Source organism: Melanotaenia boesemani, chromosome 5, assembly GCF_017639745.1.
Source record: "Melanotaenia boesemani isolate fMelBoe1 chromosome 5, fMelBoe1.pri, whole genome shotgun sequence".
Taxonomy (NCBI): domain Eukaryota; kingdom Metazoa; phylum Chordata; class Actinopteri; order Atheriniformes; family Melanotaeniidae; genus Melanotaenia; species Melanotaenia boesemani.
The window spans coordinates 34,885,304-34,946,251 of NC_055686.1; the positions used below are offsets into that span (position 1 = coordinate 34,885,304).

The following is a 60,948-nucleotide window of genomic DNA, read 5'->3' on the forward strand; positions in this document are numbered from 1 at the left end:
TTATTTGTACAGCACAATTCAACAACATGGTGATTCAAAGGGATTTACAAAGACATTAAAAACAAGAATATTTGAAGCATAATTTAAAATAAAACACAAGACAAAAAGGGAAGAACATAAAGCATGATCAAGTTTTTGATTTGTTTAATCCAGCTTAAGAGAGACGGTGCAGATTTGGACTTTTAAATACAAACCATTGAAATGCAGCTGAGAGACAGAGTCCTGTCTGAAGGGGATCTTCAGTGTTGTATGCATTGTCTTTGACTTTAAGTCCATACTGCTGGGACATTTCATGCTACCACACAGCTGGCTTTAATAGATGAAAGTAAGACCTAACAACCTAATCATTTAACCTTACAAAAGTGAATTGTAAGGACGGTTAGCAGTAAGAAATATAGAGGTTAATGAGGACCATCATGTCTGATTTTTAATAAATCAGACATGGTCCTCATTAGCCTTTAGGAGTAAGGAATTATTAAAGTCTTCTGAATGATAACCGGATCTATAACATTAGGAATGAACTTCAGTGTGACACATGTCGGCAGGCATGCAGCCATAACGTGGGTTTTTCTACTATCTAATCGTAAAAATCTATAAAAATAACAGACCTGAAAAACATCCAGCAAGACTTTTTCCATAATATTTCCATATCTATATTATGTCAACATTCAGTCATGTTTTTCCTGCTCAAGCAAATGTAGTCAAATACAAGACCACAAACTCTCGTTTGTGGTCTCAACATTTACTTTATGCATCCATCCCAACATTCACCTGTTGTTCTCAGTACAACCTGGACCAGTCAGACAAACATCACTTTATGTAAAATGAGTCATTTATTGTTCCATTGGAAACTGATATTTCTCTCATAAGAACATTTTCATGATCCCTTTCACTCTCTGTTCACCTGTACATACACATTTCTCTACTGGAACCTCAGCTCAATTTTAAAATAACTGTCTGTTAGGAGCTTAATTTGTGCTACAGTAGAATCATCAGTGATCCTTACAATACCCATCCAGACACACAACAATAATTTTCCTTACAACAGCATAAAACTGTATGGATATTAAAACAAATAAATTAAAACACTTGTCTGTCTTCTCCACCTAACTTCCAATGATGCTGCATTCACTGTACCTCCGTAGTAGGAAGCTAAAACTCTTTTAATATTGCTTTTTGCTTTGTTTGTAATAAGGAAAAACCTTTTTATACAAAATACAGAAAACAACTTTAAATCAGCATGTTTACAAGACAATAGAAAAAACAACAATTGTTTTAGTCTGACCAAAATCAGACTTTCGGAATACATGTAATCATATAATAATGAAACTAATATTAGTAACAACATTATCAGGGCCCTAAAAACCAGACCAGCACATCCAGACTGTTACGTATGGACTCCAGGAATACACAGTAAGGTTAACAGGTTTATTCTGGAACAGACATACTGAAGATAGACATACTGTTACCAAATGCAGAGGTGAGGAATCTAGCAGGGGAGTGTGTCCAGGGTACGTGGTTAAGGTCCGACAAGGAGTGACTGAACTGGTGGAGTATATAAGGACTGGAGGGTCAATGGTGAACAGGTGTGGCAGGTTGACTTGATTATGATGAGCGGATCTGGAACTGGTGTGGAGGATCAGGGAAGTGAGGAGTGAATGGAGGAGCGGCAGAACAGGGGAGTGCTGGAGGAGTGGCAGGACAGACTGTAACACAGACAATACACCTGGAGATCAAATCTCTCCAGTTAGTAAATGCTGAACTAGACTCAAACAGGCTCCACACATGCCTTAAAGTTTCATCTTTTTTAAAAGACTTTAAATAATAATTGAATGTCAGTACATTTAAATCCCAGCAAATCTGAGAGGCACCCTACTGCAGATAAGATGGGGGACAACTGCTGGTCTTATACATTTTACAAGTTTTCATCATGTTGAATTGGTATATGTGTTATTGCTTGTGTAAGGCTGTCATATTTTAACTGTTGTTATTGCTTTGAGTTCTAAGCTTGGCATGCTATTATAATCACCCCAGATTAAAAACAAACCAGGTGTCCTCTATTAGTCCTACTTACCTTACTCCAGGACTCCATAGTCTGAGGCTTTCTGGGAGTTTGTTTCAGACATGTGAAGCATAGAAGCTGAATGCAGCTTCTCCATGTCTGGTTCTGAATCTGGGAACTGATAAGAAACTGTGTCCAGATGACCTGAGGGTTCTGGTAGGTTCATACTGGGTCAAGAGGTCACTGATGTATTTTGGTCCTAAACCATTCAGAGCTTTATAGACCAGCAGCAGAACTTTAAAGTCTGTTCTCTGACAAACAGGCAGCCATTGTAAAGACCTTAGAGCTGGACTGATGTGGTCCACTTTCTTGGTCTTAGTGAAGACTTGAGCAGCATTGTTCTGAATAAGCTGCAGGTGTCTAACTGATTTTTTAGGTAGAACTTATACTTTTCTGCATTCAAGCAAACCCAAGAAAGACTGATTGAACATACTGTTTCCTCAGTGTTGTGTAGAGGGTGTGCAGTTGTCCTTTGTGTCCAGCAGCTTATGCAGTATTTTCCTCTGGACAGTCACATCTCCCTTTGCTCCAGAACTAATTGGTTTGATCACTTTCTTTAGGTCTCAGGTTCTGGTTCTGCTACCCCAGCAGATGATGGAAAGCAGATTGCACTTTCTACAACAGACTTACAAAAGACATAAAACAATCAGACATCAAATGATTTTAGCTTCCTTAAGAAGTATGCTCAGTTCTTTCCTCTAGACTGCTCTTCTCTAGGCTACTCAGTTTGGGCCCACAAGTGACACAGCCTTGCAGGTTTTCTTGGTCTCCCTACGGCAACACACCCAGCTCAAATTAAATTAGTCCAACAGCCTAAAAGTTCTGCCCAATGACTCATTAATTTGAGTCAGCTGTTTTGGAGTAGGAAATCCACGGAGGTATCTTCCTGGAATTCATGGAGCTTCTCACAACAGAGCAGCTGAATTTTATCAAAAGCACTTGAGAAATTGAAAAACATGATCCCCAAACTGCCGCCTGATTGGTTCAGGTGAGAGTGGGCTCTGAAGCAGGTAGATGATGGCGTCTTCAACACCAAGAACGGTACGATAGGCAAACTGTAATCGGTCCTGAAAGTTGTTGACTTGCTTGGAGGTGAGTTGATAAAAGTCCTAAGGACTGATATGTTGTCATGTTGTGTTTAGCAGCAATAAAATGCCAACAATAGGAAATTTTTTATTTATTTATTTCTTTAATAGTTAACCTTAAATTTAACACATCTCAGTAAAACACAATTGGAGTGGTGTGTGTTGTAGGAGCAGCACTGGAAAGATAAAAAACCAGGAGAGGGTAAACAAACTGAGAATAAATCAATATCTTGAAAAACACTTGGCAATACAATTCCAGGATACCATGTCTCATATATATGCATATATACATACTATTCACTACTAAGTTAGGAATATTCAACTTTACGGTGAAACTGACACAAAATGTCTATAGTTCACAATACAATGATATATCATGAATGTAAGGCATTTAAGTACAATCATGAAATGGTAATTCCTTCAAAACAATTTATAGAAAGAACAGTTGACAACAGTGGTGTGTATATGCAATATAAACAGTGTCATGGGTTCGGTATCGCCTGGGTCTGATGGTGTCTGAATAGGACTGTTTACATACAAGCTGTCATTGACCCAGAATATTTTGTGGTCCATTCATGGTTCAGGCACTTCTTTTGGTTTATTTGTGGTTAATAATCTTCTTCTTTTTTTTTTAACTTGTCCTGTCCAGCATTATAGCAAGCAAAATGATAATCTGGTTGCTGTATCGTGCTGAACAAATTTTCTCTGCCAAGGGGAGGCCTATGGGTAAGGCTCCTCTTGATATTGTGATTAATTTCTTTATTTATTTACTTTAAATCACGGAATCTATGTAATCTTGCTGGACCTGACCGGAGGGGACAGAAAAAGATGGAAAATAGCAAAAAGAGCAAAAGGGAAAGAAGAAAGGAGGCAAAAAGATCACAGACAGAAGGCAACGACCCTTCAATCCACACCATCACCAGACAACAAACTGTTACACCTGTACATGAACACACCAGAAAATTTCCTACAACTTTTACAAAAGCAGAAACACACACAGAAAAAAAAACTAGCCATTAAGAGTTTTTAAATAATAACCAAATCAAAAAGACATAACAGCGACCACATACTAACTCACAGGAAAAATAAAGAAAAATAATTATCGCTTAGTATAAAAACCCACTGGACAACTCAGTGACTGTGTCAGCATGCAGAGCATGAGAAACAAGGAGTGGTCAGTGATGAAGAGTGGTGAGTGAGATCATGCAAATGTGACCACCTCTCCACGGAGGCCAGAGGCAGACCAGGGTCAGAGGCCTGGGCCCCCAGCAGCAGACCCGGAGCACCAACCCAAGCCACCCCACCGCGAAGATGATTCCAGCCCCACCCAAAGGGCGGCAGAGGAGAGCCCCAGCAAGAGCCCCCCGCGGTCCTGGGGCACAGGCCCCAGTGGGCCAAGGTCAGCAGCCGCTGGCCCCGCCAAGGACCGGCTACCCAGGGCAGCCCAAGTGAAGGGCCCAGGGCCCCAGTAGCCCAGAGGCGGCCGCCCCACCCCCCAAAGGTAGAGGGCCCGCAACATGCCTAGGAGGACCAGGCCCCCCCAGACAGCCACCCGGCGTAGGCCAGCACACACCCCGATGTTCCAGCCGCACACCCCGGGAACCAGGGTGCTATCGGCCCCCTCCCCCCACTCCCCACCTACTCCAATCTGCACCCCACACTCACACCCTCCCCCTTCCCCCACCCACAATCACTCACCACCACACAGTCATGCCACACACAACCCACCCACCATGCCCCATGGGGGACACCCCAGGCAGACAATACCCTCTCCCTCCCCACTCCTGACTGTTTAGGTAGAGTGTGTTGTGTGCAATTAAAACTGAGGGGCAGTGACCGCAATGAGCCGGGAGCCGGGCCACCTAAGTGGTCCCGCCTGACATGCACCGCATGCCATGCCCCCCAGGTGTTGTTTGTGCGTTGTGTTTCTTGTGTTTTGGTGTCTTGGTGTAATTAAAACTGAGAGGCGAGTTGCCACGGGGTGCATCCAAGGAGACCTACTGAATGGTCTCCTCCGTTCCACCCCGCATGGCTCCATGCCGCCCAACTCCCTACATGTGTGTGTGTGTGTGTGTGTGTGTGAGACAGAGAGAGCGGGAAGTAAGAGGGGTCCGGGGATGTACGTACAGAGGGAAGCAAACTTCCCTCTGGATGATGAGCCTCTAGTGGCATTGGGCACCCCCGCTCCCCAGGAGGCCCCCCCAGGGCAAGACAGGCCAGGAGAGCCCCCCACAACCGGGCCATTCAGGGACCGCAGCCAGTGAGCCGCCACCCACCCCAGAAAGTTCCCACCCTCCCACACCCCTAACGGGGAATGAGAGGATGGGGACAGCGGCAGACCCACGGCCCACCACCCCCAGGCCCGCCCAAGCCCCCCCCCCACAAGTGCACTTAACCCCGCCCCAACCACACACAGAAACACATGCACACACCTATTTCCTTGCACACTCCCACTCATCATAACTCACATATGCCCTCTCAGCCCCACCCAAAAAATATAAACACTCGCACAGCATCCAACCCTCCCACTCTCACTCCCCAGACACACCCCACTCATCCTAACACATGCATACGCACGCACACAAACATACCCCCCCATTCACAGAAACATCCAAAGTATAGACACACACACAACATACAAGCATCCCTGTCTCACACCCTAGCACCTGCCCCTATAATCCCCCGAATCCCACTCAGCCCTCCTTCAAACCCCTACACCCCCCCCCTGCCCCCGGGCCATACCCTGGGTCCCAGGGTGTCAACCAGACACCAGGACATGCACCAACCCACACCATGGCAGCACATCCGGGCAGGCCCAGACCCCAGGCACATACGGAGCCCACAACCCCGGAGGGAGGAGGACCACCCCCAGGCACCAGAGCCCAGAACCCCCGCCCAGCCTGCCCCAGAATAGCCCGGCCACCCGGCTCAGGACCGACGCCCACCAACCCAGGCACCACCAGTGGCCTCACCCCCCGCCACGAGTCGACTCCAACCGCTGGCCCCCACAGCCCCCAACGGGGCCAGACTCAGAGCCACCCCCACCGCAGAGCAGCCCGGTCCCGCATCACGGGCAACCACCCGCAACCGCCAGTCACTCTTGGCCCTTTCTCAAACCCCCATAGCAACGAGGTCACAGTCCTCCACCTACACTAAGTGATGGAACTAAGCACAGGGGACCAGAAGGAATGAGATTCAGCCGAATAGTTCTTTAAGGAGGCAGACATTGTCTCATTACTGATGTGGTCAACTAAGAGATTCCTAAACTGCTGAATACACAGATTATTTTTGTTTTTCCAGTTCACAAGGATAGTTTTCTTTGCGATGCATAATGCTGTGCGTATCATGTGTGCAGAGTTAATTGCCATATTAATGTCACCCAAGTCAGCTAGTAGACATAGTGCGGAGATTGTAGGAATATTACATTTAAACCATGTTGACATGTCCACACATACCTGAAGCCAGAACCTGTGGACAGGTGTGCAGGACCACAAGGCATGGAGGTAGTTATCTGGTGTGTTTTCATTGCAGTGTGTGCAGATGTTTGATTGTGACAGACCCATCCTGAACATCCTTTGTCCTGTATAATGAGTTCTATGCAGAATTTTGAATTGTATTAGTTGCATATTTGAATTTTTAGTCATTTTAAAGGTGTTTAAACATATTTGTGACCATTTATCTTTATAAAAGTTACTGGATAAGTCACCCTCCCATTTTGAAATTGGAAGACAGATTGAGTCTTCTAGTTTTGATAATAGTCTATATGTTTTTGATAATAGCTTTGGGGCATTGAGATTCATGAATTCTGCCATCCTAATAGGTAGCTGTAAGTTTAATTGATTAATGGTATATTTTTTACATATAATAGATTTAAGCTGGTGATATTCTAAAAATGTTTTGCTACTCATTCCATATTGTGAAGTGAGAATATTAAATGACAAGAAATTTCCATTTTCTATTATATGTTCTAACTGTTTTATTCCTTTACTTTTCCATTGAGTAAAATTGATAAGTTTTTTGTTTTGCAGGATGTCAGGGTTGTTCCAGAGGGGTGTAAACTTCCATGGAAAAAATGAGGATTTGGTTATTTTTAGAAAATCCCACCAAGCCACTAAAGAGGAACTGATATTGATGCTTTTAAAACACTTATGTGTTTTGATGGTTGAGCTGATGAATGGCAGGTCAGAGACAAACAGATCCTCACACAATATTTGCACTACATCTAACCATGATTCATCCAGACTGCTAGGTTTAAGCCATTTGTGACACGGTCGGAGACCGTAGTACCAGGAACCGGACCCAAATGCAGTAACACTCGGAGAGATGAGGTAAGATGCAAACAATATTTATTACAGTGATTGTGAGTGGCAAGGTCCAGGTCCGGTGGGTCTTTCTGTGAAGAGACTGAGGATTAGTGTGGGTCTGACAAAGAGCCTGATGATATCTGTTGTGGCTGCGGCTTACTGAATTCCAGAGAAAGGCTAGAGCTGGAGGGGGTAACCGGGAGGTGGTGAGAGTGTTCGGTTGCAGGCAGGGCGAGCAGGCAGGCAGTCGGCTTGGCAAGCAGTTGGTTAATATCCTGGGTGCTGTGGTTATCCAGGGGATCGAGATCTAGAGCTGAGGAATACAGATATTAAAGAGAGTCTTCACTGAGAACAAGACACAAGACTTGGGAAATGGCCTGGTTACCACGCAGTAAAGTGTGACAATCTGGCGAAGACTGGAGCTCCTGCTTGCCCCTAAATAGCAGGGAGTAGAGTTAGATAATGAGCCTGCTGATGTGAGACAGGTGGCAGCAATTGTGGCTCCAGACTCCGCCCTCAGTCCCCATGGTAACCTGCTCACCCTGACCTGCAAACTCAGACACACACCAAAACATGACAATTTGGAGATATACTGCAGCTTGTTAGCTAAGAAAAAGTGATTAAAGTTGGGTAGCTCCAATCCGCCTCTATCTTTAGTCTGTTGTAAAGTTTTTAGACTGATACGTGATGGCGTATTTTTCCATAAAAATTTTGATATATGTGAGTCCAGTGACTTAAACCAGCTGGAGGATGGTCTAGTGGGTATAATTGAAAACAGGTAGTTTACTTTAGATAGAACCATCATTTTAACTGTGGCAACCCTCCCCATGAGTGATATGGGTAAGCACCTCCACCGTGAGAGATCATCCTCTATTGCTTTAAGTAGCTGGACATAATTTAGCTTTGTCAGTTCTGATAACCCGGGGGAAATGTTTATGCCTAGATATTTAATGTTTCCAGACTGTATTGTAGTATTGGGTGTGTTTTGTAGGTCACAGTTGATGGGCATAATAATAGTCTTAGACCAGTTAATAGAGTAGTCAGATATTGATGAGAATGTGTTAATAAGTGTGATTGTCTGGGGAAGAGATGTTCTGGAGGAAAAGTAATACGTCATCAGCATAAAGACTTATCTTGTGTTCTATATTTTTGGCATGGATTCCTTTAATCTCTTTATTTTGTCTTATGGCAGCAGCTAGGGGTTCAATAAAAATAGCAAAGAGTGATGGAGAAAGCGGGCAGCCCTGTCTGGTGCCTCTCTGCAAACAGAAGCTTGGAGAGGTTTGATCATTGGTCTTCACACATGCATTTGCGTTGTTATATAATATTTTTATCCAATCTATGAAAGACCAAAACCCAAATTTGTTTAATGTTGCAAATAAAAATTTCCAGTTTACTGGGTCAAATGCTTTTTCTGCGTCTAAAGAAATGACTGTGGATTCCAGATTATGTAGAGTAGAATAATCTATGATGTTAATTAATCTACACATGTTAGTAGAGGAATGTCTACCTTTAATAAAGTCTGTTTGGTCAGGATGTATTATTAGAGGGGTTATTTTTTCTATTCTTCTGGCCAAAGCTTTGCTAATTATTTTGAGATCTACATTTATTAATGAAATTGGACGGTAACTGGATGGAAGTGTCGGGTCTTTACCTGGTTTTAATAGTAGAGTAATATTGGCTAGGTTCATATTTGAAGGTATTTTCTGTTTTTCCCTTATTTCTAATATCATATTGTAGAAAGTGGGTGTGATGGGTATTTTTCTATCATAAAATAAGACACAAAGAACTCAGAGTGAAGTCAGCTTCATCGCGATGGGGAGAGACTCTGGTTCAGCACTCAGAGAGTGTCTGGTGTCAACTCCGAAGTCTCAACCCCAGTGCACCCTTTTTATTGAGCAGCTATCACACTTCAGAAGAGCAAGCAAAGTTCTCGCAAACTTCAAACAGGGAAACACATTAGCATACAACACTTTATGACCCTTATCACACAGAGCTGTGACCACCACATCCTGTCCTCTGCAGGGTGGGTGAGACCGAGAACCTTCAAACAGGGAAACACATTAGCATACAACACTTTATGACCCTTATCACACAGAGCTGTGACCACCACATCCTGTCCTCTGCAGGGTGGGTGAGACCGCAAATCATTACCCATCCTTAAGGGAGAAAGTTTAAACTGTTAACTTTAAATTGTCAACTTCGCTTACTCTAACATTTCCCTCCTGTTTGACATTTAAAGTTATCAAATCCAAGCATAAACCAAACATAAATCAAAACATAAATCAAAAATATGTGAAGAAATGCAAATATAAAACAAAGTCCACTTTTCAAAGCATCAGACTGTATCACTTGTCTTCACATTTTCAATACAGGCATCATAACAGTGAACATTACAGACCTGTGTCTGTAGCATCAACTGGGAGTGGAGCATACTCCCGTGACAACATAAGTTGTTGCGCATAAGCATGTGAAATTGCTCGAGAAATCATGGATTTAAGACATGGAATCACACAAGAAATCAGAATGCAAAACAGAATCAATAGTGATAGGAATGGAGCACACACCCTTAATATCACAGTCCACCATGGTCCACTAGTAAGCCATGACCAGAAACCCCACTCAGGGGGTGGCACACGATCTGCAGCCATACTGTCCCTGAGATTCTGCAGGCCAGCCATTGCCTGCGCCACATCTCCATTAAGCAAAACATATGGCATCACAGTAGGTCATGGCTCGTGCATAAAGGTCAGGTTGGCTGGATGACTTTGGTATGACTGAGCAAACATAGCAGTCGGTCTGGTTCTTCAAGGCGGCCAACATTTTGGCATACGCATACCAGAGGTTGACGTCCTGTAGCTCCAAGGGGTTATGGTCTTTCCACAGGTGTGCATGATGGTGCACATACCTCTTGATCATTGTTTCCGGTAGCGGTGCAGGGTAGAACCATCTGTAGATTGTTGGCCACAGCAAGAATATTGCAAAGGACAAGGTGGTGAGACATGCTACAGTCACAGCGCACGCGTAGGTCCAGCAGCAGTGACGCCTTGGTCTACGTCTCTGCTCCAGATCCTCCATTTGTGCTGGTTTCTGAGTTAAAGGTGCTGCTTAAGGTGAAATGGGATCCGTTGGTTTCTTCACTGGCGTTGATACGAATTATCACTAAAAGATAATCCCTATTTGTAGCCAGAGGCTGTGGGTTTTAATCACAGCCCTCCTTCCCCCACTCACAGCAGCCTTACTTTGCACTCAGAAGTTTGCAGTGACTGAGATGTATCCAGCTGGGTCTTTCTGCTATCTTGACTGCCGTAGGCGTTGTCAGCAGCACTTGGTAGGGCCCCTCCCACCGTGGGCTGGACCAGGTTTTGCGCTTGATGACTTTAATGAAGACCCAGTCTCCTGGTTTCACCAGCTCAGGAAGGTCCTGTAAGGGAATACAATCGGAGGGCAGTAAACTTGCACTGATTACATCTCTTTGCTGCAGAACTTTCCTCATGTAATCTGCTAAAGTGTTTTCATCATTAGCATGCTGTAAGTCTTTAGAAAACACTGGTAGTCTGTAAGGTCTGCCATGAATGATCTCAAAAGGAGTTAATCCTTTGTCAGAAGGGGTTATTCTCATGTATAGCTTTACTAAATCCAAACATTCTGGCCAAGGCCTTTTAGTTTCTTCCATACACTTTTTCAGTCTGGATTTAACTGTCCCGTTTGTCCGTTCTATTAATCCGGCACTTTGAGGATGGTATGCACAGTGATTTTTCAAAGTCATTTTGAGGTGTTCTGCCATGTCTGAGATTAGTTTGTTCACAAAGTGTGGTCCATTGTCACTATAGATTATTTCTGGAATACCATGGTTAGGTATAATGTGTTTACAAATTGCTTTTGCCACAGTCAGTGCATCAGCATGTTTAGCTGGGACTATTTCAACCCATTTAGAATAAGCATCAATCATTACCAGACAGTATTTATGTGGTCCGCTCTGGTTTAGTTCAATAAAGTCCATGTGGAGTGTCTGAAAAGGATATTTTGGTTCAGGGAACCTGCTCCTCTGTGGTCTCATGTTGCCTTGTGGGTTATGTTTAATACAGATCATGCAGGATTTACAAAAGCTTTTTAAGTAAGATTTTAATCCAAAGGCTGTGAACTGCTTCTCTATAATGTCACTCATCCCCCCTGTTGACACATGACATACACCATGTGTCACCAATGCTGCTGCTTTAAATAAAGATTTTGGGAGAACAGGTTTACCATTAAGTTCATAAAGTCCTGTTATCTGACTTGTAGCTGCTCCTTTAGTAAGCCAGAGTTGTTTCTCTGTCTTAGACGCTGCTTCCTGCATGTCGCCCAACACCGTGTGGTCAATAAAGACCCCTTGCTGCTGCTCAGCAGAGTAGAGATCATTGACCCCAAATTGCCCTGCTGCTGCTTGCTTCGCGGTTGCATCTGCAAACCTGTTTCCTGTTGATACGTCATCTTGTCCAACAGGGCTGTTTAAAGCTGTTGCTGATACGGACCTTTTTCGTCAGTATCATATCAAAAAACAAAAACCCACGGCGAGTCCTCCTTTTATTTCTACGGCCCCAGTATGTGGAACAGTCTGCCTGAGGACGTGAGGGGAGCACCTAGTGTGGATATTTTTAAAAAAAGACTCAAGACCCACCTTTTTAGTTTAGCATTTTAATCATTACTTTTATTATTACTATTGTATTTATTCATTTCTTTATTCTTAACACACAGGCTGAATTCAGCTTCTATTTATATTATTAATTCTCTTATTTCACTGGTTCTCTTATTTTATGGGTCTTAGCAATATTACTATTACTTTTATACCCAGGTTGGTTTTTAGATTGTTTTAGATTTGGTTTTACAGTGTTTTATCTCAGTGTTTCCCCACACCACTAGACCCCAGAATTTACGACAGCGTTTCCTTGGTCCGGCTTGCTGCTATTGGGTTGGGGTTCTGGGGGATTTTACAATCTGTAAAGCACCTTGAGTTGCTATTTTTATGTATGAAAGGTGCTATATAAATAAAGTTTGATTTGATTTGATTTGATAGAGAATGCCTCTGTGTATTTTAAATTCTTTCTCAAACCGTATGCGGAAATCATCCACTTCTTCATTTGGCTTCTGTTTTACAGCTGCAAGGTGGCTGTAATTAGCCATTTTCTTAAAGGCAACACGCACACGGTCAAAAAGTGCATCTAGCTGAGTTTTATAGGCTCCAGTTATGTCACCATCTGCTGGGTAGGGGCTAACTGCTCCTACCGCATCTCTGCCTGTATAATCTCCTCTCACTCTGCCCCAGTCTTTCCCCAAAGAGGACATCATAGCTTCTCCTGCCTCGTGAGCATTCAGTCTGTAGGAATGTATAATGTCAGTTATGTCCTGGACCCAGTCATCAGGATTCTCACGAGGAGGAGTCACACCTGCTACTGCTTTGGCAGCTTCTTCAAGAGTCCATGGTCTGAACACATACATGTGTCTGTCAGCTGTCTCAGGATTAGGATTAGCAACCTGAATCATGGGGAAAGTCTCTGTGTATCTGGCTGGTGGGCGCACACTATCTGACGGTCTTAAGTCATATGCAGGTGGCAGCACCGGATATAACGGGGCTGCCGGGCCTGGTTTAAGTGAATCTGTTACTGGTGGAGCAGTAAGAGATGCAAGCGGGGACGAGGTCGGGGTCAGAGTAGGTGGTAGTCTGCCTCTTCTGGGAGTACCCTGGGTGGCCGAAGCAGCTCCACCCGAGGGGCCTGGTGCGGGCTGAACAGGTTGGTCCCGTCTCCTTGGGTAGACGGGACCGGTCTCGTTATCACCAGGTCTTACAAAAGCTGCCATAGCAGCCTCTTTGCCCTTCTTTCTTTCTTTAGACTTTCTAATATTATCCCTGCGAATCTTAGACTCCTCTAACCACCTGTGCGCACACTCCAGCTCCTTCTTTTTCTTATCTGCCTTCTTACCAGTCTTACCACTTACACTTGCTTCCAGCTTATCTACTACTGTCTGCCACTCATCTACCTTCAACTTCCCTGTCACCCCATATTTGGGGACCCATTTTTCCAGAAACTTGACGTTATCCGGATTCCTCTGATTCATGTACTTCACATCTCCTTCTAAGGCGACTGAAGATTTACTGTTTCCCATATTGGGTCTGCGTTGTGTTATGAAATTATGACCTTAATCTCGAGAGGTAAATTGACCGACTTCACCAGACCACTGGCTTGTGTTATCACCGTCAGGTTTCCACCAGTGCGATGCTTCAGTCAAATCTACTTCGAGCACTCACTCTCACAGTCACTCACTCACACACACTTCTGCCTAGGCTCTGTCCCTGTGACTTCTTTCAGACGCTTTACCTTTAACACTGCTCCCAAGGGTTCTCTGGCGTGCGTTTTTACACTGCTCCCAGAAAATTTCTGGCGTGTTCTATAGTGCTGCTCCCAGACTTAGTCTGGCGCACTAAGTGACTGCTCCCAAGAAAAAAAACTTGGCGTCTATAGCACTGCTCCCAGGAACCACTTGGCGTGTTTTACCAACACTGCCCCAGATTTAATCTGGCATGTTATAACAAAGACTGCTCCCAGGTTTAACCTGGCGTCTATTATTTCTTTCCCTAGCGTCACTCTCTTGCTTATACTCACTCCGAGTTCGGTGTCCTCCTCAGTCACGGATCCCGTCAATCCACCGCTGGCAGGATGAGCATGAAGTAAATCACCGGCCTGTTGGACAATTCAGTCGTCAGGTCTTTCCTCTCAGCCGTCCTGATGATGGCTGCCCGCGCCGGTTTCGGTGTTCAGGCCTCCTCCTGTCAACGAATGGGTATGTTGGGATCCGGGTCACGGCACCAAAAATGATGGGTATTTTTCTATCATAAAATAAGACACAAAGAACTCAGAGTGAAGTCAGCTTCATCGCGATGGGGAGAGACTCTGGTTCAGCACTCAGAGAGTGTCTGGTGTCAACTCCGAAGTCTCAACCCCAGTGCACCCTTTTTATTGAGCAGCTATCACACTTCAGAAGAGCAAGCAAAGTTCTCGCAAACTTCAAACAGGGAAACACATTAGCATACAACACTTTATGACCCTTATCACACAGAGCTGTGACCACCACATCCTGTCCTCTGCAGGGTGGGTGAGACCGAGAACCTTCAAACAGGGAAACACATTAGCATACAACACTTTATGACCCTTATCACACAGAGCTGTGACCACCACATCCTGTCCTCTGCAGGGTGGGTGAGACCGCAAATCATTACCCATCCTTAAGGGAGAAAGTTTAAACTGTTAACTTTAAATTGTCAACTTCGCTTACTCTAACAGGGTGCCAGCATTGTCCAGAATTCTTTGTAGAATTCTGCTGGATAACCATCAGGACCTGGAGCTTTATTGTTGGGCATATGCTGGAGAGCTTCGTGGAGTTCGCCGACTGAAAGGGGGGAATCCAAGACCATTTTATTTTCATGTTTTAATTTTGAAAGATTGATGTTACTAAGAAATTTATCAATATTGTTATCTGTTGTAGTTAGTTGTGATGTATATAATGTTTTATAGAATTCTTTGAAAGTGTTATTTATCTTGTCAGGGTCGTGGCTGATGTTTCCTTCTGGATCTCTGACAGGGAGATGGTTGATTTCTCCTTGTTTGTTTTTAACTGATTAGCCAGGAACCTTCCAGATTTGTTGCCATGCTCAAAATTCTCCAAGCGAAGTCTTTGCACCAAGAATTGCGTCTTTTTATCTATTATTTCATTAAGTTCAAGTTTAGCTTTCCTTATAGCATTTAGTGTGTGTTCTTCTGGGGAGACATGGTAAGCGTCCTCTAAGGATTTAATTCTGAGTTCTAACTCTGACATTCTCAAAGTTTCCTTCTTTTTCTTATGAGAAGAAAAGGAAATTATTTCCCCTCTCATTACTGCTTTTCCTCCTTCCCAAAGAACACTTGCTGAAGTTTCTGGCAAGTCGTTATTTTCTAGATATAAGGACCATTCTCTTTTAAAGTAGCTGATAAACTCAGGATCTTTGAGTAATGACGTATTAAATCTCCAGTTTCTAGTTGCTGATTTATTGCTCTTACTTCTCAGAGTGAATGATACTGGTGCGTGATCACTAATGCTAATAGGATGGATTCTGATTTCTGACATGTCATTCATCAGCGAGCTGCTAGTTAAGAAATAATCTAATCTAGAATAGGAATGGTGAACTGAAGAGAAGAAGGTGTATTCTCTTAGTGTGGGATGGTGAGAGTGCCAAGCATCACAGAGACCAAAATCCTTCATGTACTGTTTTACAGTTTCTGAGGATTTCCAGACTCGATGAGCTCCTGTGGTACTTTGTTTGTCCAGTATAATGTTAAAATCACCTCCTATAATTAATGTGTTATCTGAGTGACCATAGAGTGAGGCGAAGAGGGAGTGAAAGAAGGAGGGATCATCTACATTTGGACCATATATATTTGCGATACATAACTTAACATTTTTAACAGATAATGTAACTATTATAAATCTGCCTTCTGGATCTATGATTGTATTATCTATGTCAAAATATATCCTTCTATTAATGCGAGTTGCTACTCCTCTCTGCCTAGAATTATAACAAGCTGAATACACGTGTGGAAACTGGGTTGTTGAGAGAAGATCTATTGTTGAGTTTGATAAATGAGTCTCTTGGAGTAATATTATATCTGCTTTCATTTCTTGCAAACGATTAAAAATTTTTAACCTCTTTTCCCTTGTGCCAGCTTCACACACATTCCAAGTGACAAATGTGAGTTCGTTCTTGAACCAACCACAGAAATGAGGGCTATATGCATATTATATCCCAAACTGGACAGGCTGGGGCTGAACACCTCGCTGTGCAACTGGCTGTTGGACTTCCTGACCGGGCGACCACAGGCAGTACGGGTCGGCAGCAACACATCCAGGACCATCATTCTGAACACAGGGGCCCCTCAAGGATGTGTGCTGAGCCCCCTCCTCTTCACCCTGCTGACCCACGACTGCACCCCACTGCACAGCTCAAACCTCTTCATCAAGTTTGCGGACGACACAACTGTTGTGGGTCTCATCAGTAACGGGGATGAGACAAACTACCGGAGTGAGGTGAACCGCTTGGCCTTGTGGTGCACACACAACAATCTCTCTCTGAACGTTGAGAAGACCAAAGAGATTGTTGTGGACTTCAGGAGAGTACACCCCCAACATGCTCCTCTGACCATCAACGGTGCTGCTGTGGAGAGGGTGAGCAGCACTAAATTCTTGGGTGTACACATCTCAGAGGACCTCTCCTGGACCAACAACACAACAGCACTGACCAAGAAAGCCCATCAACGCCTCTACTTCCTCCGCAAGCTGAGAAGAGCTAGAGCCCCGGCCCCCATCATGCAGACCTTCTACAGAGGTACTTTGGAGAGCATCCTGTCCAGCTCTATCACTGTGTGGTACGGCTCCTGCACCTCGTCCTGCCGCAAGACCCTCCAGCGCATTGTGAGAACAGCTGAGAAGATCATCGGTGCCCCTCTCCCCTCCCTCTACGACATCTACTGCACCCGCCTCACCCGCAAAGCTCTCGGCATCGCTGGTGACCCCACCCACCCGTCACACAGCCTCTTCAGTCTGCTGCCTTCAGGGAGGAGACTGCGGAGTCTCAGCGCCAGGACCAGCAGACTGAAGGACAGCTTCTTCCACCAGGCTGTCAGGATGTTGAACTCTCTCCCTGCCCTGCCCACAAAACCTCCAGACTCTGAACTGTTCATGGACACTTAACTCCCAGTATATAAGCTAAACCCCAGTATATAAGCTAAACCTGCACAACTGCCATGCCATTTGCACTACAGTATTCATTTTGCACTATCTGGTTTTCTTTACCCAATATGTTGCTGCTACTTGTGCCTTTTTCATTATTTATATTTTCTTGCTTTTATTCCTTTTATATAGCATAATGTAGTTTCTTATATATTGTATAGCAAAGCAGAGACATTTTCTTTTACTTAAAAGATGTATGTTAAATGTTTATTGTCTGCACCTTGGGTCTGTGTGAAAAGCAATTTCGATCCTCTGTATGTCTTCTACATACTGCAGAATTGACAAATAAAGTGACTTTGACTTTGACTTGACTTGACTATTACTGAAGCGTGTGTGGTTGCATCACACTGCTTCTCCACGTGCATGTGTATCTGCCAGCTGGTTGTGAGAGGGGTGTATGTGCGCTTGTGCTGTTCTGTGTGTGTTCCTGTGAATCATGAAAAGTGCTGATGTGTATATAATATAATGACAAGTGTTACCGTTAACCGTTAATGGGTCGGAGAAAAGAAGTGTAAAGAGTGAAAAGAGCGACAGTGCCAAAGGAAAAAAGTAATTTAAAAAAACACATCTGTGCTGAGAACAGTGTAGTGGAGACGGGCAGTGGATTTACTGTTAACTAAATTATCTTTTATGGCAGTTTTATGGATATAACATGATCTAGTGAGAAAACAGGAAAATTAAAGCACATACCAAGTCAGTAGAGCCACGGAGTGATGTCCGGGTCGCGGTACAGCTGTCCATTAATAAATAATTTATCCACCGCGATGACAGCGCGAGCGCCTTCAGCGATAAATTTCCACCTGATGGGAAACAGGACTCTCCGTCGGTCCAGAATCTCTCTCGGATATTGGTCGTTTACTCCTAAGTTCATTCCCTTCAGTTCGCGGCCCTGGTTCTTCACCTGCTCCTTCTGTTTGAAGCTGACGAACTTCGCTACAATAGGTCTTGGTCTGCTGGACCCAGGTTTCCTCCCGCCGAGCCGATGGACTCTGTGAAAGGAGATGTTTTTCACCGTTTCCTCCGGGAGCTTCAGGTGGGTTTTGATGAAGTTTTTCACCGTGGTCTCTGGGTCCTCCTCCGTCTGCTCTGGAATCCCTGCAAAGACCAGGTTCTCTCTCATGCTCCGTGCTTGCAGATCGATCACCGTTTCCTTCATCTTCTTATTTTCTTCCGAGAGACGGGTCAAGCCCTCGGTGAGGGATTTTACCGACTCTCTGAGACCAGTATTTTCTACAGCCAGAGTTTCCACCTGCTTCTGGCTGAATTCTAGTGATTCACGTAGCGCCTGGAACTCCTTGTGGAGAATTTCTACCAGGCTCAAACGCGCATCAAAACTACTGAGTTTCTTATCTATAGAGATCAGAACATCTGTTGAGTCGTTCCCCGGTGGTGAAATAGCTCCAGGTGAATCCTCATTTCGCTGTCTCTTGGACTTGGATGAGGTGGAGGGGGTGGACGTGTTGTTTGGTTTCCCCATGACGATTCTGTCGTAACAACGATCTATAAAATCTGTCAGGTTGGCCAAATCCTCCCCGCTGTGCTCCAGAGTGTACCTTATAAAGACACTGTTTTCCTACTTTAAAGAATATTTTGATTAGACTGCCACAAAATACAATTGAATGAAAGTATAAATGTGTGGGCGCGCCTAGTTTGAATCTGCCGTCTCCCCGGAACAACGTCACCTACAGCATTAGCGTCACTTACCTGCCACCAACAGTGTTGATCTGTTTTCATTGCATGTTTGTCCACTAATCGATCTCTCGTGGCTCTGGAGTGACGGATCAAAATCAGACTAGAAATTTAAGTTCTTTACCTCTGAAGTAGGTGGGCTGTTGTGCAACAATGACACACGAGCTTTGTGAAAATGCAAGTGAAGTCATGAGAAAATACAGTAAAAAAAAGTCAAATATTTATATTTTGCTTTCAAGTAACCAGAATTTCTTGTAAACTTTTAAAATGGTTTGCAGCAACAGTTTTCCAGCTTGTCTCCAAGGTTTTCTTTAGAGATCATTGTATTTTTATCCATCATTTTCAGGAAAGTGTGCTTTGTTTAAGCCACATAACACCAAAATGTGAATCATTCAATCATAAAAAAAGAAATGCCAAATGTAACACGGTCTGACATACAGAAAATAGTGTTTTTGTACCAATAAGGTAATTCCCAAAGAGCTAAAAACTTATAAGTAAGTTATAAATAAGTTATATATACTTATAGATAAGTGGAGGGCAAAAGAACAAATATCTACAGCAGATGATCTGGATCTGAAAGTGATGTTCTTAAAGGCAAAATAAGTAGTATTGACACCTAGTGTTTGAAATAAGAACTGCAGTCGAAAGAGAAAAACACGGAGAGCGGCCACCAGTTTACTCCACTAATACATCCATACAGTCACACAAATTCATTTAACGAGTGCCGACAAATAAATTAGACTCTTTGTAAATCAAGATGAACTTTTCGGTTAATTTAAGCAAAATTCCGGTTCTTACCTGTCGAGGAGAAACTTTGCCAGTTCAGACTTCTCCATCTTCCAAAAGATTCTCCAATACTGATCCTTGTTTTATTCCGTTTTTGGTCGTTTGCTTTTTTAGCAGGATGCAGAGACTTTTTAGATTTTTCTGAAACTATTTCTGGTCCGCTTCTTTTCCTAGCTTCCATACACGCTGCTGTTCTAATACCAAACGCTGCCTTGTTGTTGTTTGGCAACCGTGGAGAGTCGCATATGATTGGTTAAGGAACCAGGAAGTTGGAAAGTCTTTTGTTTGTATCTGTATCTGCAGTAAAGTACACCTCATCTTATGTGGTGTGAGCCATGACTTCAGCCTGGAGCTTTGCCAAAGGATCTTGCAGGTTTCTGTCCAGTAAAACATGAAGGAGAACCTGACAAAAACATAGCATATAAACCATGATGAAGTTAAATGCTTTCCACGTAGTAAATCAAAAATACCTTCTGTTGTTATACTACATCCTCAGAAAGAAATAGTAAATTTTTAAAAATATCACATTTTTTTTGTTTAAAAAAAGTAAAAGTGAGTAAAAGATACTTTCAACAGTTTAATGAACCCAAACCAACTGCAGAACAGCTGACAGACCACCCAGATGAACAAGAGAACAATAGAGGAGGTGAAGCGGCAGCATATGTGGCTCCACAGCAGAGACATCCATCACTTCCCTCTGCTGGTATTAGTCATGCTTGCCTTGTACTTCAACGAGGTGATTGTGGTACAGTAACATATGTCAGAGTCACATCATCTTCTTTGGAAAAAAAAAATACACTCTACCTGGCACCCAGGGGTGGGAATCATGTTCTCGCCTGTGTTGCTCTATAAAACATCTCCATCTAGTGGAAGCATGAAGGAACTGCAGCAGAGTTTCTGTTCAGTAGAAATGAAGAGATGATTTGGAATCTGACCTGACACTGGTGATATGTGTTCAGAGCACATGTTCATATATAATTAATACATGATTAGATAAAAATGGGAATTTTTTTGTGTTCTCATTTTTATTTCTTCTATATTCTTTTATTTCTAAGATTAACTATCATATTTACCTGCTTTTTATTTCCTTAGCAACTGAGACAAAAGCTGCATGTCCACGAGGAAAATAATATTCAAATATTATCTATTTACATTTGTTACTTCTTTTCGTGTGTGTGTGTGTGTGTCTGTGTACATGTGTATGTGCTTGCAGTGTGTTTGGCCACATCAGCTACAGGTCAGACTGGGAACTTGTCAAAGTGGACTTCAGGCAATCTTTCCCCCGTCAGTGCACAGAGTCTGACTATGAGTCCTGGCAGCTCACAGACCTGCAGGTACTTCACACACACACACACACGCACACATGCATGCACGCACGCACACACACACACCCACACACACACACACACACATCAAATCAAATCAAATCAAATCAAATCAAACTTTATTTATAAAGCCCTTTTCATAACAAAGGAAATACAAAGTGCTTTACAAGATTAAGAAATTTAAGCACAATTCAATTCATGCATATTTACACATTAAAACTGAGCTACCTAAAAAAATTAAAAACACTCATTATGATCTTTCACACAGTGTGATGTGTTCCCGCCCTCACACACACCTACACATACACACATATACACACAAACATTAAAATGGCAGATGTGTCAATGGCAGAAGTCACATGGCGATCAGGTGACCGTGTCTGTGTCACTAAGAATAATCAAAACGTTTTTGAAACAAAGCAACACTTATCCAAAGCAAACGTCCTCCCAAAGCAACGATGCTCTAAAACAAAGATCCTCCAAAGCATAGCAGCGGTGGTCCTCTGCTGGAAGTGATCCGGTGTTACACGGCTAAAGCCCAGTCAGGCGATCTGGGACCACACGGCATGTCGTGGAGCAGTCAATAACCAGCACTCATCTTCTGCAGCAGGTTGTCGGGTGGTGTGTGTCACACTACCGTGGGTTGCACTCAATCCGGTACCGCACGGCCTGACACGGACTGATCAGCAGCAGATTACAACAACATGCCGCAGCGATCAGCAGTTTATCAGTAATCCACGGGCTTAATGAGGAGTGTACAGCCTGCAGCAGTACCCACACAAGTCTCCTCCACCATCCAGGAGGGGGTGTCATGAATGCCAGGAAGTGATGTAATCCCAGCCACCAGCAAACAAGAGAGCCAGCGTCCCTGCTTACCTTTTATATGGTGCTCCACTCCAGTAATTGGTTGGCAGACGCAGTGCTGGAAGCAAAGACGTGTCCTGCTTCTTTAGCAAAGTTACATTTGAGCAAACATCAATTCAACACCTCATGTTAAGCACAGTGGTGGAGGGCTGATGATTTAGGCTTGTTTTGCAGCCTGGATATCGTGTAGTCATGGAGTCAACTGTGAACTCTCCTGTATACCAAAGTATTCTAGAGTAAACTTTCCATCTGTCTGATGATAAAAACTTGGCTTAAAGTGGGTCAAACAACAGAACAATGATCCCAGACACAGCAGCAAATCAAAGACCTGATAACAACCATATTGTTTTTATTATGTCCTGACAAGTAAATCTTAGAACTGAAAGAGGGTGTGCTTTTATTAAACATGTTATAAGACAGATTTCATTATCAAGTATAAGTGTTCATGGTCAAGTGTTTTAAAAGTGTGCTTGTGTGAACCTCAGGGAGAGAAGTGCATTATGAGCCAGGAGCGGACTTTCAGGAAGAGGAAAGACACAGCATTCTGTATAAAAGGGAAAAGTTACACTTCAGCTCTCACCAGCAAGCCCTGCACGTGCACAGAGAAAGATTTCAACTGGTAAGCTGCAGATTTATAGAAAACACCACAATACACTATCAACCTGAAATCAAATCCTGTAAAGCTTTAAATCATTAAAAACATACAGCTGCTCTAAAAACTACACGTTTGTTATGTGTGTCTAGTGACTATGGCTTTGAGAGGTCCCATGTGGAGAGCGATCGCTGCTTTGCAGATTTCTGGTATGATCCAGATTCGCCACCTGAGGATTGCCATCTTGGACAGAACTATAAGTCCAGTACTGGGTATGTTCATGTCCACAATGATGTTAACACACTCACATGCACACAGTTGTGTTTCCATTTTACTTTTTCTATCTATCTCATCCAAGTCTTACTTAAGAAGGAATTATTTGTTTGATCAAGACTTCCTTTTTGCCTCCGTAAAGAAGTCAGGTCCCGAAGATAAGACTCTGTAAAGAAAGTCAGTGGGAACACAGTTCATGATTAGCCTAGCATAAACCCTGACAAAACATGACTTATAACAAGATTTGTATCTGTTGACTCTAATTTCACTGCCACATTATTCTGAAGCTTCTGAACTGTTTCTTTAATGCCTCTACATCCATCTTCATGGTCACACCTGCACCATCCTCTGGTTTTAGATACAGGAAGGTGATATCTAACACATGTGAAGGGGGGCTGAACAAGCAGCAGAGCTCCAAGCAGCACAGTTGCCCTCTGCTGCCCCCTAAAGGGCTACAGGTTGGCATAAAAGGCCAAATGCTGGCTGTGGCTCCTGGTGATGACATCACATTCATCGTCCATCAGGAGCAGGTAGGAGGATAGTTGCTTCAAGCTTCATTTTTCTACCTCCTTTCACTTCAGTTCAGTTTCAAGTTGTGATTCCTCCCAATAGGGCGACACTAGTACCACCAAGTACCAGGTTGACCTGGGTGATGGGGTTCGAGCCATTTACCAGAACCTGACGGTGACGGATGAGCCCATCCAGCACCGCTATGAAAAGCCAGGCGTGTACAAGGTGACGGTGAAGGCAGAGAACATGGCAGGACACGACAAGGCCACCATGTACATCCAGGTGACAGGTCAGTGTTTCAGTCAGCCAGCTTGGGTTTTCAGGTTCTTTCAGGTATTTTAATGGGTATTTTTACCAGAACATAGTGAAATGTTCCCTGAACTCTTTACAATGCCCCAAACCCTGGAAGCATCTGGTAGACAAGCAGTTGATAAAAACATTTTTGCTAATATATATAGTTCTTCAGAATGACTTGATTATAGTTTATTGGATATAAACATACTTTTGAGATGCCTCAAAATGATATAGCCTACATGATATGTGATTTTAATAATGTATGGATAATTGATTTGGGAGCATATCTGATGTAATGTTACAGGCCAAGATTCTGGCGTGGTTGGGCGCAAACATCATTGTATTTAAGTTTTTAACCTAATAGAAATGCAGTTTAATTGATTAAAACTTTAATAGAATTCCCAGAGGACCTTGTCACACATCCTGCGATCTATTAAGGGCTGATGTGATATAAAGCTTAACATAACTAGACAGAAACAATTCCCTGTATCGTTCCAGTGGGGTCAAATGAATCTGTAGCTGAAGAAACTGTTAAGTTTGACCAGTGATCTGTGACTCTTCCCCTGCCTCTTCACTCTACCTGCCTGCTTCTTCACTCACCTCTTCACTGGCCTCTCACCATAACTTTCACCAGCCTCTCCACCAGCATCTCCCTGCCTCTTCACTCTCCACCTCACCGGCCTTACACAGGCCTTTACCACTGACCTCTTCACCAGCATCTCTACCAGCCTCTTACCCTGACTCTAATTCTGCCTCTCCATTCTCCACCTGCCTATCATATGCCTCTTTACCGGCCTGCCACCCGCCTCTGCACTTGCCTTTTTACCAGCCTCTCCATTCGCCAGCTATCTCTTCACCAGCCCATCTATTCTACACATGCCTCTCTACCAGCCTTTTCCCCTGCCTCTCCATTCAACACCTATCTTTTCACCTGCTTTTCCAGCTGCCTCAGCATCTCCACCTCTCTCGGAACTACCTGGAAGCTTTGATTCTGTCACCTGACAAAATGACACATTGATACATGCTAAGGAGACACACTTTTTGCTTAGTCACTGTTATTATCACCATTATTAATTACTCAGTAGCAGGTGAGAAAATTATTTTTTGTCACAAATGGTCTGGCACTTGTAGTGATTTAGCATAATTAAACTTTAAATATTTTTAATAAAATTATTACTTTTAATAATTTCATAAAAATATGAATTATTAGTCAAAATGTTGATTATACCTCAGGAGCACCACCACACAAATAACTTTATACTAATCTAATGGCTGTGTGGACACCATTAAAGTACTAAATTAAATAATTAAATTAATTAGTTAATTCAAGCTAGTCAAATCAATCAGTTATCAATGAATCAGTCTCAGGACGCTAATAACGTGAATTCTTAATTCAAAGGGACCCATAACATGACTCAAACGAAGAGTTTACAATAACCAGAACAGTTTAGGATAAATATGAATAATTTATTACTAGTCTAATCATGCATAAATGGAAAGGAAATATTTACAAAGGACTTCAAAATGCAGAATATGGTGTTCAAACCAGAAATTTATTTGAAGATCATGTGATGTGTCAGAATAAATGAAATGTATGCAAGAAATTAAACAGAAGTTAATTAACCTGTGGTGTTAATTCAACTAATGTTTAAGAAACTGAAAAAGGATCTCTGAATCCTAAAAGAAAAGAAGGGAAAACTGGATCTCTTCTGTTTAAAGCTGGAAGTTTAACTAAGATGTAGAACTACTTCACTAAGGCCAAATCTGGACGGCACACCAACCATTCCTTGAACAGACAAGCAGAGACTTGATTCGAACAGAACTCATCTGGTTCTGTTTTGATCAAGCTGATCTAAACCGTTGTGGTGACTCTCCCGGGCACATTAGGAAGTTGGCACAGGTGGTTTGGATCCTGAACGACTCCCAAGAAGACCAGAAGATTTGTCACGTGGTGGTCAGAAGGTTTGGATCAGGCAGCTCTGCTGATGCGGACTTTTCCGCGGCTCGTCTGGTGGTAGGATGATGGACAGTGAATGGCTTGCGGTGGTATGGCACAAGATAAAAAGTCCAGGTTTGGATCAGTCCAAAAAGGAACTCTGTAGAACTGGTTCTGAAGCGTTTTTCCACCTGCGTTCACCAGGTTATCCAAGTTATCCAGTTATCCAAATTAAAGATCAAAATTTAGAATCAATATTAAAAATAAAAAAAAATAAATAAAAAATAACTAAATGTTGAAGTATCAGCTGAAAAAGGCATGAACTAAACGGAGTTAATCAGTCAAAAAAAATAAATAAATAAAAGAAACTAAATCAATCTTGTATCTTGAATGCAGGACCAAAACTTTAGTATCTGATGATGTTCTTACATCATGGCAAACTTAATTCTCCGGCATCATCTCTCTCTCTCTCTCTCTCTCTCTCTCTCTCTCGCTGGAGAGACTTCTGTAAGCAGTTCTGTGGCCACTATGAGTCCATTCCTGGTCTGTACAACAACAGGTCGTGCAGGGAACAAGTCTGAAGACTTTGTTGTCCCCTGAAAATCAAGTTCCTCATCAGAAAGCCTCTCTTCTCTCAGCTCTTTTTCATTTCTCCTGATTTCTTTGTTCTAAGTTTAAGAAGTGTTAGTGTGGAAACACCCAAGGGTATTGGTCTAAAATCCTTTTCAACCAATCAACAGCCTTGGGGGCTGGTTTTGGATCAGATCAGATAACAGAGGGCTGGTCTGATCATTTCATAAAGAGTATCAAATTAACATTTGTGAATACATCTTTATGTCCAAGGTATTAAAGCCTTAAATGAAACATTATTAAAATCGTCAGTGAATCATTGAAGAGACAGAATAAAAATTAGTAAGAAGGTTATACCTTAAACAAACACATTAATAAAGTTTCAGATCACAAATTAATCAAGCTTGCTGATTAAACCTTGTACAAAATAATAGTGAATATATGCATGATGTATGTATATATATATATATATATATTTATATATATATATATATATGTGTGTGTGTGTGTGTGTATGGACACATACATGATAAGGAATCTGGAATCTGAGTTTTTTTTTTCTTTTTAAATTTAAGATAATATAATATTTTGTTAAAATGATTATATACATATACATATCTATAATCTCATTCTTGTGCAGCCCCCCTTCAGGAAGTGCATCTGGAAGTGATCCCCATTGCTGGAAGAAACCATGAAGTCAACATGACGGCTGTCGTTCTTCCCACTGAAGCCAACATGACTGTCTTTTATTGGTGGATAGGAGACAGCTTGCAGGTAAAGGACATGACAAATTTCATTTTACATCACTGAACAACATTAACGTATATGAATTCATTGCAAGAAATAGTTTGATCATACCTGCACTGGTTTAGACATTACAGTTAGAAATCTGAATTTATTCGGTCTCATGTTTAAGTTCATTTCAATGTATGACCATTTTTGTTTAGTCTTTTCAATCAATCAATAGATCTTTACAATAACAAAACGGTACACAAAGTGCTTTACATCAGAGTCAAAAATAGTAAGTTAAAACAATGCATAAAAAAATAGAATAATTAAAACAACACATAGAAACACAACTGAAAGCACTACAGGGCTGCAGAGTATTAAGCACCTTCATAAGTTCAAAAAATGGACAAAATAAAAACAACAAAATACATCTAAAAACAAGACTAGTTGGAATTAAAAGCCAATCTAGAGATCAGTCATGATGCGAATGTCATGGGGCAGTTGTTCCACAAGCTAGGAGCAGTAACCACAAATGAATGACCACCCCACTGTCTGTACCTCAACCTTGGGACTTCTAGCAGAAGCTGACCCGAAGAATGCAGGGCCCTGCTGTGATTACGCATAATTAAAATCTCAGACAAGTAGGAGGGTGCAAGGCCATTAACATCATTAAAAACAAACAACAGAATTTTAAGATCAGTTCTAAAACGAACTGGAAGCCGGTGGAGTGACGACAGCATGTTGGGTTATGCGTTTACGTCTGGATTGACGGTTAAAAATTGGGCATCAGTACATGTTGGAGACCTGAAATTGAAGACGTAAAGGGCATTACAGTAGTCCAGTCTTGAACTTATGAAGGCATGGATTGCCTTCTTAAAATCCTCCTGACTGAGAAAGGGCTTCATTTTGGCCAAAAGGAGCTGAAGAAAGCTTATTCTAACAGATCTAATCTGTTTATCAAATTTCAGCCCACTGTCAAATGTTACACTGAGATTTTTAACATGTGATTTAAAAAAAGGGGCCAGAGTACTACAGTTTGTAAAAACATTTAATATAGGTGACATGCCAAAAAGATACATACAGTTTTGTTGTCATTCAAGTGCAAAAAGTTGCATGTCAACCACTGCATTATACCATCTATACAGTCCAGTAGCTCAGTAAGTGCAGTATTTTCATTTGGTCTCATGGGCAACTATATCTGCAAATCATCAGCATAAAAATGAAAAGACAGCTTATGTTTTATCATAATTGATGACAAAGGTAGCAAATAAAATAAAATAAAAGGAGTAAGGCTGAGAATTTACCCTGTGGCACTCCACATGAGAGGGATGCAAGAGCAGAGATCACCAATCATTACAGATAAGCTCCTAATTGCCAAGTATGACTTACACCATTGGAGAGATATCAATCTACTGCCCCGAACGAAGTACAAGGACTGCTTACAGTATTACAGTACATATTTGCTGTGAAATCATTAGATAAGCTTGTACAGTGTCACCCTGATTTCCATCCAGAGTTGCTTTATTATTTTACAAAGACCTTGTATGGGTGATCATCCAGTTATGAAAATAGGTCATTCTTTTTCTTTGTTTCTTTTTTCATGTAAGCCTTGATTAGTTTGCTTGAGACTGCACAGCTTTTTAGTAGCAGTGCATCCATTCATTAATTTAATGATGAGTAAGCCAACAGCATGGACCCAAATTAAATGCCAGTGATTATGGGCTTTATTTTGAGTTTGAAGCTCTGTTTGCAAAATTATCCCCATTGTAAAGAATCCTTTAAAAATTTCCTGAATCCAGGTAGTGATCCAGATCATCCCCGAAATCTAATCGCTTATTCCTTATGCCATTTCTGAGATTTTCTGAAAATTTAATCAAAATCTGTCTATAACTTTTTAAGTTATGTTACTAACAGACAGACAACCAACGCCACTGAATACATGATCTCTGCCTTGCCATTACAGTAATCATGATTGTGATCATTAAAAATTTTAAAACCAATCGCTTTCCTCAGTGGTTTTAATGAAATTGAGATTAGCATCTTTTCCATGACTTCAGGATGTTGTTTCTGACATGGTTGTCTAAATATTGAGAAACTGTTGGCATCAGTTCAAGGTTAAATAACTAGTTGAAACTGAAATATATTAATCACTGCTATGCTTTTCCATTGAGAAGCTCCTAAATTTCTGTTCAATAAAATCCAGGCAGTAACCTTTTTTTGGGGGGGGGGGGGGGTTGGCTAAGCAGTGTCTTGAAAGTTTTTTACTGTGGATCTTAGAGAAATGGCTTATTTCATATACATAAAGCTTTTATATATACAACTGTTACAGCTTTAAAGAGCACACTGACATTTCATTATTTGTGTTAATCTTGACTGTTTGTATTTAACAGTATTTGGTTTTTCTTGCAGCCGACAATGACCCTGCAGAACAGCCTTTTAACTCGATTCCCAGAGACCGGAGAGATTTCTGTCACCGTCCAGGTTTCCAACGGCCGATCCATGGTTCAGGACACACGGACCGTCAGAGTCTACAGTAAGACATACTGAAAGAAGCTTCAGAATTTTCCTTCAATCTCAGTCAGATTTTAAACTTTTCACAAGTAAAAATCAAGTTTAAGCCTGCCTACTGGACAGAAAGAATGCAAAAAGGAAATACCTTAAATATGTGTAAAGAGATATATTTTGGGCCCAAATCTTTGGGCATGAAGTTGTTCACAAAATAAACAGATAAACAGATTTATGTCATACAAAGGCTTTTTTGGTTTGTGTCTCCTATTCTCCTCAGTAGACGAGTCAGTTCCTGAATTATGTTTCCTGTTAGAAAACTACTGCCATCTGTTTATGTCCAAACACGTGCTGGTTTACTTTCCCAACATATGTTCCCACCAAGATGGCTGCCAGCAGTGCACATCTGTCCATTCAGAACAAGCAGCATGCGTCAACATCTGCGGTTCTTGTGTTGCTAATACAAATTTAGAATAAATACCTTAAAGACATCTGTAACCAATTTATTTCTTCTACTGTGATTTGTATTTTGCGTCCTAACTGAAGTGATTGTTAACTTGTCCTCTAGATGACTTCCAGGTCATCCCTTTAAGCTTCAGCAGAAACCTGGACCACTTCAATCCAAACATCCCAGAGTGGAGAGATGACATCGGCCAGGTGGTCAACAAAATTCTGACTAAGGTAGGTCTGACCAGCTGAATTCAGTGTTTATTTGTAAAATATTTCATGTTTAGTAATAGTCTTCTCATGTCCAATCACAATTCAGTTAAAAATTATTTGAGTCATTTTAATGTTATACCTATTTATATTAAATATTTTTCAGTAAAGACACTAGTTAACCACATTTAATTTTCAGTGAGCTAAAACTCAAGCCACACATGCCTGCTATCAGAAAGATTAGATTTTTTTTTTTTTAAGTAATGAAATCCAAGAGAATTGTGTCATGGGATTTTCTAGCGCTTTAGCTAACAGCATGGCAAAAAAAAGGGGGAAAATTATTTGAAATATGCATTTTCTGTATCTAACAGCTTTTGGGCATGTGTAAATGATATGATCATCATCAATAAGAGTAATAGAATAGAATAGAATGAAGTTTAGATGGTGGAGGATTTGAAAATATCTGAAAATTTTTCAGCATTTCCCGCCTCCTCTTCAAGCGCCTTCTTTGTTTTTTAATAAGTTCTCTTTATGCTTTTCCTTTCCTCTTACTTAGTCGGTTACCAGCATCGCCTTCTTCTGTATGTCTGTTCTTCCAGTCTGTTATTTATATGAATAATATTCTCAGCCCTCATTTAACTTTCCAAAATTCTTCTAACAAAAAACTAAATCTTTGTATCGCACTCCAGTTTATTTCTGTGAGTGGCAGTTTTCTGTAGAGAAAAGAGCCGTGATGAACTCTGTATGCAATAATTACTTCTAATTAATCAGTATCATATGAAGACAAATACAGTCATTTATTGTTTCTATTTCCTGTAAGTGGATATGTAGTTTAGGATTGTATCATTTTCAAATTCAAATTTATATTTTACAATATTTACTTATAAACTTAATGTTGCTTTTAGCATGAACATGCAACATGAGGGGCAGTTTTTGTACTGCAGGACATTTGATCATCAATTTGTGCCACAACTGACAATTAACTGATGTTCTAGTAAATATATTTCTATTTGGGTTTTCCAAAATTTTTTTGTTTGATGTCACACTGAAGCCTCTGAGTGACACCAGGTGGGAAGCAAAGCTAGACTGTCAAAGCTGTACGTTTGCAGTTGGGGGGGGATTCTAGACGCACTAGAAAAGCTTGAGGAAGAGGCAGGTGACAGCAAAATTGTCACAGAGGTGAAGTCACTGTCTGACGAGTTTGTCAGAATGGAGTTCCTTTTGTGCCTCTTGGTTTGGTATGACTTATTGTCAGAGATCAGCTTTGCAAGCAAGGCACTACAAGCAGCAGCTGTCTCAATGGAAACAGCCATTAGATTGATCGATTCTCTTAAAGAGTTTTTCCTTAAGTATAGAGAGGAGGGCTTTCAGAAGTCACTTGAAATTGCATGTAGATTAGCCAATGAAATCAATGCTCATCCAGAATTTAAACAAAGATCTGTCAGAAAGCAAAAGAGGTCTCGAGATGATAATTCCAGTGCTAGCTAGCAGGACCCTGAGGCGCACTTTGGGTACATGGTTTTTAATGTCAATTAATTGTTGATATGGTCATACAGCAGTTGTCTGATAGATTTTGCGATCTTCAGCTTGTGTCTGAGAAATTTAAATTCATGACTAAAATGGAGCACATGACAAAAGCTGAGCTGGAGGACTCTGTTACCAGATATGCTCTGGCTGCCTGTGATGTTTCCAGGGATATCATTCAAGAAATATACCTAGCAAGCCTTCTACTGAAAGGTTATAAATCTCTTGAGATGTTACATTACCTTATACTGGAAAATCTTGATTTGGTGTTCCCCGACTTGACAGCAGCCTTTAGAGTATTCCTGACCATGCCTCTGACTGTCACATATGCAGAGAGATCCTTTAGTAAACTGAAACTTATCAAAACATACCTTTGTTCTTGTGTGAGCAATGATCACTCGATCAGCAGTGATCTCTATCGAAAACAGTGTAGCACGGTCTATTTCATTTGACGTCATTCTTGACAAATGGGTGAGTGTAGAGGCATGACGTGTAACTATTTAGTGGTAACATTGACTTTGTCATCAGCAGTCCCAGTTTTTAGTATGTATGCGATTATGTTGATTAATAAATGATGAACTGTAAACTGTTTCAAAATTTTGTGAATCTTTTTTTTTTTTGTTTGTTTGTTTGTTTGTTTTTGTTTTGTTTTGGGGTGAGCGAGTGTGTGCATACCCCACACAGAATTGGTAGTTGCACCCCTGGCTTCAGTAAGTTCACTATTAGCATCTGAATTAAACAAATAGATTGTGACCTGATAACAGTGTTGGGCCGAAACAACCAGCATTCTTTCAGTTTATCATGGTGGGGACACAAAATTTAAATTATATTTTATTTGCTGCTTCTAATCTCAAAATAAAAAGCACCCGATAGAAACAGCATGCTACTAGCATGGCTAAAAGAAGGAAAATATGACTCATCATTTTAGTACTGTCATTTAGCAGACAAAGACTGCTTACAAGAGAGAAACACCTTATATTATATTTCCTTATCAAGCAAAGTGAAAATCCAAGTGAAAAATTTAAATAGTTTAGTTTTCATGTGCGTTGTCCATTTGAGTCTTCAAGCTCCTTTTTGCTCACACATTTTAGCTGTTAAACTTTCCCCAGTGTTCACCCATCTCAATATTGCTGTTTAATTTCACTGGTAAATGTGCTAGACAAAAAAAACATTACACACTGGGCTTATCCAGGTTTTGTTTTATTTTATTAAGTTGCTAATAAGAATATAAGAAACTGAAAAGAGACTGAAAAGACTTATCACTGAGAATCCTCATGGTTGGGTGATTATTCTGGGTTTGGGATTACTGTATTAGTGACCTGGTTTGCACTACACATTAATTGTAAATGCAAAAACATTAAACTTATTCTAACCCCACAACCTCAGATCACAGGCATACCTCTGGAGTCTCTGGTAACTGTGGTGAAACCAGGCCTTCCCACCCCTGCAGACCTATATGTCCTCCCACTGGACAGCAAACCAGACAAGAGGAGTGTCTTTGTAGATAAGGTAAAAACAGATCCACAAATCTGTACACAGCAATGAGAATGTTAAGGCTGAATCACAGTTTTTCCACAGTTTTCTATCAAATATATAGAAAAATACAAAAATGTATATTTCTTTCTCATTCTTAGCATATTCCAGCCATCGTGCAGGCTTTCAATGACAAAAACGTCAGCTTCATGGTCCGAGGCGGTCAGCGAGTGTTGGTGATGCTAGCTGACCCAAATGCAGGTATGCTGAAATGCTCCAGTATGGTCAGCTTTTTAAAACTGTCATTAAATATTTAAATGGTAACTGCATGCTATTGATTTATTTCCAATGAATAGGTCTAATTGCTAATGACTCATCACCTTCAACAACAGAAAATGGTGCGTTCACCAACATTATACATACAGCTTTCCATTTGAAAGCATTAAACTTCATCACTTTACTGTCAAATTTAATCCCTGCGTCCTTCCTTTTCCTGGTTTCCCAACAAATCAAAATCTTCTCCTGTCCATGCCACACTCTACTTTTTTTACCTGATTACTCTTCACTGTGTTCAGAATGGTGTTGCTTCTCTGTGGAGAGATGATTCTAGAAAAACTTTAGTTTCAATTGTTTTTGGCATCTTTAGTTCTTATTTTTGTAACTTCTATCCTTATATTTCTGCTTTTAAATGTTATCTCTTTTTCTGACAATAAGATGCACTCTTCACTGATACACTGATATTGTGTTTTCTGCTATCACTGCAGGCTACCATGGAGCAGCTGGAGGTCCGGGTGTTTGGGCTCTCGCTGTCATTTTCCTAATCAGCATAATTGCCACCGGCTCCTTCATCCTTTACAAGTTCAAAAGGTGAGCTATAACTTGTTAAAGAAATACTGTATGTATGTCAGCCCACATAAATTACACTGGCATCCATCACTGGCATGATGATGCCATTCTTTTATGTTTTACTAGGGTATGATTCAGTTCTTAGACTCTACATAAACAATTTTGTATCCTATTACTAAAATATGACGATACAGCAGGCTTCTTATTGTTAATGAAAAACCTAAAGCACTAGACCATCTTTACAATCACAATTACGTCATAGTTTCCCTTCGATGATTAATAAAGTGTAAATGAAATCATTTTAAACTGGAGGCTTATGTAGTAGTTTTATTTCATTTGTACCCTTCATATTCTAAAAAATATCTTCACAGCCAAAATTAGCATGATCAACATTAGCATGCTAACATTTGCACGCTGGCAATGCTTGCATATTGACTTTTATAAGTTAAATTAGTTCTACAGTGTGCAAAACATAATAGGTAAGAGTAGGCAATGTAGTCAACAGCCCACTCATTTAGCATTATCAGAAATGTTAGTTGCTTGTATTATTTTCTACTAATTTTACTGTGAACCTCAGCTAAAATTAATCTTCAGCTGCATTATCAGTTGTAAGGCAGCACTGGACTTTTGCTAACAGTAGCATGCTAATATGTACACAGTTGCAAGTTTTGCATGCTTACTTCCATGATTTTAAATAGTTATGCAGTGTGTTAAAACCTTAGAAACAAGAGTTGGTAATGTGGATAGCAATATACCTTTATCAGTGAAACATGCAAATTATTTTTTTACACTTTCAACTGTGAAGCTTGCCAGCTGAAGTTAGTGATGTTAACAACTTTAAGGCTGCACTCAAGGAGCTTTTGCTAATATTAGTTTGCTATTATGCACACAATTATAATGTTTAAATGCTAACTGTTATGAAACAGGATTAAATGTGTTTGATATCAAGGTTTGGTGTGTTAGCATGCTAGCGTGCTTTGATTAGCACTGAAAATAATGTTTTGTTTCAGTACTGGATACATTAAAGTTGGACTTGAAAGTATTCCTCAAAGTATCAAATTTATCCTGTGGGGAACATAAATGCATTTGAGATTATTTTAGTTTTTTCATATGGTTCCAGTTCACATCCAAGGTACACTGAACTGGACTATTGTACCTGTACTGAATTGTACTTTCAGATTATTTAAAATCAAGTTTAATTGAACTGAATCAAACTAATAAAAAATCAAATTAGTCCAATGTGTGTGTCCACATAATGCCAGTTCATAAAAAGTTGTCTGGCTAAGGAAACCAATAGATCATCTTGAGTTCCCCATCCTGAGTGTGCATCAGGTGATGGTCAAGGGGAAACTGCTCTTTCAGAACGAGCTACTCAGTAATTATTAATGTATATATATATACATAAAATAAAAATCCATGTATGCCCTTTGTAAAGCATGAAGAGTTTGTTTTTTCTTTTCTTCTTACAAATTTTGAATACAGATTTGTGGATTCTGAATATGTGTACTAAATTTATTGACATCAATCTGATATTTAATTGAGGTTCAAAGACAAAACAACTATCCTTTTATTCAATCTCTTTAGACAACATTTTGTTGACATGTTATTTTTTCTTTTGAATTTTGATTAGTCATGAATCAAAATTTACCAGCATTCCAACTTGCTAGTTAACTCAATATTACCTCTTAATCAAAAGATTAACTAATTGTTATTGTGTATTGTGTGTTATGCCCTAACCCTTTTAGTTTGCATGAAAATCCTGTGTTTATTGCCTGTGTATGATACTGTGTTTAACTGCATGCTTTCTTTTATTTACACCAGCATCTCACCAACAGCACCCCCTGAGTCCCAAACACAAATACTCACTGAAAAGTCACTTGAATTAAAACATGCAGTTCCAAACCACAGCCCCATCTCATGAAAACAACAAATCCCACAGTCCTTGGCTTAGGACTGAGGATGCCTATCCCCCACTGTTTTTCAGAAAGCTTCCTGGAAGCCGCAACGTCTACGCCCAGATGCACAATGAGAAGGAGCAGGAGATGACCAGCCCCGTAAATCACAGCGAAGACACGCAGCACATCATCCAAGGCGAGGAGTTCATCGACGACGACCTGGACTCGCAGACTCTAGGTAACGCAGGAGGTAGCCCCGCCTTCCGATCCCTTATAAGGACTACCACTAACCACTGCTACTAAAACCCAAGCCACTAACACCAGCAGCTAACACACACCAAGGTACTGGAGGACCTTACTCTTTTCTTTTTTATTATATCACTGGTAAAGATGTCTGAGCTCCAGCTCCAGCTGGTCACAGGGTGTTTTATGGTCATCACCACAGTTAAACCTGTTCAAATACGTCAAAACATGAAACATCAACAATCAGTGTGCCTTAATAGCTGATAAAGAGCTTCACAGCTGGCACTAAGTTTAAAATACATGCATTATTAAATGACAGTGACAAAAGATATGATACAGTTATGATGCTAATGATGGCCATGAAACGCTCAGGGATGTAGTGGAGGGGTAAAAGAGACTGCTATCACTTCTTTTTGGTTATGGATTTATATATTCTCAGTAAGGGGTCTAACAATGCATTGATCAACACTTATGCATAGTTCCAGTAATCATGTTTGCATATCGTTGCTGTCGGGCACAAACCTCCTATGTCCAAAATTCGTGATTTATTTATTTTTTTTTCCCCCCCTTCATAAATCAGTACTATTGGTCACCCTTTTTAACTGTCTGTAGTTTTACAAAAATATAACCAAAGATATATAATGTAAAACACAATACCAAGTTTGATGACATTATGTCCATTATTACAAAAAACATTTTTACAGTTTTATTCATTTCTTTAAAAACAACAGTTTTGGACATAGAAGGTTTGTGCCCGACAGCAACGATGTGCATCGCATAAAGAATCAATCATGTGGACATGCAGAATTGTCTGATTTCTGGAAGAAGCAGTAGAAGAAACAGTGATGTAAACAAACACTGTAACTGTCTTCCACTAACGTAAGATTTTTCTTTCTTTTTTAAAACGAACAATGCAACACAAGCTGTAACTTACACTGTAGGATTACTTTAGACTGAAGTACAGCTGACATAAGAGGCACACGCAGTAAAGATAATTTCTACTTACACTTTTGGAATGTGTTTTTATGTACATCCATCGGAACAACAATCAGCTAAACCTATCCGTCTCGATTGGAATGAAATTTTGATCCGAGTAAGTGTGATCAGATCAGAATTTTCTGATTGGTATGTTTACATGAAGCATTTTTATTGTGATCAGATTTTTAATCTGAATACTTGGATGCACAGAGAAATGCTCACAAGACAAACAATAAAAGAGACAGTTTCTCACAAATTTTTTACAATCTCTTTTTTAAAAAGAAAAAAAATCCACTGAACATTCTGTTACATCACATAAGACAAGTGTGTGAGGGGGCTCACATCTCCCTGACAAATAAAATGGTGATTTTTAAGATATTCATCAGTGTGAATGACTACCTGTCAGCCATGTCATCCCTATCTATGGACACAAGTTCTGGCTCATCCCATACCAGAAGTGCTCAAAACTACTCAACACACCGAGTATCCAGAACCACTTAAACGACTTAGTAGGTGTTTTTATTCTGAGCAACTCATCTATAAACAGACCAAAGCTTTGTGATGATGTCATGGCAACACTCACAAGAGTAGGTGTGAAATGGGGTGTGATAGGTAAGATAAACAAGTATACAAGCAGCATTTTTACTTTATCTCATTATTTCACATTTGTCTTGTGAGCATTTGTAATGGAACATGTAAACATGACTTAGTAAATAAATAAATAGTATTAAATAAATAGTTGAATCCTAATTTAAATAATCAAATCAAACATCAGTACAGTAAACATTTGTGAGACATGTTAGAAAGAACAGGTGGAATTGTGTACACTTGCTATGGTCTAACAACCCAATTTTCTATTCTAATTAGATGAAAATTAAATTATCCAAACGTGGAATCTTCTCATCGCAACAGCTGGTTCCTAAATTCAGTCAAATCTAAATTATATCATGACAGAATTTGTGATTTCAACTATCATAAAAATGTTGTCCTTTGAATCAATATAATATTATATTGTGACCAAACTTATGACTTGTACCCCTATTCTGAATACAACCACACACACTTCTGTCATAATCGCAGAACTAAGAATGGTTTGAAGTCAAAGTTTATGTCTGATTGGGTTTGATTCAAGAATGGAGGAGCTCTTTAACCTGCCACTACATCTCAGTGTGACCAACAGTTTTAGTAAACTTGCTCTTTTTTTCATTTAATTTTGCATGAAAATTAAGCTAAGGTGCTTTGTGCATGTTTTAATACAATTCTTTCTTGAAACTTTAATCAGAAGAGCAAATCCAAACTCACCTGACTTTATTTTTCATTTTATGCATTTTACCATCATAAACCTGCCAGAAGATGTTTGTTCCACCCACTGCGTTGGTTTTAGTTGTTTGGATTTGCTCATTAGATCATTTTACTGACCTTTTGTAAACATTATACATCAGTTATTAATTGGCTATCCATTCATGAGTCTGCAAAGTCAGAGTTTTGATTTGATTTGAGTCATTTTGATGAGAAAACTTCACAGGACAGCTTTAGCATGAGCGAACATCGGCATGTCAGGATTATCTTCAGCTCATTTCTCATTTGCTTGTCTGTTTCTAATCTTCACCTGTCTGAAGGCAACCACTCAGGTGTGGTCCTGAGCATCAACTCCAGAGAACTACACAGTTACCTGACCAGCTGATGGCTGCCATGGCAACGCTGATGAGCTAGCCCAGCCTAGCCGAGCCAGCTAATGAGCACAGGGACTCTGCCTTCTTCCTCCTCTTATTTTTTTTTTTCTGTCCCCACCCTCTCCTCTCCCTTGGACACTTCACCTCCACTCCATGGCCTCCTCAACCCCTCAACTTTGTGTGATTTGTACTTAACATCACGGCAAGGTCCTTACTCTCTCTCTCTCTCTCTCTCTCTCTCTCTCTCTTCCCACCACACCACCAACACTGATGTTAATTGGGGTCTTGATGGCTTATCTGTGTCTGTAAGAAAAATAACATTATGTGCACAAACATTCTGCCACTTAACACTCCTAGAATCAGCCAGGGAGAGTTGAACCGTCCAAACCAGCAGCTACTCAAGCTAGCTGCAGCCAAAGACGTGTTTCTGAGCACTAGATGTGGACTGCACTAAGGTAGAGAAGTAAACTAAAGACAAGTGAGTTTTTATTTTTTGTTTTATTGTTTTTTTTTCCTTTTCTTCCCTAAATGATCACTTAACCTCTCTCTCTTTAAAGGCAATAATAATCTTAATGGAATGTACAATATAAGAAAAACCCTCGTGAATATTGTTAGCTTTTGCTAACAGGATATATTTTGGATGCTGTGTGTAGATGAAAGACACTCCGGACCAGGAATATAACGTTTAGCTTCCTTTTACTGGAGATGACAACACTTTACAATCTGCGGGACAATCACAGACTGTTGAACGCTCTAGCACCAGTGCAGACGAACGTTTTACGTCCACACCAGGGCCAGCGAGCGATCACACACAAACAATTCCCCCCGGAACACTAAACAACTCCTACAAAGTTCCGCTTACAGGTAAAGCTGTACTACTAAAACACAAACGGTCTTTCTGTACTATGAAATATAACTGACAACCCAAATACTAAGCAATATAAGAACATAAACATTGTTTGTACTAATTCTACACTACCCCCCCTTTTAAACCACACCGAGTCTCTTCGGCGTCATACCAAATGAAGGGTCAAAGTTTACCCACAATAACCTAACAGGAACTACCTGAACTTAACTGCCTACAACTTGACATTACTATTTAGTTGTCCTAATTATTTTAAAGAGTCATTCAGTCCAACCATCCTGATATCGAGCTGGGGTTCGTATCTTCCGTCCTCGAAGAGTTTTTCGCACCGTTGATCGTCGCATCTCCTCATCAGATGAAGTATGTGGTTCCATCTGCTGCTGATGCCGAGTGGAGAGTCTCCGTCTACGTGCTGCAACTTGACGTTTGTTTTTTCTGTCCCGTTGCACAAATCCTGGTAACTTTGATCCATTGTCACTGATATCGTCAGCAGACAATGTCTTATGGACAACCATAGTTTCCTCGGGCTCAAAGACTGCATCCTGGTTCTCTGGCAGAGCTAGATGTCTTTGTCGCCTTATCCATGTGGGGATCACATCACTGGTGTAAGGTTTTATCTGATCGTGGTGCATGACTTTCTTTCCACGTTGAGTCAAGAGCTCATACAGTACAGGTCCACAACGGGCCTTCACTATACATGGCCCTTTCCAGGGGGCTTGCAACTTAGGACTAAACCCCTTCTTTTTTGTGTTGTCTCTTATGTACACAAGGTCTCCTACATTGTAGTTGTGCTGTTGAGCTCTTAAGTCGTGAGTCTTCTTCTGCCTGAGTAGAGCAGTACGGAGATGCTGTCGAGCCACCTCATGGACCTTACATAGGTTCTCTTCAAGATTGTGCACATACTCTGGAGGCTCTTTCCCACTGTGTTTCTGTTCTGCCACTCCAAGCCAAATATCCTGTGGCTGATGCGCCTCTCTTCCCAGCATTAACATGTTGGGTGAGAAACCAGTACTAGAATTTTGGGCACTACGATACGCTGCTGTTAGTAGGGGTAGATGTTCATCCCAGTTCTTCTGATCTTGGTCGACATAGCAGCGGATCATCTGAAGAAGTGTGCGATTAAATCGCTCCGCCTGTCCATTTGAAGCAGGATGGTATGGTGTAGTGCGGGTCTTGGAGATCTGAAACAGCCGACAGACCTCTTTGAACAGTGCACTTTCGAAGTTACGACCTTGGTCTGTGTGAAGCTCCAAGGGGGCTCCAAAACGTGAGATGAAGTCGTTGACCAGTGTTTTGGCCGTTGTTTCTGCACTTTGGTCTTGGACTGGAAATGCCTCCACCCACCTAGTAAACTGGTCCATGATGACCAAGATGTACTTGTTTCCAGTAGATGAGGTGGGAAAAGGGCCCAATACATCCAAGTGCAACCGGTCCATTGGTGCTCCAGCCTGGTAAGTTTGAAGTTTGGCCCTTTGCATGGGACTGCTTGATTTCCGGGCTTTGCATGGGGGACATTTTAAAATGTACCTATGAAGATCACTTCCCATGCTGTACCAGTGATAAGCTTGTCGTAGACGTTGAAGGGTCTTTGCTTCTCCAAAATGCCCAGAGTGTGGGGGGTCATGACAAGCTTGCATGACCTCTTCCTGCAGCGAAGCAGGAACCATCAACAACAAGGAAGGACCGCAGCCGTCAACACTCTCCCAGCGGTAATATAGAACCCCTTCATGAAGCTCTATTTGTGGCCAGCAGAGCCAGTACTTCCTCACTGCTGGACATTCGATTGCAACTTGCTCTTTGCTTGGAAGATTTCCCGATTCTTTCCAGCCATGTAAAATAGAGAGTACTGGGTCCTCCTTTTGGGCTGTCACCAACTGTTGGTGACTCAGGGGTTGCAACCAGTTTATTTTGCAACTGGGAGGATCAACTTCCATTTGCTGCTGTCCCTCCCCATTGTTTTCAACCTCCTGCACAGAGATCTGTCTGATGACCAGTGGCACAACATCATCCACATCTTCTTCGAATCGGGCCCATCGCTCATGCAGGTTTTGACAATGTGAGCACCCTTTGCATGGGAGATCTGTTACTTGCTTGCCTGCTTGGTAGCAGTCACAGCGTCCTAGGCCTTCAACATCTCTCCTTGACAGTGCATCTGCATTTAAATGCCTTTGGCCTGAGCGATGCTCAATATCAAAGTCATATTGGCTCAATTCTTCAAGCCAACGAGCTAACTGGCCCTCTGGATGTTTGAAACGGAAGAGCCAAGCAAGACTGCAGTGGTCTGTTCGGAGGAGGAACTTTTTTCCAAGGAGAAAGTGACGAAACTGTCTTGTGTATCTGACAATGGCCAGCAGTTCTCGTCTCGTTACACAGTATCTCTGCTGTGCAGGAGTGAGGTGATTACTAGCAAAAGAGATAACTCTTTCCTCCCCCCATTGGACTTGTGACAGTACTGCGCCAATGCTGTGACTGGAAGCATCAGTGTCCAGGATGTATTTGCCTGCAGCTGCTGGGTAAGCAAGAATAGGGGCAGTAACCAGTCTCTCTTTGAGTTTCACAAAAGCTGCCTGTTGTGGTTCGCCCCAAAAGAATTCTGCTGTCTTCTTAAGGAGGCCGTTAAGAGGAGCAGCAAGCTCAGCAAAGGCTGGTACAAAGCGGCGATAGTAATTGCATAGTCCCAGGAAAGCCTGCAGCTGTTGTTTATTTGTGGGGGGCTGCCACTCCTGTACATCTCTTATCAGTTCTGGATTAGGGCTTATCCCCTCTCCACTGACCACATGTCCCAGAAAAAGGACCTTGTCTTTCAACAGCTGACATTTTTTTGGCTTCAGCTTCAGCCCATAACTGTGGAGACGTTCAAAAACCTCAGCCAGGTGCTGCAGATTCTGCTCGACCCCTCTTCCCAGGATGATAATGTCATCCAAGTAGATGAGAAGTGTCTTCCACTGAAAACCTCGAAGGACCAGTTCCATGGCTCTCTGGAATGTACCAGGTGCGTTGCAGAGGCCAAATGGCATCCTGGTGTATTCATAGAGGCCATAGCGGGTGATGAATGCTGTTTTGCTGCGATCTTTAGGGTCCACAGCAATCTGCCAGTATCCACACTGGAGATCCAAAGTGGAGAAGACAGTGGACTCCCCCAAGACGTCAAGACACTCATCTATTTTGGGCAGCGGATATGCATCCTTTAGTGTAATAGCATTCAGACGCCGATAGTCCACGCACCATCGCACACCACCATCTTTTTTACGAACGAGAACGACCGGTGACGCCCACTCAGAGGATGACGGCACAACAACTCCTGATTCCAGCATTTCTTTAAGGTGCTTTTCATCCTCATCTTGAAACCCAAGAGGTGTCCGTCGGACCGGCTGACGTACTGGCCTAGCATCTCCAGTGTCAATCTTGTGACTAATAGCAGAGAGGTGGCCCAGGTCTGTATCATTGGCTGCAAAAAGAGATTGGTACTTTATAAGCAACTCGATCAGTCCTGCTTGCTGATCTTCATTAAGAGCCTCGCTAGCTGATGTGTACAGGGCTTGCAGGTGGTTTGGTAAATCTACTGCATTTCTTGTCACGCGCCCAATTTTTGTAGCAGCTGTTTTATTGCTTTCCTCATCTGTCATGCTTTTTTGCTCGTTGTTTTCAGAGGCATACATGACAAAGAGATCATCTGGGAAAGTCTCAACCAAAATGCCAACACATACCCCACAGGGCAGGGACGCTTTGGTGCTTGAAAGATTACAGAGCCTCACTGGCACTCTGGAGTTCATGTAGGTGGCAACACTTCCTGATGAGACCTCCTCAGTTATGTTTAATGGCTCCAGGACAGCTGGGAGACCGGGTTTTGGTTTATCAACTCTACCCCACACAAGACACTCACTTTCAGGGGGCAGGGTAATGTTGCTTTCCAAAAGCACACGTGCCACAGAGTAATCCTCACCACCTCCTTTAACGACACGAGCGGGCACTGGCTCTTTGCCTACAAACACCTGGCGACCAGCAAAAACTGTCATCTCAGCTGCTTGCATTGCATCGAGGCCAAGGAGGAGAGAGTCATGTATTTGACCAACAAAGACTTTCCATTTGAACTTGCGGCTCCCAATTTCCAGTGTCACTTCCAGTTCACCCAAAGCAGACATTGTACTCCCAACTCCGGCATTACGGAGAGACGTCTCATTAAGAGGTTTCCGTGCCTCCATTGGAAGCATGTTGTAAACCTCTTCAGATATCACTGTGGCTTCTGCGCCAGTGTCAACAACTGCCTGAACAGGTAGGCCATTCACTGTCATTTCGATTTGTAAACTAGGACCTCTTTTGGAAGTGCGTCCAAGCTGAGGGCTTAAAGGATTTTCCTCCTTGTTTGCTGGCTTCTTGACAGCTTCAGATGTAGTTCGGGGAATGGCCCTCTGGCGAGTTGGACTAGGCGACCTTGAACACTCTCTGACGATGTGACCTGCTTCTCCACAGCGGAAACAGGTGATTTTGGCTAGCTGACTTGGGCTAGGTGGTCGCACTTTGGGATTTTGAGCAGGTAGGTGGAGTGACAATCTCCTATCAGGCTCTTGTTCCTGCGTTCTGCCAGCATATGCAGATGCCACACCTCCACAGTCCCTCACCACAGGCTGGAGACGTTCCAGCTTCAGATGTAACTGCTCTACTCTGTCGATGAGCACTTTAAACTGCTCCTCTGTTACATACTTTGGGCCTTGTAAGCGTCGGGAAACAGGACAAAAGTCCTCAGTTAAGCTTTCTTCTTCATCTGCCCAGGAAATACGTCTTGCCCTTCCTGCTCTTGTTTCAGTCTCTCGGCCCAAAGTTGCTTTGAAATTGTGCTCATGGGCTTCTGCTAGCTTTTGTGCCTCCGCCAGGGATTGTGGGTCTCGATTCATAACCTCATAGGCTACTTTTTGGTTCTTTAGTCCTTTTAAGAAGGCATCAGTGGCAAGCTGATCCTGTAGCGCCAAATCTGTTCCAGGATATGCCAGACTCACTAGTCGTCGCACTTCCTCTGCAAATTCTGCTGGTGACTCTTTCCCCTGGCGCACCTCTCCCAGTTTCCTGCGAACAGTTGTGGGTGGTTCTTTTACTCCAAACCGTTGAGTGAGCTGCTCCTTAAGGAGAGTGTAGTCTTCACGAATGTGTTCGGGTAGGGAGCAAACATAACGGATGGCAACTCCCCGTAGGCACTCATGAAGTTTATCCACCCGCTGCAACCCCGTCCAACCACACTTCCGTGCCTGACGCTCAAAGGGCAGTAGAAATGAGTCCCAGTCCTCTTTGCCATCATAAGTTGCAAGCTTGATTTTGGAGACTTCGCAGGGAGGTTGCTGCACTCTGTCAGGATGGTTTCCAATGTAGTTATGAGTGTCATAAGTGTCATGTGAAACTGTGCGGGCTGGGACAGAGCGCTGGGGCACTTGTTCATCTCTGCGACGTACAGCTGGGTTGTGTGTAGCTGAAGCATAAGGACCTGAATTACGTGACCTCTGTCGAATTACTTCTAATTCTGCTGCAAATGGTGGATCTGACCTGTTGCTCGTTTGTTCTGTCAGTTCTTGAGGAGTTGGGTGGGGGAGAACAGCAGCATCTGGGGCTTGGCTGCTTGGGTGAGCGGATGTGGCTTTATTTGCTCCTACTTGCTCTGTTGTTACATGTTGGAGAACTGGTGTCAGCAGCTGTTTAAACTGCTGGGTCTGATGGTCCAATAACATCTGCAGCCAAGGTGGAGGCCCTGGATCTAAGGATGCGGCTGTAGCTCCCAGTAATTCCTCATTCTCATCCATTTTTCCTTTTTTTTTTTTTTTTTTTTTTTTTACTTTATTTACTGTCCAGCCGCTGTGGCAAAATGTACTGTCTTGAAATGGTCTTTGATTAAGTTTATTTGTTAGTCCTTTTTTCTTTCTTTTACAGTGCAGTCAAATCTTCTCATGCTCCTCACTTTTTGCAGTGTAGATTTGCTTGGCAGCTTGCCACTTGCACAGCGTGTAGCTGTTCATCCGTCCTGTAGCTTGCACTTGTTGCTAGCCGCTGAGGGTAGCCCACAGGACTAAGGCTGCACCTTTTTGATTATTTATTTTTTTCTTCTTAACTGCAGTTTGATTGCGATTCACTACCTTGGATTTGCTCCAGTGATTAGTCCGACGTGAAGAGGCTGTTCTTTTCCGTCTTGAATCCTGACTGTGAAGCCACTTCTGACACCAATTGTTAGCTTTTGCTAACAGGATATATTTTGGATGCTGTGTGTAGATGAAAGACACTCCGGACCAGGAATATAACGTTTAGCTTCCTTTTACTGGAGATGACAACACTTTACAATCTGCGGGACAATCACAGACTGTTGAACGCTCTAGCACCAGTGCAGACGAACGTTTTACGTCCACACCAGGGCCAGCGAGCGATCACACACAAACAATTCCCCCCGGAACACTAAACAACTCCTACAAAGTTCCGCTTACAGGTAAAGCTGTACTACTAAAACACAAACGGTCTTTCTGTACTATGAAATATAACTGACAACCCAAATACTAAGCAATATAAGAACATAAACATTGTTTGTACTAATTCTACAATATGCATATGATGAGAATATGCATGCAAACACAAGGGCGGTGTTGCACTTTCTTAAATTTCCCTCCACCGCCTCACAATGTCCTGAGAAGAGGTCAGCTGCCCTATTCCCCACTGTGCACAGTGTTGATGGAGCACTGCTTTCCCCTCCTGAGCCACTGGCTGGTGGACCAGAATTTCCTCAAAGCCTTCCGGAAGTCATTCTCTATGGCCTCTCCAAACCCCCATTCCTTAGCAACCACTGAAGCTGCATTCCGCTTAGCCTGCCGATACCCATCAGCTGCCTCTGGAGTCCCACAGGCCAAAAAGGACCCATAGGACTCCTTCTCCAGCTTGACGGCATCCCTTACTGCTGGTGTCCACCAACAAGTTCGGGGGTTACCGCCACGACAGGCACCAACAACTTTATGGCCACAGCTGCAGCTGCCCGCCTCAACAATATGTGACCGTGCGCTAAAGTCCAGTGACCCAGAAAGGCAATGGTTCTTTCCTGGGCGATTACCTTAATTAAGCACCCAGATCCTACCAATATGGAATCCTGTTTAGTAAAGGACGGGCGGAGGCAACTTATCCCCTCAGGATCACAATGTTTATTACAAAAAAGAATACAAAATAAAATACAGCTCTAATCCACAGCGGGAGGGAGGGGCCACCCCACTGGCGACAGCTATAACCAAAAGGAAAGTGTCCAAGTGGAGTGGGAATGCCAAGCGGGCCCATTCTGCTTCATTAAAAACAACATGCAATAAAACCAATTAAATTCAAGAAAACCACAGCAACCTATATTCCACTATACATACATAATAAAAGCAAAAACCATCGCAGACGATGCAGTGATGGGCCACCCCACTCCACACCCAGTCCTGTCTGCTGTCGCCACTGTGAGACCTCCACACCAACCACTGGTAACAACTAAAATCAGTATCCTGAGGGGAACACAACAATGGAGAAGTATTAGTAAAAAAAAGGAAATAACAGAAGAAATAAATAATCAATAAAAACAGTTTTTAGAAATAAAACACCCGGAATAAAACGGCAGTGGCAAGGAGGTTGGCACCTATAAACAAACAAAATCAAATGATTAATAAAAACTCTAGGTGCCACACAAAGCTTGCCACACACACGGTTACCTTTTCATCAAAAGACAGGAAGCAGAGAACGACCCCAAACCCTCCTGGTACACCCGTCTTTTTAAAACATAAGAAAAGGAACTATTATTCCCAATAATCAAACACAATAAAACACACGCCCGAGACGCCGTACCTTCTATCCTTGCAAGGTGTTCCGCTTGTGTGGCGATGAATCACCTGGACCTTAAAATGGTACCTACACCGGCAGGGGAGAAGGCAATTCAGCATGCTGTCCCGTACACAGGCTACAACAACCTTAACTCATTTACCTACTGAGCCAGGGGTGCACGACGCAACTGGATGCAGACGACTACACACACGAACCTACTATTGTGGCGTCCTAGCTGTCTTTTATAACAGCCATCAATCACGAAGCCGGTGTGCGCGCAGTTCGCCAACCCGGAAGTGTGTCGCCTGCTCCCTTCCGGTTCCTTTCGGTTACATTCGTTCCGTCCCGTTACAAATAGAGGCACAGAACACAGCCAACTCGGACTCAATGTCCCCCACCTCACCTGTGACATGGTTGAAGCTCTGCCATTGATGGGAGTTGAAACTCTTTCTGACAGGGGACTCCACCAGACATTCCCAGCAGACCCTCACAACACACTTCGGTCTGCAAGGCCTGACCGGCATCCTCCCCCACCATCTGAGCCAACTGACCACCAGGTGGTAATTAGTTGACAGCTCCGCCCCCCTCTTCACCCTAATGTGTCCAAGACATGTGGCCGCAAGTCTGACAATACGACTACAAAGTTGATCATCGAACTGCAGCCTAGAGTGTCCCGGTGCCAAGTGCACATGCTGACACTTTTATGCCTGAACAAGGTGTTCCATTCATCTCAATCACGCCCCTCCAGGTCTCGCTGTCATTGCCGACATGGGCATTGAAGTCCCCCAGCAGAACGAGGGAGTCCCCGGAAAGAGTGCTCTCCAACACTCCCTCCAAAGACTCCAAAAAGGGTGGGTACTATTACGGTGAGTCCGACAGGCAAGGGTTTCTGGACCCACGGTGCAGACACTGAGCAACCAGGAGACAGAGGATGATCAATTAAGAAAGGGGTTTTAATGTTGACAAGAAAATTAACAGGATGAAAGTTCCAAATCCAAGATCCTCAGAGGTTCGCTGCTGACTGGACTGGCAAGCAAGCTGGCAGAGTCGGACGGGTGGTTGGTTGGAGCCAGGGACGAGGAAGTGGATTGTATGGAGGAAAACAGTCCAGGAGGTTGCAGGCAGACAGGACAGGCAGGATCCACGACACCAGGAGTCTAAATACAAGAATGACGTTATAGACATGAACTTGTTGAGACAGAGAAGCAAGAAAGGCCACGATATACCAGATGGGTAACTGCATGATCCGGCGAAGAATGCAGAAAGGTCCGGTGTTTTAAATACTGTGGTAGTTGATTGGTGGATGAGTTCCTGGTGTGATGATCTGCCCAGGTGAGATGATTGCTGCTGCTGAACTTCTCCAGGTAGAAAACAGACATGACGCACAAGACAGACAGAGGGAGCCAGACGCACACACTAGGATAATCTGAGAACACATATACACAGGGGAGACAGACAGGAACCCTAACAGGTACGCCTACCTGCTGTTTGGTGCATAAGCACAAACAACAGTCAGGACCCGTCCCCCCACCTGAAGGCGGAGGGAGGCTACCCTTTCGTTCACCGGGGTAAACCCCAACGTACAGACGCCAAGTCAGGGGGCAATGAGCATGGCCACACCTACTTGGCGCCTCTCACCGGGAGCAACTTTAGAATGGAAGAGAGTCCAGCCCCTCTCAAGGATAGTGGTTCCAGAGCCCAAGCCGTGCATTGAGGTGAGTCCAACTATATCTATACCTGTTTGCCATGGGTAACCATGGGGTACCAGGGGCATAAAGCCCCTGACAACATAGCCACTAGGATCACTAGTTCACACAAACTCCACCACGGTAAGGTGGCGGCTCAGGGAAAAGTATTTCAATATTAATTGTGTCTAAATTAGAAAAGGTCAGTCAGTATTCTGTAATAAATCACTGCCAGGAAGATCTGTTTTAAGGTTTGTTTTATTCAGAATTGAAGTAATGAGAAATATTGTAAAATAATATCAGAATAAAATTATCTGGACTACTAAAAAGAATGAGATAAAAATCTAGAAATAAATAAAAATTTAAAATATTAACTTCCAATTAGTTTCCAATTAAAAAAAAACACCACAAAATGATCATTTCCCTCAGAGGATAAATAAAGTATCTTTAAAAAAATAAACTTACTTGAGGGTGTGCAGGATTTATTTATGTTATCAATCAATCAATCAAACTTTATTTGTATAGCGCTTTACAACAGCAACAGCTGAACCAAAGTGCTTTTCAACGTGCAATAATAAGAGAATAAAAACAACTAAAAACAGGTTAACAATAACAGTTTAGACATTTTACAGTTTTAGACATTTACTCATTTTCAGAGTAAATTAGTGTAAAACAAGACTCACAATGTAGTTAAGTAGCAAATGCAAGTCAAAACAAATAAGTCTTTGGCTTAGTTTTGAACTAAGGCAGATCTGTGATTGTCCGCAACTCAAGTGGCAAAGTGTTCCAAAGTCTGGGACTGGCTACAGCGAATGAACGGTCGCCCCACTGCTTGCAATTGTTATGATTATGTTATGATTGAGTATGAATTACAGAATAATGAGGAGCTGTGAGTTTTAGTAGATGACATAAACTTCTCCAGATGAGCACAAATAAAAAAAAAACTGGGTCCAACTATGTCAGAGTTCATTCTTCTTTCTATTCTTCTCCTTGGAGTTTTATCCCTCCTTGTGGAAAACGTTCCCATCCGGCTGTTCTTTCCACTTTAAAGTGACTCCAGTCATTCCACTCGCCTCCAGTTTCTCCTGAAGCTAAGAGAAGAGAAGCACATATGTGATATAAGATTTAACTACGTTTGTATGGTTGGATTTACCTGTGGAGGAGGGAAAATGTATCACTGGGACTCCACTTCTCCCCATTACATGTGTCACATCCCCAGGTAACTATATCAGAGATGCTCTGAGGTACAATTATCATCACCTACTTAATTAACTTTAAAGGTCAACATCTCTGAAAGAATCTGATCTAACCCTGGGAAGACTGTATGGTTAGCTTCAATGAACTCTCATTAAATTAATGTTACACAATTTTAACACTTGTTAAAAATAGAAGAGCAGACACATTTTGCATGTGACTTAAAGTAAAACAACCCACACTAAAGCTTGTTACGCTCTTCACAAGAAGCAAGAACTTTGTTTTCATTCTAAAGCCCACAAGAACAAGCAATAAGAATTTTCCAGGAATGATGACACGTGTGACGTTGCCAAGATGGCAATGGTAGGAACCGCCCAGCGAACTTCACTTTTGCTCTTCAGAAACCTACGAGTAATGTCATGGAGGCTCCTCCCATCTTTTATATACAGCCTATAGCAAAAACACAGCTTCATGCCTTTTCTGTGTTAACCACACCACGTCTGATGTGTCGAGATTTTTTAGTTTTTATAGTTTGTATATTAAATATGTCATATATTAGAGCTGGGAAACAATTGAAATTTTTAATCGGGATTAATCACATGATATGTTGCGATTAATCACATTGTTATGCACAAAATGTCTCTTTCCTTTAAAAGACGGCCTACAGTACATAAAGAAAACCAATGCAATCAGACTTTTTTTTTTTTTTTTTTTACTTTACATCATTTTCCACAAATATCTACATCCCTTAGAAGAAAGTCTGTCTGTCCTCTTTTTTAATAAAGGTTTTATGTTTTTCTTTATTTTAAAATCTAAAAATGGAAATTAAAATGTGGCTCTTCAAAAATAACAATGGTGGCTCTTCATTAATAAAATATATATTAAGTTGCCTTTTTGAAAAGTTTCATAACATTTGCAGCTCTTAACGAGTTTTATTTAGCTGGCTGAGGGGAAAAAGAAGGATGAAATGTTCAGAGTTTACTAACTAAAAGGTAAAAAGTCAGCGGGATGAATTTAAAGTTGTGAAGCTGCTTCCTTCTAAACACAGAAGGAACAATATGTGATGAATATCAGCATCAGGTGAACAGACAGAAAGCAGGATTAGAATCTCACAGCTTCTAGATGGTGAGGAGAGTGAAATATTCACAATACGCACAATAACGTCCATCCATGCACCTTCACTGCTTCATTATCCAGATTTCTGGCATATAAATTCTCTAACCTTTCATTCTTAGCTTGACTGTTTAGCTTAATCTCTGCACCTGCAGCCTCCACTACCGGGAGTTAAGGAGTTAACATCTCGTTTCTGAGTGAAGTGTCATGTCTTTATGTAACTCTAAACATGTGTGGTATCCACAGAAAGTCCAGAATGTCAGAATTAACAGTATTAATTAAGCGTTGCATTAACGTGCGATTAACGCGTTAATGTGTGTGTGTATATATATATATATATATATATATATATATATTCTTCCTCTTTTGCCATGGTGACAGCAGTACTGTAATATTAACACTTTGATACGCGTTACAACACCACACATTTTCTAAGAAGTTGTAGAAGTTTTTTTTAATGAAACTAAAGCTTAAAAATGTCATTTATTAATTTAAGTCAACAGACAAGTAAAAGCCTTCTCTGACATTAAAGTTACATTGATACAAGGAATTTGTTTTATTATTTATAATTGCTAGACCTGATGGTTTGCAGTTGAGACACCATTTAGAAAGAGGACACATTTGTTAAAATGTAATCTGTAAAGTTTTTTTTTTATTATAATTATTATTATTTACATTCTTTTAAACGCCGGCAGATCTGGCCGACATAGCCAAACACATGCAAACTTTTAAATTATTAAACCAGATGGACTTTGGACACTTACCTTTTTCAGGAGGTTTGCTTTCACACTTTGGTTGTTCAGATCAACAGAGGAATCCTTCAGGCTCAGCCTCAGCTTCACAACCTGCTTCTTTACTGCAGCTTGGACAAACGGTGGGAAAGAGAGCAAAACATTAGCTGTAGCATTTAGCTTATGATACATGCTTTTTGATAAGGAAATGCTCACAAATCAAGAGTTTTATTACAAAGTGTGTACATGTGTTGACCTGATAATGTGTGCAACTAGTAAGATTCATTACAACATTTTTCTGTGTTTCTGGAGTTTGGTTTTCTCTTTTTTTTTCATACCTTGAGCTTTAAAAAATGTTATCACCTATAACTAAAATGAGTAGAAATAGAGAAAAAAGCAACCTGAAATTCTCAGTAGTCTTTAATATTTTACTTTTACTCATTATTTGACTAAAATAACATGTGCTTAACTTACATAAATATCTCCATAAATGCATTTTTAACATCCATGTTAAAATTCATTTGATAAAAGCGCTGTTTGTCAGTATGCCACTCACCCACTGAAGGAAGGCTTTGGCAGACGAATGGTATTCTTGTATCACAGGACAAAAACCTCCATCTTCCTAAACGTTTTGAGTTAGTGACACCACATATGACTTTCATTGAGCCAATTACATTTGGAATACCATCCCAGTTGCTGAAGGAGAAGCTGCTCCGGTCAGACCAGTACAAATTTGGATCTCTGTACAGACCAATCCATGCCCAGTCCTCAATAGGCACCAAGCTCTGAACCCTCTGATTCTCTGTGTTGTTCCTTATAGTGACCAGATCTATAAAGTTCTCCCTGCAGTACCTCTGAGCGTCGGACCAGGTCTTTCTTTCATTTACCAGAACAAATTGAGGATCCATTTGTGTTCCTGCAGTTTCAGGGTGGAGAGGGTTCAACCGTTGAGGTTAATGTTTCAAAGTAGGAACATTGTATGTGCTTATTTTCTTTACCTCTGTTACAGAAAAACGGGTAGGTAATTGAGCAATCATCATCCCACCATTCTCCACCATCTCCAATAGAAACACAGAACTGCACAGCAGACACAAAATCAGGTTGATAAGAAAAAGTATACCAGTTCCTGTACTCAGACCCATTCCCATTAAACCCATCAGACCACTTCCAGTCGATTTCACTATACAGACCAATCCAGGCTGCGGATGAGTTAGTGGAAGATAAGAGTTGGATAACTTCTTCAATGTTTGTAACTGTGGCCAGGTCTGTGTATGTCTTTCTGCAGTAGGTCTGAGCTTCAGTCCAGTTCAAAGGCTGACCCACATAGTGGTACTGACGGGGGAGGCAGGTGCAGAGGATGAACCACTCTGTGAGATAAACACCCATTCTTTACTAAATACACAGCGTGACACAAACAATTTCAATATCTTAAATATGAAATAATCTACTGACCTGAGAAATACAAGACACGGAGCAGCATCTTGTCCATCGTGTTGCAGCTCTCTGGGCTCTACTGTCCAGTGTAGACATTTACCATCACTGTTAGGCAAATATAAACAAATTCAGTTATAAATTATTAATATGAAAAAAAAGCACAGCCTTGTTTTACATAACAGTAAACAACCACATTTCCTTGTGGGAAAAAAAGAGGAAATATCACTTTGAGATTATTATTATTATTATTATTATTAGTAGTAGTAGTAGTAGTAGTAGTAGTAGTAGTAGTAGTAGTATTAAAGAAGTGAGTAGTGAAACCCTGCCATTATATACTGTATATGCACATATAAATTGTAAATCATCAAATGGGATCAAATGTTTATTGGTGATTGGCTGATATTTATCAGACTTTACACTACACATCTATTCATGTTGTACAGGACTGTCAACAGGAAGGAGCTGCATTATTAAACTATTTTAACTGTACTCATGGTCATTGTATTGATTGATTCATGGCATCACAGTTTGAACCAGTATTTCTGTTCTGTTCGGTGTCTGTTGGGAACTGGCTTTTCAGGGTCCAAACCAACATTTTTCAGTCTGAACTCGCTGGCTGGTTCCAACTTTGGTTTAGGGACCAGTACGATTGTCTGCCAGTCAGAAAGGCGTAAGGGCTGCCATATACTTGCTGTGAATGTAAGCGTACACGTCAGCGTTCCACTACGTTTACTTGATCCAAACGTCAGAAGCACGGCCAGCAAAAACATTTAATACTGGAGGTCACCGCCAGGTGGAGTACACAGCACTTGGACTTTGAAATAGTGAAAAGGTCAAGCTACTGACCACATTGTATTTAGCATCGACCCCCAAAATGATTCCAATTTGTTGCCAATTGTTAATGCAAAAGTGTTTATCGCAACAGGTAGGAAAAATCATACAGATAGCAGTAGTTGCAGACAAAGTCCAAGAGACGGTCTTCATGGGGGCCCCTGGTCTTTGTGATGGTCTGGTCACATTTGTCGTCTTGTGGGTTTACTCACCAACAACTGCAGCTCTGTTGATGTTTTTCTTTGTGTTGCTGATGTTTCTGTTGTTGTGATTAATGATTTTGTTTTTAAAGCTTGTTTGTCTTTTCATATGTGCTTCTGATGATTGTCAGTTCTTATTACTTGATATTACAGGAGGTTTTCTGTTTCCTTACAGGTGTAGCTGCTGGTTGTCTGTTTTTTATTTGTTTTGTTTTTTGTTTCTTTTGGTCTACACAGATTGAACAGCTGATGTTGCTTCATATCAGGTGTGTCCTTGTCTCGTTTTTTCTTCTCTTCTGTCTCTTTTTCACTTTTGAGGACGCACAGTACACTTCTGAAGACGGTTGAGTTTTTCCGTCTGGGCTCTTTGTTCACAGCAGAACCACCAACAAGGGTAAACTCTCGCAAACATGTCATTTTAATTCCTCCTGGGATTTTGTTATCCCAGGAGGCTATGTGAATAAACCAGCCCCTCTTCCACGCCTAAATTCACCTGCTCAGCCTACCATAGTTGAAATGGAGCTCTCATGTCAAAAGTTCAGTTGTCAGTTGCCAAAACCAACATTTATTCTTCCTGTAGCAGCGGACCAAACTACCTGGGACAAATGGATTAAAATGACTTTTGGTAATAATGTACCGATATCTCTGCTTGCCGCACTCTATTTGCACCTGAATGTTTCAGTAATTTGGAACAATTTCAGCAAAGACAGCATCAACCCTGCGGTTGGAAAGAGGAGCAATTCCAACTTGGAGAGGCTCGCCATTAGTGCAATCAGTAAGTATCGCTACTGATATAAAGGTATGCTTTACTGTGTTTGAGATGTTTCTTATGCTGATGCAGCTAATGCTAATGCTAAGGGACGAGCCTAAAAGTTGATCCCCCTGCAATGTAGAAATGAGCCTCACCTGTGCCCTCGCTGGGCATTATCCCTTATTTAACAACACCTGTTAGCCATGAGACCTTTTAAAAGACTACCATTTTTGACATGACATTGACAGGTAGGCATAGGTGTTACTGTATCCATTTTTATGTCATTGTTTTCTTTGTTTTATTGATGATCTTCAAATCTTTTCGCCTGTTAGCTATAAAATGTGTGGTTGGCTCCTCTGGAGTCCATACATTGGGAAGCCTCTCAGACTAGTTGGATCAGCTAGCTTTAATAGATGAAAGTAAGCCCTAACAACCTAATCATTTAACCTTACTAAAGTGAATTGTAAGGATGGTTAGCAGTAAGAAATATAGAGGCTAATGAGGACCATCATGTCTGATCTTTAATAAATGCTAGCTCGTTGGTTGGTATGAATATTTCCCTCAAAAATTATATGAAATTATCGGGCTGGTTACACTTATTTAATCTATTGTCAAACATGACTTGATCATCACTTAAATCAACATTAACATTATAATGCATTCAGTGACAAGCGTGTATGTGTTTATTTAGTTTTCACCCTCAGTAATCTGATCGCTACTGTCTGTTCCATAGTAGAATCTGACAGCGCGGGATTTGTTTGGAACTATCGGAGGCTCCATGATCCACGTGACCACTCTTACAGCGAAGTCAACGGATGTTGCAGCTCTGAGTGTATAAAGGGCTCCATGTAAGTCCCTCCAGAAAGCGAGCCACTGGCAGCGGTAGATACTCCCGTTCCCCCGGTTTGCTCATGATAATTAGAATAAGATAATATTACATCTGAAATTCAAATCTAACATTTCTGAGCAAATTATGTCTGCCAGTGCTTAAAAAAACAAGTCAGAACATCAGCTTAGACAACTTTTAATCAGAAAAGATGTGGAGTTGAAGCATCTTTCCAGTGTGAGAAGATTTCTTACAATATTTCTACATTTTTCAGCATTTTTTGCTAAAGATTTAGAAGAGGAAAGCTGAAAGTAGCTGTTTAATAAAATTATGAAATGGGTTATTTTTGTCCTCTGTCTACACGTTTGCTCCACATGTATGTTGATTTTGTGTAATAGAATTTAAAGTCTGGTATGATACTGATTCTGATTGTAGAGCTCGACCTCCAACAGCTTGCCTCTTTATTTTCCAACTTCAAAAAGCCTTTCCTAATATAAGCATTACAGAACCAAAACTTGTTCATTTTACAATACAGAACAATACAGACATCAGATTTCAAACCAAGTTAAAAGAAAATAGGAATTATTCTGTCTTCTGAATGATAACCGGATCTATAACATTAGGAATGAACTTCAGTGTGACACATGTCGGCAGGTATGCAGCCATAACGTGGGTTTTTCTACTATCTAATCTTAAAAATCTATAAAAATAACAGACCTGAAAAACATCCAGCAAGACTTTTTCCATAATATTTCCATATCTATATTATGTCAACATTCAGTCATGTTTTTCCTGCTCAAGCAAATGTAGTCAAATACAAGACCACAAACTCTCGTTTGTGGTCTCAACATTTGCTTTATGCATCCATCCCAACATTCACCAGTTGTTCTCAGTACAGCCTGGACCAGTCAGACATACATCACTTTATGTAAAATGAGTCTCATTTATTGTTCCATTGGAAACTGATTTTCCTCTCATAAGAACATTTTCATAATCCCTTTCACTCTCTGCTCACCTGTACATACACATTTCTCTACTGGAACCTCAGCTCAATTTTAAAATAACTGTCTGTTAGGAGCTTAATTTGTGCTACAGTAGAATCATCAGTGATCCTTACAATACCCATCCAGACACACAACAATAATTTTCCTTACAACATAAAACTAACTGTATGGATATTAAAACAAATAAATTAAAACACTTGTCCGTCTTCTCCACCTAACTTCCAATGATGCTGCATTCACTGTAACTCCGTAGCAGGAAGCTAAAACTCTTTTAATATTGCTTTTTGCTTTGGTTGTAATAAGAAAAAACCTTTTTATACAAATACAGAAAACAACTTTAAATCAGCATGTTTACAAGACAATAGAAAAAATAACAATTGTTTTAGTCTGACCAAAATCAGACTTTTGGAATACATGTAATCATGTAATAATGAAACTAATATTAGTAACAACATTATCAGGGCCCTAAAAACCAGACCAGCACATCCAGACAATGCACCTGGAGATCAAATCTCTCCAGTTAGTAAATGCTGAACTAGACTCAAACAGGCTCCACACATGCCTTAAAGTTTCATCTTTTTTTAAAAGACTTTAAATAATAATTGAATGTCAGTACATTTAAATCCCAGCAAATCTGAGAGGCACCCTACTGCAGATAAGATGGGGGACACTGCTGGTCTTATACATTTTACAAGTTTTCATCATGTTGAATTGGTATATTTGTTATTGCTTGTGTAAGGCTGTCATATTTTAACTGTTGTTATTGCTTTGAGTTCTAAGCTTGGCATGCTATTATAATCACCCCAGATTAAAAACAAACCTGGTGTCCTCTATTAGTCCTACTTACCTTACTCCAGGACTCCATAGTCTGAGGCTTTCTGGGAGTTTGTTCCAGGAGCATAGAAGCTGAATGCAGCTTCTCCATGTCTGGTTCTGAATCTGGGAACTGATAAGAAACTGTGTCCAAATGACCTGAGGTTTCTGGTAGGTTCATACTGGGTCAAGAGGTCACTGATGTATTTTGGTCCTAAACCATTCAGAGCTTTATAGACCAGCAGCAGAACTTTAAAATCTGTTCTCTGACAAACAGGCAGCCATTGTAAAGACCTTAGAGCTGGACTGATGTGGTCCACTTTCTTGGTCTTAGTGAAGACTTGAGCAGCATTGTTCTGAATAAGCTGCAGGTGTCTAACTGATTTTTTATGTAGAACTTATACTTTTCTGCATTCAAGCAAACCCAAGGAAGACTGATTGAACATACAGTTTCCTCAGTGTTGTGTAGAGGGTGTGCAGTTGTCCTTTGTGTCCAGCAGCTTATGCAGTATTTTCCTCTGGACAGTCACATCTCCCTTTGCTCCAGAACTAATTGGTTTGATCACTTTCTTTAGGTCTCAGGTTCTGGTTCTGCTACCCCAGCAGATGATGGAAAGCAGATTACCCTTTCTACAACAGACTTACAAAAGACATAAAACAAACAGACAGCAAATGATTTTAGCTTCCTTAAGAAGTATGCTCAGTTCTTTCCTCTAGACTGCTCTTCTCTAGGCTACTCAGTTTGGGCCCACAAAAAGAACACATACTGAATGCTATAAGGAAAGCTAAACTTGAACTTAATGAAATAATAGATAAAAAAAGATGCAATTCTTGGTGCAAAGACTTTGCTTGGAGAACTTTGAACATGGCAACAAATCTGGAAGATTCCTGGCTAATCCGTTAAACACCAGTAAAGAGAAAACAACCATCTCCTCTGTCAGAGATCCAGAAGGAAATATCAGCCATGATCCTGACAAGATAAATAACACTTTTAGAGAATTCTATAAAACTTTATATAAATCACAACTAAACACAACAGATGACAATATTGATAAATTTCTTAGTATCATGAATCTTCCAAAATTAAAATATGAAAATAAAATGGCCTTGGATTTGCCTCTTTCAGTTGGCGAACTCCATGAAGCTCTCCAGCATATGCTCAACAATAAAGCTCCAGGTCCAGATGGTTACCCAGTAGAATTCTACAAAGAATTCTGGACAACGCTGGCACCCACTTTCTACAATATGATATTAGAAATAAAGGAAAAACAAAAAATACCTTTCAAATATGAACCTAGCTAATATTACTCTACTATTAAAACCAGGTAAGGACCCGACACTTCCATCCAGTTACCGTCCAATTTCATTAATAAATTGTAGCGTAATGCCTCGATATTAATATAAACCTCGGCGGTAGAAATTAATATCAAATCAATGAAAATTATGACTGTGATTTTCCTCGAATTGGGGCACCACTCTTCTGTGTAATAATTGAATAATCCACGGTCCAGAAGAGAAAACCGTGAGCAGGGTTGCAATAAAATTGATTTTAATTCAGTCTAACTCTCATATCTGAAGTGGCGAATTCAACGTCTGAAGGGACCTTGATTCCATCCAAAATTAACCACGGAAACGATTCTAACTTTCAAAATGTAACAATTTATTACCATCAATAATCAATTAACAGCAAGGATAAATCAATGTCAGAAATTATGAAATTATCAACATCGCTTTAGAGACACTGCGGGCATTCTGTTGGCCGGGAGGGTAAACCAGCTTAAAAGACAGTAGAAAGGAAGCAGCACAATGAAATAAACAAGGGTAAAAAGACAATCAAATTAAATCAGGGATTATAAAGAACTTGATATCTGTATCTTACGCAGTTTGGAATATGGGAAAATAAACTAACTAATGAGTAACCTTTAATTCTAGTCGGGACCTAGCGAAGTAGACGTGAATTTAGGACGACAATTTAGAATAGTCAATTGAATTAAAGGAATGACTAAATGAATTTTGGAGTGGAGAGTGAATAAAACTCAACGTTTCAAAGACACCAGCTAGACCCAGTTGGAGGCTCGGTTCGGTCTTACTTGGAGCAGGCGGTAGGGCCTAGAAGCGGGGTTCGGGTACGGCGTCAAGGTGGAAGAATCCCTGATGTCGTCTGGTACCCGGCAGAAGACAGCCCGTCCGCAATGGTTTGGATCAGCTTCCAAGACGAACCGGGTTGATTCCCACGCTCCACTGGCACAGCGGTGGCAATTAGCTGGTGTGGTTCCAGAGGCTTGGAACCGTAATCAGAGTCTTGTTGTTGGAATTGTCCACAATTGAGCGTTATGGGTCAGAACGCTTCTGGCGGAGATGGCTCGGATAAACTGAACTTTGGACTGACTTCCCAAAGTTCTTCTCAAAAAGGGAAAACGATCAAAAATGCAACAAGTTAGAATATCTCTCGCGCTGGATACAAAAGTTGTATATCTTGGTTGCGTAGCAACGGGTTTGGCTGCTTTGAGCAAAAATGATCAAAAACATTAACGAATAACACGAACAAAAGACAAAACGAAGTTGAACGTTCTAAGACTTATTCCATGGATTTGTTTCTCGTACAGATCTGTTTTAATAGGTACCTATTCTTTTCTCCTTCTCTTTCTCCTGTAAACTTTTCTTAACTCAACTTCTTCTTCTTCTTCTAAATTAAAATCTCTGAGTTTCTGGTAATATTCTCTGGCTAAGGCGAGGTTTGGCGTGGTTAGGCCAATAGCCGTGTAGAATATTGGCGCGGTTGAGCTTAATTTACATACAAAGGCCTAGACGCTTAATAACTGTGGATGTAAGAATAAACTTATTTTCCCATATGCCAGTTCAAACAGAAAGTACACTTATAAAACACATTTCATAAAACAGATGAATATCCTGTTTGAAAGACAAACACACACAACTTCCAGTTATTACAGGCGGTTAATTATCCATGAGATATAAACAGATTTATACCATTTCATTAATAAAACGCAGATATACTTTGGCAATCCGTCACCTGTAAATGAAGTTCACCTTTACAATCACACACTATCAGTTCTGTTATGG

General features: G+C 41.3%; 1 protein-coding gene and 1 long non-coding RNA gene across 2 annotated transcripts; one reads left to right on the forward strand and one right to left on the reverse strand.

The window, feature by feature from the left end:
• Positions 1-7,420: 7,420 nt before the first annotated feature.
• Positions 7,421-8,021, reverse strand: LOC121639585. Its single transcript, XR_006010209.1, has 3 exons — positions 7,837-8,021; positions 7,612-7,764; positions 7,421-7,540 (listed from the first exon to the last, which is right to left on the reverse strand). It is a non-coding gene; the product is annotated as an uncharacterized LOC121639585 (long non-coding RNA).
• Positions 8,022-29,232: 21,211 nt separating this feature from the next.
• Positions 29,233-39,207, forward strand: LOC121639334 (VPS10 domain-containing receptor SorCS2-like). Its single transcript, XM_041984495.1, has 8 exons — positions 29,233-29,350; positions 29,891-30,003; positions 32,890-33,012; positions 33,138-33,237; positions 33,333-33,374; positions 33,741-33,843; positions 35,807-35,955; positions 38,558-39,207. The coding sequence occupies exons 1-8, from the start codon at positions 29,233-29,235 to the stop codon at positions 38,620-38,622; spliced, it is 813 nt and encodes a 270-aa protein (XP_041840429.1). The 3' UTR covers positions 38,623-39,207.
• The last annotated feature ends 21,741 nt before the right edge of the window (positions 39,208-60,948 follow it).

Coding starts and splice junctions, on each gene's coding strand:
- LOC121639334 (XM_041984495.1), top strand. CDS start 29,233: ATGACCCTGCAGAACAGCCTTTTAACTCGATTCCCAGAGACCGGAGAG. Junction 29,351..29,890: donor ACGGACCGTCAGAGTCTACA/GTAAGACATACT, acceptor CTTGTCCTCTAG/ATGACTTCCAGGTCATCCCT. Junction 33,375..33,740: donor ACCTTCAACAACAGAAAATG/GTGCGTTCACCA, acceptor CTATCACTGCAG/GCTACCATGGAGCAGCTGGA.